At 55.5% G+C, this 60,948-nt stretch overlaps 1 protein-coding gene across 1 annotated transcript; it reads left to right on the forward strand.

The window, feature by feature from the left end:
• The first annotated feature begins 9,863 nt into the window (after nt 1–9,863).
• Nucleotides 9,864–50,295, forward strand: HS3ST6 (heparan sulfate-glucosamine 3-sulfotransferase 6). The gene is made up of 2 exons (XM_075058360.1): nt 9,864–10,243; nt 49,289–50,295. Exons 1-2 carry the CDS (start codon nt 9,864–9,866, stop codon nt 49,905–49,907), a joined length of 999 nt encoding a protein of 332 aa, XP_074914461.1. The 3' UTR covers nt 49,908–50,295.
• The last annotated feature ends 10,653 nt before the right edge of the window (nt 50,296–60,948 follow it).

Raw genomic sequence — 60,948 nt, forward strand, 5'->3', positions numbered from 1 at the left:
TTGCCGGAAAGCGGAGGTTTTTCACCCGGAAAGCCGGGTCGTGGCACGCTTGGCATGCACGGCTCCGGCGTGACCTGGTGGCCGCTCGGGCTTTGATTTCAGCAGCTGTAATTCATGAGTGCACGTGATGCATGCCACTATTTGGGGGAATGAGAGTATTAGCTCCTTATGTTCATTACCCGATTCATTATCCGTTCATTAGCTCTTCCTAATGGTGCAATATTTTGCTGTCGTAGGGGTTTTGCAGAATTAACGCTGGAATAGAGAATGAAAACAGACAAAGAAAATGCATTACTCCTCTATATGACTTAAATACTGTTGGCAGGGCTGCTTGGGGAATGGAGCCTGCGTGATGCCGGGGGCACCTGCAGCCGCTGCCCGTGCCAGGGGCTGCCCAGCATCAACCGCGGGATGCAGGGAGAGCTCCGGGCTGGCACAGGGAGTGGGACCATCTCTGTCTTGTGAGGGCTAAAACTCAGGATTCTGACCCAAACTGGCAGTCTGATCTCTCTGCTACTACTCAAAAACCTCTGAAATTCAGGTTTTATTGCATTAAGCTCTGGAATCCGCCTTGCCCGCAGCAGAGGAGCAGGTTTTGCTGGGGGTGCAGCTGGCCAGGGTTTAATCCAGTGGTTGGTTTTGCCTCCCTCAGGTATTTTTTCCTGTTTCCAAAATAGAACCAAATGCATGGCAGAAGGACACTTGGGAGCCTGCCTCCCTCCTCGCTGGCAGCGGGGAGCCCTTTGAACTCTGCTTTTTCTCCTCCATCCATTTGAGGCATTTTCTCTAAAACTTTGCATTTTGTTATTGCTCAGCTCTGCTCCAGATGTTCCAGTTCTCGATCCCACACCTTCCTCTCCCTTTGGCCACTGAATATTTGGCTGAACCAGAGCCAAATGAAAGCTACCCCCACCTGTGCAAGGAATTAGCAGCGGGCATGCCAGAGCTTCATAGACTCGTAAATGTGGCCATCTGCGCCTGGTGACATTATTTTTTAAAGGCAAACAAGCAAAACAACCCCCTACCCCCAAATGGTTTTGGTTTTTTGTTGGGTTTTTTTTGTTTGTTTGTTTCAAAAAAGAGGAAACTTGTAAACCGATTTGCTTGAAAAAAGCCGGTTCCCGCAGAGATTGGGCACGGCGGTGCGGAGCTTGCCGGCTGCGACGCGGGGGAAGCCAGCGTGCCATAAGCGAGCGGTGAGGATGCGCCCCAGCTGCGGCGGCTCACTGCTTGATTGGGAACAGCTCTGCGCACTTACCCGCTCATTTGGGGAGCGTTTAGGATATAATTCTCCAGCTCTGCCCTCCAAGACGACAAGTTGTGCCTGTCTTTTACGGCACGGAGCCAGCCCTGCCTGCCCAGCGTGCGGGAGAGCTCGGCCGGGCTCCAGCCCTCCCGGCTCTCTCCGGTGGGCTTAGCACTGCGGTGCCAGCATGAGCAGGCGCAGGGCTGGCATCTCTCCCTTGCCACCATCATTTTGCGGGGTGCTGGTGCACCTTCCAGGCTCCCCAGTCCCATACCAGTGCTGTCCCAGTGCCTTTGGCGCAGCCCCCAGCTGAGCAGTGGGGGGGGAAATGCAAGGGAGGCACGACCCAAATGGAGTCAGCTCCAGTTTTAGGCTAAAAACATGGGATTAAACCATGCCGTGACCCTATTACTAGCCTGTTGTAGATGCATTTCAAAAAAGAAATGGGCAACTTCAGCGTGGCATGCTGTTTTATCTGACGGACTGGCCCCATCCTAGCCACGTTGCTACCAGAGCGGATGGATTTGGGGCTGCCCCCGGTGCTGGTGCTGCCGTGGGTCGGGTCTCACCTGCTGTGGCCAGGAGACGTTCCCCGGGTTTCACCTCCTCCCTCGGAGCAGAACCAATGCCACATCTTCCCCCATCCCAAATGGGATGATACTATTGATTTAGACCTGCAAATAAGCACCGGGTAGTGAAACACCCAGCAGGATGAATATCCGCGTTCACATACATATTGATGGGCTGCTCAGAGCCTTTATTGGGATGCTTCCAAGCACATTAGAGATACGTCTATCTGGCATGTAATTAACTCTAAATGAGATCAGCAATGAACATATAATTATGGTTCCATCGAGTTACTGAGCTTGTAAAGAGCAGGTAAGCCGTTGTCAAGATACCCCTGGCTGGTCAATCAACCACTTATTGTGCAGATTGACATAGCAGATGCAGAAATAACTGCAGGGGATGTGAGGGGTGTCGGAGAGGCTGGTAACGAGGGGCTGACGGTGGGACCTGAGACTTTGCTCCCTTGCTGCCCAAGAAAGGCAGGGGTGCCGCCGGTTCGCCCTCGCGTCGTGGCTCCAGTAAACCTACAGGGACTTTGCCACCTCTACAGCACTGACCCACCTTGTCCCCAGGCTTTTTGGGCTGCAGATTCCCTGAAACACCCATCAGGGTGCTGGGCAGAGCACTGAAAGTCCCGCACCCTCTGTGGGCTGCAGCCAGATGGGCTTCACGGTCGGCTTCGGCCGCAGCCATCAGCCACCTGCAGACAGAGATGCTTCGCCATCCGGCTGCGTGGCATCGCCTGGCTTCTTCAAAAGGGGACTTTCTCAGCTGGAAATGGCCTTTTTGCCCATACATCTAACCAGGATAAAGAAATCCCCCCGCTTCCACAGACCTGTGTGACCAGACGCTGGGTGACAGCAAATTAAACACACAAAAAAGCACCTTTGCTTTTGTGCCTCCTCCCTGTCCCTGTAATTTTTCAGTCCCAGGATGATGCGAAACTGTTGTTACTCTTGCGTCTTCGCCCAGGAGGGGCATCAATAAAGGAATAATTGCAGCCAGCCCTGAGTTTGTGTTTTCATGGGAAATGAGAAGGAAAGCGGGGCCAAGGCAGAGCTGGGAAGCTGTGCGGAGGATGTCTGAGCACTCTCGATGGCACAATTAATAGCTGGTGTCCTGGGGACAGAGGTTTGGTTAGCGAAGGGTTGTCTCTGATACTCTGCAGCTCTGCCTACTCTAATAAAAATCGCACATTTCATGTATATTATTTTTTAAATTGAAGCTTTAAAAAAATCAGTGGGTTTTGGCTGCTTTATCCCCTTATTGCGATTATTTAAATCAAAAGCAGAAATAGGGGGAAGGCTCCTTTTGTAACTCCAGCTGGCCGGGAGCCAGCCGTGTCTGCGCTGCCGTGAGCAGGCAGTGCTCCCCGGGCTGGTGCGGAGGCTGAGGGCAGCGGGATGGCTGGGGGTCCCGTGGCCAAGGATGCTGCTGCCCCGCTGGGACCCTGCCACTGCCCCAAAACACCATTAGGGAATAACATGGAGCTGTTGAACCCGCGTCCCTCCTGGGCTGATGGAGGAAGTGGAGACTTGCAAGTGCTGAGTGTCTGGGAAAAGCCACGTCCTCCCTTCGGTGCTGCCAGCGCCGGCTTTTGCCTTCTGTGAAATGTTGTGTCGCTGTTTGGTCGCCTGCACCGCTGCGGGAAGGTGTGTCGTGCTGTGCAGCCACGTTTTGCCATCCCATGGGGAGCTTTGCAAGGCGGCTGCCAGCACCCGCTGCCGGCGGCACTGCTTTCCCTGCGGAAACCCTCGCTCCCAGGATGATGCTCTTTTCCCAATTCAGGCAGGAGAGCGGCTTTGCCCTCGTCTGTGCAGCCTGCACGTGGCTCAGCCCCCAAATCCCAGCGGAGACCGGGCTGGAGCGGGGAGCTAAGGTGGCCGAACGTCCCGGCGGTGGCAGGGGACAGCGCGCTTGTTGGAGTTGGTAGGTGTTTTTGTTGTACAAATGGCTCGCCTCCTCCCCGAGCGGGGCTGTCTCCAGCTCACTGGTATTGCTATAGCTACGGGCAATTTTCTGTGTTCAAGTTTTGCACACCCATATTAAGAAAAATCTCGCCCTGGTGCTGCTGGCTCTCCTCCAGGCTGGAAATTGCATTCCCCTGCTTGAAATTCCTCCCAGAGTTTCAGATGGAGAATGTACAACTTCACTTTCCATCTTGAGCTGCTGTCACACATTTTAATAACAGGGGCTGTGCTACACCCCAGAGGTGGCCGGGCGCCAGGATTTTGAAGCGAACCCATTGGAGCGGTTGCGGTGAGGGTTTGGACGGCAGCGAAGGCGCTGGAGCCGCGGCTCAGCCCCGGCCCTGGCCCTTCCTGCCCCCCCCCGGCCAGGCTCAGCCTCTTGGACCGAGGACGGAGTTTGGGGGTTCATTTTTCATCCTCTGCGTGAGAGCGGTGATGAGTTTGTTGGTGTCTCCCTTGCCCCAGGTGATGGGAAACGTGGGCCAGAGGGGATTGGCTCTGTTTTCTGCACCGCAGCACCCGTGATCCCAATTAGAGGGAGACACGATTCATTCCTCCTCCTCCGCACTCGTATCCATCCCAGCTCGGCTGGCCCTGGCAAGCTCGGGCAAAGCCCCAGTGGTCCCGCCTGGGTTTCTCCCTCTGTCATACCTGCCTCTCCTCACCGGCAGCATCAGGGCAAATCCCCCCACAATGTTACATTGAGGACGGGGTGGGTTTTTATTTTTCAATACCGGGTGGGTAAACCTCAAAGCTTGCCAGGTCCCTGGGGAAAAGCTTGCTAATGTCACAGGCCAGCTGAGCTGGGTGACAAGGGGTGGTCTTCACTGAGACCCTGGAGGGGACTATGGAGGGGTAACACTGACAGGGACCACAGTGGCATCCCCTATCCAGATGATCCCAGGGCCCCAGCTCCTGGTGGGGACCACAGCTCAGAGGTCCTGTCTCCTTGGCTGGTGGGGCTGTGCTGCTTTAGGGACAGTCACAGGGCTGCTCTTCCAGCGAGTGTCACCATGCCCGGGGCTTGGGCATCCCGTCCCCTGTGGTACCCGCATCCCGGGGGACAGGGACACCTGCATCCCTGGGGATGGGGATCGTGTTTGCCTCCCCCAGCTGCGGGCACCGGCTTGCCTCATACCGAGCTCCCTTTTACAGATTGCTCTTTGAACCCAAGGAGTTGTGCTGTATTTGTAAAACACGCTGCCGTAATCAGGGAAACAGCCTTCCTAATTGGATTGGAACGGCCTGGAGTAATTGGCTGTTTGGGAGCAGCCGTTTCGAATCAAGCTGTGCGCGCCTTAATAAGTTTGCTCGCCTTTATCAGCTTGGCAAACTCCGCTGCGGAGGTGACCTGTTAAATGATCTCCCGTGTTTCTAAAGCATTTTTCATCCCTGCTGATCCCTTCAGCCCTTTTCTTTCTTTCTTTGTAATAACAAACTTTGGGAAATCCCAGAGCACCCACGCTGCGGCTCCTGCTTGCCTGCTGCTGCGGGCAGAGGGAAGGTCTCTGGAGGACTGGCTGGGTCGTGGTGCTGGGGTGGCTGGTCAGGGTGCTCTGGCTGGTTATCTGGGGTCCCATCCTGCTCGGACCCACTGGTTTTGGGGCAGGGGAGAGGGTAGACAAGGGGAGCATTGAGCTTACGTGGCACCATGCTGATGCTGCTCTGTTGCTGCGCCCCGCTATTGCCAACCGGGGACCCCCGTCTGCCTGCCCCACGCCAGCAAGGTGGGGATGCAAGGGGCCAGGCACAGCAGCTGGCTCCGCGGGACCGGGATGCACCCCCCGGAGCAGTGATTCCCCGTGTGCCCCTGTGCCGTGTGGGGGTCCCTGCTCAGCCCCTCAGACGCCACAGTGGCAGACCCCGAGTGGTTTGAAGGGAAAGTTCACGTTACCACCGACCCACGCAGGGTGGGGAGGGCAGGAGGCAGCCTGCAGCCGTCCCCACCCCTGGGCAGCACACAGGCAGGCAGCCCCCGGCAGCACGGGGACCCCCACAGCCAGCCGGGCCGGCCTGTCACCTCCGAAAGGCTGCCCTGAGGCAAACTGCAAATCTGGTGGTGGGTCTTTGCATGGATGGAGCATCACCATCGCTGAGCATCCTGCAGGCTGGACCACCACTCTCTGCTCCCTGGTACCTCCTGTGAGCCCAGAAGTGTCGGCACCAGCAAGCTTCAGGCCTCTCTGCTGCTTTATTTTCCCTTTTTGCTGCTCACCTGTCAGCACCAGGCATCACTGCTGTGGGAGCTCCCGGCCAGCTCGGATGCGTCTCACCTCTTCCCCTTGGCAGCCATCGCACGCTCCTTTGGCTTCGCTCCAGCCGCTCCACGGAGCATCTTCTTCCTCGTGGCCGTGGTAGCCCGGCTGTCCCCCCGTTGCTGGAGACCCCCAGTCCCTGGGGAGCTGCTGAGCCGTCAGCCAGGTGCTGGGGCTTCCCGGGGACCCGCTCGCTCCTGCCAGGACACCTGGGGGGGAAAAAACCCAACCCTTCTCGTCCTTCGGTGGAGACAATTGTCTCTGGGGTTCAAAGCACCCTCGTCCCGGTCAGAGGGCTGAGGCTACGGTGATATAGTAAGTGAAACGGCCGGCACTTGCATCTCATCAATCAGGGGTCGGAAACGCGGAGGCTCCCTCCACATCCGCAGTGTCTGCGTGCCGCTCCCCGCCAGCGCTCGCAGCCCATCCATAACGCCGGTGACAGCCCCGAACACTTTCATCTGCCTCTGCCAGAGCAGCCCGGTGATTCCTGCGTGCCGTGAGCGGCCCTGGGGACCAGCCGTGCTGCAGAGGTGCCCGTGGGGCTGCTGCCCCCCAGCCCCCCTGGGGCCGTGGGTGCCACCCGAGGGTGCAGAGCCCTGATGCCAGGGCTAACAGTGACCCAGGGCAGGGACAGTGCTCCGCGCCAGCTTTGGCAGCGAGCTGAGTTGTCGGAGAACGGGGTATGGTGGTGCCTGTCCCTGCTCTCCCCAGGGGTGAGGATAAATCCTCCCAACACCGTTCCCAGCCATGCAACGCCAAGGGCCAGCAAGGCACGGCCGCCGCGCTGGCTCCACACCCTGCTGCTCGCTGCCCTCTCGGCTTCAGCTCCTTGATGCAAACACATCGGTGCCCATCACAGTGGCATTGCTCCTGCGCGGGGAAGGCAACCCCATCCCTCGACAGACACCAGCATCGCCAGCAGCCCGGCGAGCAGCTGCAGCGGGAGACCTTTCAGCAGGATCGCCAAACTCTCGGAATGCTGCGCTCTAGGTTGTGTTATCAGAGCTGCAGACGAAGACGTGATAACGGAGGGGGAAGACACACGGCGTCCTGGCAGAGGACAAGGGATCAGACAGGCACCGGGCACTGGCCCCGCTGGCCCGTGTCCACGTCCCACATCCCACGTAGCCATCCTTGGGCGGCCACGGAGACGGGATGGCGTCTGCCGCCCGCCATGGGTACTGAGCATGGGGAACGTCATTTCAGGCCACCTTTTTTTCAAACAAGACGTCCTAATTTTGCTTAAAAAATTGCACCTGTGTGCTTGTTGTCCTTTTAATTGCCTGAGCTGCCGGCAAGGTGGGGAGCGGTCCTTGTCCGGTGGGGTCTCAGCTGAAGCCGGGGACCCTCCTGCAGGGGCACCCACCAGCTCATCCAAACGTGGGGCTGGGGGAGCCTCGGGCACAGCCCACGCGCCCACGGTTCTTGGTGCTTTCCCTCCTCGCTGCCGCGTGCCTGGGCCCAGCAATGAGCCCCGAGCTTACGTTTTAAGCCTTTTTCCCCAGTTTTGAAGGTGAGAAAGGAAAAGGTGCTGCTCCTCCGATCGTGCCCGAGCAGCGGTGAATGCTGAGACACGGTGGCGCCCGTGGCACTGGCGGGGAGCTGGCAGTGCCGAAAGGCACCGCTGTACCAGCTCGCCGCGGGCAGCCCCAGCCCTGCGCCCCAGGGGGATCCCCCTGCGCTGAGGATGAGGAGGGTGGGTGTGTTGTGTTGTGCTCCCCGCCTGCCTTTCCCAAGCCTCCCTGGCTGTGTTTTGACAGAATTTTGTCAAAAATGGATATATTCTTGCCAAACTTTTCCATTTTGACAAATTGGCATTCTCCAACAACAACAGCCCCCCCCCCCCCAACCCAAACAGGGAGCTGGAGCGGTTCCCACCCACTCTCGCCCCGAGTGAAACAGTTCCTATTTCTAATCGCTTACGTAAACCCAACAAGAGCTGGCAAGTGCCGTGCGGCAGATTTTGGATGCGTTTTTATTTATCAAACTGCTCCCGATAACAGATTCACTTCCTCGTCATAATCTTTCCTCCTCATTTTTCCCTGGGGAACCTTCGCCTTGCGAGTTGGAAGGGATCTCCAGTCGCGCTCGCGCAGTTTTTTCCTCTCGTTGAAAAGCTACTGTGCAGGACAGGCCAGGCAGCCCCGGTGCAGCCTCCGAGCGCCAGCCACGAGAGGGCACAAAGCCCCATCCTGCTGCCACCCTGCAGCCTGTCACCCTGCAGCCCTGCCACCCTGCAGCCCTGCCATCATGCATCTGTGCCACCCTGCAGCCCTGCTGCCATCCTGCAGCCTGGCTGTCATGCAACCGGGCAGTCTTGCAACAGTGCCTTCATGCAGCTGTGCCGCCTTGCAGCCCTGCCATGGTACGAGCATGCAACGGTGCAGGTGTGGCACCACGCAGCCACGCAGGAGCATCGCTGCCTCTCAATGCAGCTCTGTTGGTGCAGATCTGCACCCCCTCCGGTCTCAGGCCACGGATCTCCCCCTCCCCGCCGTGCTCTAGCTCTTGGAAGACTCGGGGGATCTAATTACAAAAAGAGCTAATTATATTAATAGGTTAATTAAGACACTGCTGATTTCAGATACAAAAAAGGAAGGCTTTAGCACAAGACTGGAAATCAGCATCAGCGTTTCGAGGTGCGGGGCATTTCAATGAAGCCACAGCGGGTCCCAGGCACAGTGGCCCCGTGGCAGCCCCCAGCCACGGGCACCCTGGGGCTGGACCTTGGCTATTTTGTGTTTGGTGATGGCACACGCTGCCGGGAGGGCAAGAGCAAGCCGAGATGGTGCCATTGCCGCACGTGAAGCCCAGGCCTGGCCAGCGGCACCCGGGGATGCTGCCGGCACAGCCACTCGCCATGGGGTCCGGCTCCCACGTGTCACCGATGCTGCGGCACCAGACGGGATTTATTTAGCACCCAGGATGCACATCGCTTTGGGGTGCAGGGAATGGGGTTTCCCCAGCAGCAGCAGGAAAACCACCTCATCCCACCCCACCGTCTATTACGCACATGCATTTTAAACCACACCACGTAAACTCCAGCTTTGGGGCTTATTTTGGAAGGTGGAAACCCAGGCCCGTCCTTCCCACCCTGAACAATAAATACACGCACACGGGCGTTGTGTTTCCACGCCTGCAGCGGGAACCCCTGCGGCCTAATTAGCGTTGCCCCACCGGGTGCTACTTGCTAATTGCGTGGCACTGGGCTACCCCCCGTCCCTGGGGAGGGGCTTTTTATTTATTCCTTCCCTGGGATCCCGCACCGCTGCTTTCCCTGCGTGGCCCTTTGCGTGATGCGAGCGGCCGAAAACACCCGCTGCACCCCCCGAAATTATATTTAAAAAAAAAAAGGGGGAGGGGGGAGGGAAATGGGATGGGAAACGGGAAACGGGAAACGGGATGGGAAAATATGGGAAAACTCATCCTCCCGGGGCCGGGAACGTTTCGTTCGGCTGCGGCTCCTCGGAGGGGGCGGGAGGGGGCCGGGCCGGTACCCGGGGAGGGGGGGGGGGGGGCTGCCCGCTTCCCCCGAGGGTATCCCGGCGGTGCCCCACGCGTGTGCCGGTCCCCCCCTCCTTCCCCCAACCCTCGGGGCGTTGCCGCCCCCCCGCGCGTGTGGCGCCCCCGCCCCGCGGGTGGGCGGGAGGGGAGGGCCGGGCGCGGAAGAGGCGCGGAGGGGAGCGCGGAGGGACGTGGGCGGCAGGGGGGGAGGGAAGGGGAGGGGAGGGGGGGGAGGTGGTGGTGGTGTTTGGGGTGGGGGGGGGGTGTCTCGGCGGCGGTGCGGGATGCGCTGCCCGGCGGGGCCGGGAGCGGCCCCCGATGGGATGTAGCGGGCGGCTGCTGGGACCCGTCGGGGGCCGCCGCGCCTCGTTGCTCCTCACCATGATCCTCTTCTTCACCTACTTCTTCTACTGCCTGCCGGGGCCCTGCGAACCGCTGCTGCCCCCCCCGCTGCTCCTACCGCCGCCCGCCGCCCTCCCCGACGGCGCGGGACCGGCACCGGCACCGGGGGCGGCGGCGGCGGGGGCGGGGGGGGCCAGCGGCAGCCGGCGGTTCCCGCAAGCCATCATCGTGGGCGTGAAGAAAGGCGGGACACGGGCGCTGCTGGAATTCCTGCGGGCGCACCCCGGGGTGCGGGCCGTGGGGGCCGAACCCCACTTCTTCGACAGGTGCTACGAGAAGGGGCTGCGCTGGTACAGGTAACGGCGGGGGGGGGGGGGGGGGGGGGGGGGTGGCCCCGGCGGTCGTTAATTAAGCGCCGAACCGCCTTTAATTGCCTCCCGGGCCGGGATGATGGGGTTGCGCTGCAACAGGCTGGTCCGAGCGTGGTCCCGGGTGGGGATGCGAAGGAGCCGAGCTGCGGGTTCCCGGCTGGGGGGGGGGGGGGGGCAGCTCCAACCCTCCGCTTTGCCCGGGGAGGGGGCTGGGGGCTGGTTTTTTCGGGGCCGCGGCTGAAGTCGGGAGCGGTGGGAGCGTGAGAGACGGTCCCCCGTGTCCCCCCCCCCGTCCCCCGTGTGTGTCCCCCCCGTGTCCCCCATCCCGCAGCCCAGCCGGCCGGGGACAGGTGGCCGGGAGCGGGACAGCCGGCAGCAGAAATTGGCTTTTTTAATTCTCCCGGCTTTGCGATTTTAACCTTTTAACGCTTTATTCTCAGCCGTCCCGCCGTTTCCCCACCGGCTTCCTTTAGGAATTAATTTTAATTCGAGCGGCTTATAAAAAATAAAGGGAGCGAGGACCTCGGTTCGCAGGACCGGGCTGGATCCCGGCTGCGCGCTGAAACCGTGAACCGGCGAAGGACGGGGCAGGGTAAAACGGTATCGCTCGAATTCCTCGGTAGGTTTATGTCAAAGGGCAGAGCCGTATTGATTCAAGGGGGCTGTTTGGTTTTGAGGGTTTCAATGGAATTGAACTCTTCAGGCGATAAAGCATTCGGAAGAGCAGCTACTGTGCATGTGGTGTCTATTAAACTCCCGTCTCTTCGCCAACTCCGGAGTGGCCGGGCCAAATGGAGTCGGAGCGCTAAGTCCCTTGAAGCCAGTGAAAGAATCTGGTCCGTTATTTTGAAGAGAGTCCAAATGTGTAGATTTATAAAAGCGCTGCGGTGTTCTCGGGGAAACATCTGAAAACAATAAAAGGAGTAGCGATCCCTGTCCTTCCTGCCTCTCCATCCTATTCTCCCCAAGCCCCGCGGGAATACTTTATATCTTACGTGCTTTTAATGTTTCTCGATGTTTTGGGGGAGGTTGCAACTCGGCAATCCTTGCCAAAATAATAACCTGTGAAAATCAGTGCCTTTAATGGAAAGTGTAATTTTAGTGGTAATTTTACCCGCAGAGTTTCAGCTCTGTGAGACCACATCTGGACTGTAAAGTTATTGACTTAACACACCTTCAAACGCAGTAAGTAGCGCACTTATTTTTATGACTGTATTAATATTGCTGTGATTTATTAGCTCATTTCTCAGTTCCATTTGTATCTACGCTGCTCTAGAAACAATAATGATGATAACTAATCTTTTTGGGTGAGGATTACAAGATAGATCTCACTTGGCAGAATGGAAGTTTAATGACTGCGAGCACATAATTAAAGTGTGGAAGATGGAACGCTTTCATATCGCTCGCCGTAGTCCGGCGAGACGTTTGCAGGATGGACCACAGCGAGAGAAGAATAAATAAATCTTAGTTTTGGATTGCTGTGTAGTGAGTTTTTAGTGCTGGAAGTCCTTGCGGGGAGCCTGGCCTGATACCAGCGCGATGTTTTAAGATGGTTCTGCATATGGTTGTGGTAAATTCGGAGAAGTAGAGCAGGGAAGGTTTTCGGCGTGGCCAGATGCATCACAGGGAAGCGTACGCTGCGCTGGGAAGAAGTTGCATCCCTTCTAGTGAGAAAAACATCAGTAGATGTTTTGCTTTAACTCTGCATAGAGTAAGTGTGTTTTCAATCACATGCACAACTATTTTCCTTAGTTTCCTCTTCTCTTTGCCTCTCTTGTTTTGTCTTCTTACAAGACCTTGCTATACTGAGGGTTTTTTTTCCCGGGAAAGCCAGACAGAGCTAAATGTTTAAAGCTGGGGTGTGTTGGAGCAGAGGAAGATAGAAGTTGGACAGAAGTTCAGGTTTTTCCAATGAATATCTCAAAGTGGTGTAAACATTTTTAAAATATTTGAACTTGCTAGGAAACCAAAATTACACCAACTGCTTCTCATGCCAAGATATTTGGCCCGAAGGCACCTGTAGGTTGATGCTTGTCTTAAGTAAATGTGGAAAAAAAAAAAAATTCCCTTGGAAATATCGCCACAGAATTATTTTGTTCTTTCTTGGTAGTTCAGTCCCGTAGCAATTTAATTGCTGTGGCAGGAGTATCTGCTTGTGGGTGCCGAGTAGTTTACGTTATAATGTAAGTTGCTGACTGAAACCATTTATTCTTGCTGGAGTGTTTTATTTTTTTTTTTAAATTTGAACTAGCCCAAAGTCCCTTTTTTGGACTAGTTCTTTTTGCTACTGAAAAGAAAATGTTCTACAAAAGCAGCAAGCACCTCATATGAAATTCCTTGAGTTACTATAGGTTTAGCTAATTATAAGAAGATTAAACACCTTTTTAGACTGCAACCTACGTTACCTAATGGACAATCCAAGTATGATATGACATTTTATCCTAAAGCAAAACACTATTTTAATTTTTTGGGAACTCAGTACTGCTGAAAGTAAACCTCAATAAAAAGAAGTGACGTTGGTGTGTCTACTGCTCCGCTCATGCAGCAGTTTGGGGAGTGTGAGTGTCTCGTTTGGGACCCTGGGAACTTTGCTCTCTGTCTCTCTGTCTGCTTTATGGGAATGTAGGCAAAGGCAAACGTTAAGAACTTAACTGAATCCGAGATGTTTGCCAGTGATATTTAGAACTTCACTGCAAAAATTTGAAGAGATGCTCAGCGTGGCGGCGTTGGGCCAAATCCTGCCCTTGCCTGTGTGAATTGAGAAAAAACTGCACTTGTGGGCCGAGTCGCTATGGGGTGTAACGGGTGTAACCCCCTCTGTGTCTGCAGAGCAGCGCCCACTTTCAGGCCAGGGAGCTCTCGGTGCGAGGGGGAGCGGAGTCGGGGTCACAGGCGGCATTTGGGGTGCTCGGGGCGTTTGTGTTTCGTACGATGCCTGTGCAAGCGGGGCTGTGGGCTCTCTGCTCCTGCTCTCTGCCCCGCTCTGCTCCGCTGGAGACATTTCGGGGGCGTAGCCGAGATCTTTGCACGGGATTGTTCCCTTTTCAGTTGCCAGAGCCAGGCTCATTTCCCATGCAGCCGCGCGATTTTGGTCAGAGGTTCGGACCGCTCCATCTGCCTTGCGCCGTAATTCAGCGCAGCTTTGGCAGTTCTGGTGCTGAGGGGAAAGGGCGGGAGACGCGGTGGATAACAGCGGCTTTGGGGCATGAAGGCGGTGCGGGGAAGGGTCTTTGCAGACGCTGGCTTGCATAAAAGCAAGTTTTGGGGACTTCAGCCTGATGTAGCTTACACAAAGAACAGTGTCCTTGTCTCCATTCGCCAAAACTTTGCAGCAACATCAGCTCAACGTGACGCTTTTCCTCTGTCGTGTGTTTCCTCCTACGATCTATGTTCAGAGCCCCTCTTTTCCATCTGCTCTTCCTGCTTTTTTCCAATAGCCAAAGAAAGAGTTGCACAGGAGCGGGGCTGGGCCAAGGCTCCCAACGACCCTTCACGTCCCCGAGTGAAGCACACACAAGAAAGCAGCCATTGGGGTTGTGCTCTGGGTCATGGCACACACTGGATGTCATAGGAATTGTAAAGAATTCCTTATTTGCTTACGGTTTGGGCCAGAAATAGTAAAAAGTACTATGGGATGGCTAGTCATAGTTGGCAAATGCCTCCTGGTGAGTGGCCAGGCTGGAGCCCCGCAGCCGGCTGTGGTGGCACGCCGGGAGCGGGCATCGCCGCCGAGCATCCTCCGGCACTGCAGAGCCGCCCTGAATCTCTTGGAGGCTGAATTTAGCTTTTTATTGTCATTTCCCCTTTTGATGAGATGCAGCGCATGCAGGTTTGCACGCGGGGGGAGGAACTTTTCATGTGGTTCGTCATGCATTGCGCCGTGCTTCCGTGCATGCATTAAACAGCGCCGGGGGTGTCCCAGCTTGGGAGCATCTGTGTGTGCCCAGGGGAGGTGGACGGGTAGCAGAGAGTTGCTACATGCGATGTGGTTTGGGTTTTTTTGGTTGGTTTTTTTTTTTTTTTTTTTTTTTTGTCCCCTCCTTCAAACCCATTCATGGGAGCTAATAACGTTCTTGAAAGGCATCCAGGATTTCTTGAGCCAGACTTTGTTATCTCCGAACCTTGCAACCCTGAAGCCTTTGAGCGGCAGGGAAAGGACGCGGCTCCAGCGCTGCTCTTTTGACTTTTGCTGTGAGTGTTATTGGCAGTTGAAAAGTAGAGCTAAGTAGATGCCTTGAGGGGTTTTTGTGTGTGTTGTGATTGTACAGACAGATCAAGACACTCTATAGCACAAGCTGTTGAATAAAATCCGACGTTTCAGCTACTCTGGAGTCACCAGGCTGCATTTTGGCACAGAGCTTGTATCCCCTTCCAGGGTGAGCTTTTCACAGGCACATTTAAGAAATACATAGGTGGGAAGAGACAAAAGAATCTTGCGAGGAGTCAGATGGCGATGCACTGAGAGCTGCTCCAGGACATTATCTTTATTCATTGACACCGGCTAATCTGTTCTCCTGATGGACTCGCGTTTCAACCCTCCGAGGCTGAGAGTGGCCCTTGTTTTTCTTGGTGCTTTTGGAGAAACTCAGTCCTGCAGCCTGCTTCTTGGGTTTATTACTTTGTGATCTCTTCTTTCTCTTTTTTTTTTTAACTTTCATTACAAAAATAGGGCCTTTCTCTATCAGCTTCCCCTATCCTCAGCCCCGTGTTTGGAAAATAAATCCTAAAATGCAATGAAAAAATGCTGGAAACCTGTGAAAAAGCTGTAATTTTGTAACTCTGAAGAAGATATCTTGATGCTTTGACTTTGCTGTTAGAACAAATGTGTCTGTGTTTAGAGGGTCTCTCTGTCCCTTTTAGATTGCTGGCTGTTTGGACAATGTTTTAGTCCCAGCTCTAGACTCAGGAGAGAGCCCAAGCGCTGTGTGCGGCCGCGCCAGCCCGACAGGTCTCCCCGCGATGGCGTGTCCCCATTTCTCCGCTCCCTACCACCCAGCAGCGCCTGTCCTTAGGAAGCAATCTGTAATACGTGCAAAGTTTAGTCTTCTGCAAACTGCTTTCACGTGGGATTAAAAATAGCTTTTACTGCCACGATGAGGAATTAACATTTGAAACCGTTTAAAGGGCTCCTAGGCAGATATTATTGAGGGCAGGCGAGAGGGGCTGTGCCTGCCTTGTTTAGGGGGGTCTTTCCCACCGGCACCGAGTCAGCGATGGGGCAAGGAGCATGACTTGGCCCTCCTGCTTCCCGCTTTCACGCTGACGTTATTCCCTTGCTTTCATGTGGCTGCTCCCGAGTTTTGTTCCTGATCCAAAGCCTGCCGAAGCCGATGAAGTGCTTCTTGCTGATACAAGCAGGTTTGTGAGCCTGAATTTTAGCCTGGCTCAGCTGCAAGGCAAAATTAAGTCAGGTTATTCCATGTGTTGTTACGTAGATAGTGTCAGGCTAAAGCGATTAAAGCTGCATGTTAGTGTTGGCTGCGATTTTTCGGATAAAAGCTGTGACTTGCAGAGTGGAACGAGTTGTGGTCTTCCCGACTGAGGAATGCTTTCTCTGTTGCTGTCTCTTTTAAATAAATGGTGGTTTTATATACAGGCTGTGCAGTGGGGTGTGCAGAAGTAACCTGAGTTTCTAAAGGATTTCAAGTCTGCCACTGTTGCTATCCCAGACTGCTTAAATAAATATGTAAAGCTGGGCACCTAGAAATCATGGGGCTGGTTTAAAAAAAAAAAAAATCAATATTATGTGAATCGATACCTTTGGAAAACACTTCTTCATTCATGCCCTTCTTCTTGTGCTCCCCTGGTAACTCTTTTGTAACGTCAGGGGCTAGAAATTTAAACATATAAACATGGATGGGTTTTTTATCACCTACATGTAACTCCAGAGAACTTCCGAAAAGATGTCAAATATCATGAAAAGTTCACGAACAGTGGTGAAAGCTGCAGAGTTTCTGTTAGTTGAATTATTGAGGGGCCGGAGAAACAGTCATCACAGAGTAAGAGAGTGTTTCAGAGTTTCTTCTTAAAAGTATTATGGGGTTTTTTCCTAGATTATTTTTAGATGCAGGCAGTGACAGAAGGTGGAAAAGGCCAGTGGATTTAGAGGGTGCTTTTATGCAAGGAGAGACTATTACTTAAGAGAGTTCAAAGCTTATTTATAAAACAGTAATTACCATCCCCTGAGACGGAAGTGGGCAGCTCACGTCGAGTCGAGGAGGGGGTTACAATAGTTAATTGGCAAATATGCTTAAAAGCTTCTTCCTGACCTTTTAAAAAACTTTTTGCTGAAACAGGCTCGGGCAGAGATTGAAAACCTGACTAATGAAAGGCCAGGTTTAATACCAGGACTTAGCTCTAAATGGCTTTTCAAAGGGCTTTGGAAATCCTCCTGCTTAGGGAGAGGGATTCTCCCGTGTCCTGCAGGACCGTGCTCTGCCCCAGAGCGAGAGCTGACAGGGCTCCAGGAGCCGGGTGAGACCTGAGCCTGGGGGCTCCTTCCCCGCACCCCAGCTTTTGGGGTGGCCAAAGGGGCTCATCCAGGCTGGCATCACCCGGCCGCCAGCCCAGAGCCCCTCGGGGTGGTCTGCTCTCCCCCCAGCCGTGTCCCGCGAGGTGCCCCCCACTGCTGCCATCCTCCGTGGAGCATCTGGGACGGCTCGGTTTAATTCCTGCCCTTGCTCTCGTGCTACGTTTCAGCCCTCCAGCGAGGACCAAGCCCTGTGCTGTGGGGGAGACCGAGATGCTCCGAGTCCCCCAGCACCGAGGAGGTGCAGGGTGCCCGGAGCTGTGCCAGGCATCTCTGCCAGCCGTGCCCTCCTTGCCCGGCTCCAGCGGGCTAAAAAATCATCAGCTCCTCTACCTGGGGGTGGGCGGCAGAGGAGCCGGCGTAGCTCTCGGATCTCCCTCTGCGCCTCCCACCACATTTTTCTGGTGCGTTTGTTTAGAAACTTATTAAAGTGAGGAGCAGAGGGACGTTCTGGGTGGCTTTCTGCGGGTCTTTGAAAAGCACTCGGTTGAAAACCTGTGTCTTCTCACCTACAGAAAAACCAACCCTGGGCACCGCCGGGGCGGTGGTTTAAGATGAGTCTTTCCTTGCAAGAGGATGTAGGGGCTGGTTGTGGTAATACGGGGTGCGAAGCACAGTCCTCGCTCCCCAGCAGCTTGTGGGGCTCCGAGGGACACCGTGCATTGCTCTCAGGAGTCGGGGTTTGCAGGATCCGACTGGGATCTCTCTAGCAGAGTGTCTTACCCTGGGCTTGTCCGAATTAGCTCCCCTGAGTGGGGTGGGCCAGCTCTGCTCTGTAATAAAGAAATGACAGACACGTGGTGGTTAGACACAAGAAATACATCGCAGCTTTCTGCAGATATTCTGAGAGTCCGGAGAAGTGCAGGTCTGATCCTGCACCGCTCCGTTAGCTACCAGGGCTCTGCCTAAAGCCCCAGGCACCATGTGCCTGGAATTACGGTGTGTACTGGGTGTCCTGGGCTGGGGGAGTCTCATCCGGGCGATGGAGAGCTTTCCCCTGGGCAGGGTCTGAGGTCCCGATGTGTCAGAGCTCAGGGCACCGTGTGCTCGTGGCGGCTCAGGTTTTACACGCTTACCTTTTGTGGTAAAGGTCCTGGGTGGAAAATTCACAGCAACTCCTTTGATTTCACCTCCTTCTCCCTCTGCGCAGAGACAGCTTGCAGATCACAGCAGTCTAAACATCTTTAAAATTATTCATGCATCTTTTAAGTGAGCCACTCGTGATCTGAAGACTCGTTTGAAATGCAAATGGGGAATATTGCAGTCAGTCAGGCCACTGGGGTGGTAACCAGGGCACAGAGGCAGCGTGCCCGGCTAACTGAATTTGAACCTGCCAGTGATCCCGACGCACGGCGTTGTAAATGCCCGACCCCCGTGTGCTGCTGGTATTTGCAGACAGTGGGGATGACTCTGCCTGCAGAGATCCAGGCTTTGCGCTGGATTTTTTGCTCTAGAGCCGCAGACCAAAAGGAGCATCCCTGTTCTGGCAAGCGCTGCGCCCTTTGGGGCTGCTGGTGACACGAACCGCCCTGACCTGGAGGATGCAGAGTGCTGGGACCAGCACCGTTCGAGACTGAAATACGGGGTGAAATGGCTGAAATTAGCTTCTCGTAAGCAGGCGCAGGAAACTTTCCCTGTTTGGGCTATTAAAGCACCAGCACAGAGACCTTTTAGGTGGCTGAGGGGAACGGCAGCACTTTGGGAGCAGGATGCGCTGCTGGGCTCCTCCTGGGTGTGATTTTGTATGACCGAGCGTGCTCTGCCGAGGAAACCCCACAGCCCGGCGGGGACACAAGGGGAATAAAATTCCTCTCTCCCAGCCAGCGGCGCTGGGGGTGGCACAAGGATCCCAGGCGGCCGAGATCGCTGTGCATTTTAACACACAAAATTGATTACAAGCAGAAGAGAATTACATTAATATAGTCACTTGTCACTGAGGTCTTATTAGTAATCTCCACTCATTAGTCTGGAGAGAATAAGGATGTGACCTTGTTAAGCGTCCTTGCTGATGGAAAGGCTGACCACTTTGCTATTGATTTATTACTTAGGCCCTAAACAGTGTGCGTGTGTGTGTGGCCGTGCCTGCGTGCCCACCTACCCGTGGGCAGGCGTGGGTGCACGGGAGGTGGTTTCTGCAGTCGGAATGAAGAATTGGCCATCTCCTCACCTGCCCCTGTCTGCACCCTTTGGGCTAGGTCAGCCGGGGAATTAGCAGCCGCTTTTGGCGGGCACCGTATTGTGCAAAAAAAAAAAAAAAAAAGGACCTGCCAGTGATTGATGGGAAGGGAGAAGAAAAGTGACAGATCCCATCCCTGGAGGCCACATCACGCTTCTGCCTCCTGCCCGGCGCTGCGTGGTGCCGCTCGGCGGGGGCTGCCAGAGCCCTCCTGCACTGCCCAACTTCCCAGCTGCTCCAGAGCCCCCCAGCATCCCAAACCCCAGTCCTGGGGGGGGACCTGGGCTGTGGGCAGGGCTGGCTGCCTGCGGCTGCTGCCTGCTCCCTGCACCAGCACCCGGCCGAGGACAGGACGGGTCCTCCGTGAGCGCGAGCAGAATCTTTTTTTTTTTTTTTGCTGCAGGTGAAATCAAGCCCCCCAAAACAAACCACAGCACGGGGAGGTGGGAGCCGGGAGCAGAGCCTTGCCTCCCTGCTCTAGCTGAAGGCAGAGCTGCCTGCGCGGTGCCCGAGCTGCTTCCCGCAGCTCTCTGCCTCTCCGCAGCGATGGGATCCTCCGCCACCCCTGCAGTCCTACGTCAGATTATTTTATTTTGGTTTTGCCTTTCTCGAGGCTGGCCGTGGGGTGCTGATCGTGCCCCGAAGGTTTCCCTTGCCTCTACCTGCCGGATGCCTCGCACCGTGTGCCGTGCCGTGGTTCCCGATCCCGCCTGTGCCGCTGAGCTCCCCTGTAATTCTAAGTGACAACACCCCCCCACGGACACCCTGCCAGGGAGGAAACGTCAATAAGAGTGGAAGCGAAAGAAATCCTCCAATTACCGGGAGTGCGGAGGGGACTCGATAAGTGCCATTGATCAGGTGCTCGTCAGCGCAATCCCTCATCGCTGCCACTTGTCAATAGATGCTGCGGAGCAGGAGGGGGCTGCCGGCCACCCACCCCCCCCCCCCGGTCCCCAGCTGATGAGCCGTGGCGTGGTGGTGGCTCTGCGGGGCCGGGTGGGTTGCTGATGGCCAGGCAGAGCTTTTCCCAGCCGCTTGGACCTGGCTGGCCGGGACCTGCCGGCTCCATCCCTGCGAGCGACAGCCCAGCGGGACGCCTGGCCGGGGGTGTGGGGGGGGTTATTCTTCAACAAGAGCATCAGCCGCTTCCTCCGGCTGCTTTTATATTTCAAAAAGTCATGTTCCTAAGCCACACAAGCCATGAGAAAAATTTCAAGGGGTCGCTGCCAAGTACTTTCGGCTGAGAATTTAGGTTTTGTTGAGGGAAGGGATCGTTTGTCTCCATGAAAAGCCCGTTCTGGGGGGAGGGAGGGAGTTGAACGTCCCCCCGCGGTGTCAGAGACCCAAGCGTGACAACCTGCATCCGCTCCGCTGCCACCCGGGCGGCGCGGAGCTGTCGCTGGTGCCTCTCCTTCACAAAGGAGCCGTCGGGCAGGGGCCGGGCTGCTGCCAGAAAAAGAAGGGAGAAAGGCATCCCCAGGGGCCTGATCCTGCCCCACAGGGAGGGCATGCGCTGCCGCCGGATCAGCGCATCCGTTGGAGATGAGAGTTTGACTGCGGTGGTGGGAGCATCCCGGCGCTCCTGTCCGGGGAAGGGGCCGCGGGCAGGATTGGGACCAAACCTGCAGTGGCAGGGCACTGTCCTGCCCTCACCTACCAGGTTTTCCCAGGGTCCAGGCTGCGTCTGGCTGGTTCCTGCAGCAGAAGTCGTGCTTATTATTTATTTTGAGTTTGTGTGGAAAGGCAGGGTTGCTAGAAGGATGGCAGTGCTCTGTGTCCGCCCCAGTTTGAAGCTCAGATCCCGACTTAGGCGCCTGGCTTAGGTGGGAGGATGGTGGGTTATGGTTTTGTTGGAGGGTGCTGTTCTGGCGTCAGCCCCAACAGACAGCTCCGGGTCACTCGTGTCCCCTGCCTCCGGGGGGACCTGCACCCCATCCCTCCCTTTCTTCCAGTCCGTAAGGAAGGGTGTCCCCATCCTCCCTCCCCCCAGCTCTACTGCAGGTCCCTGTCTCTGCAGCAAGCCTGGGCTGTTTTAGGAGACCACCGCTGCCACGGGCACCCAAACCTGCCCCGGACCTCGGGGTGCGGTGGCAGGGGGGTCATCACCCTGTGCTGGGCATCGGAGCTCATCTCTGGTGCTTCAGCCGCATCCCACGGGGGAGCGGAGGCAGCGGCGGAGCCCATCAGCCTGGGGGAGGAGATGGGGCTGCTGAGCCCGGTACAGCCCGTGCGGGTCCCAGCGGGTCACCGTAATTAGCCCGGGCGCGGGCTGCGAGCGTGGCGTGCCGGCTAATTACCCGCTGCGCAGATGGGAGGGATATGCGGTGCTGGTGTAACCCAGCTACCGCCTCCTCTCCGAGAGCGTGCTCGGTTTGATCCTGATCTCGTTACAAGGCAGATAACGAGGGATAGCCTTGTTCAGTTCTGATCTTGTTATGTATATTAAAAATTAATATTTGTCTCCTTCGAGGTGTATCAGGAAGTGTGTGAGGGCTTGCTGTATTCACGGGACTTAGCAGGGATCACAATAAGGTCTCTGTCATGTAAAAGATTCATAAAACTTGAATTACTGAACAGGATCCTTGAATGAGCGATTCCTTTTTAGCATTAATCACTCTGATGGTGCAAGACCTCTTCTAAACCTTTTTTTTTCTAGGCAAACATTCTTTAAAATAAAGGCAAATTCAGGCTTAAATCCTGCGAAGGTTTGATCACCACCGAACTCCAGCTGTGTCCAGCTGTGGGAGCCTCATGTCAGCGTTTGCATCACGGCTCAGCGAGTTGCCTGTAACATACACCTTGTTGCTAGTGGGTTTCTGGTTGCATGACATCATAGGCTGATGAACTACACAACCGGCTGTGTGTGTGCGATGTACCCAGCACTGACCTGAAAACAATCCCCAAACCCCGTGCTTCTGCTTGGGTGAAGCTGGAGCCAAGTTCGTGGATGAAGAGGAAGAGTAACCAGCGCCCTTTGGAAAGAAATCTGGCCGTGAAACCCTCCCGAGCTCAGCTGGGATGCTCTCAGTGACAGATCCTGCTCTTTGCATGGCAGCTAAACATTAATTTTTAAAGCACAATCTGGGTGGAGGGCAGGGTTGGGAACTCTCCTGATTTTGTTATGAATCTCAAGAGACTTGATGGGTTTTTTTGAGCTGTGGCTCCTGGAGTCATGGGACAGGGAGAGTTTCAGTTCTTGCTTGAAGCAAGTATCTCCTGAAGACAAGAAAACTGAAGGCTCAGGAACCAGAAGAAAGCTTTGGAGAACCATAGTCCATATGTATTTGAAGACAATCCCAATGTGAGCTGTGATTTGGCTGAAGGTGGCTAGCGTTCTTCTCACCTACAGAAAAACCTCAGCAGTTATTTCTTGCAGAGTTATGAAACCATCCAGAGACAGTTTACAAGCCCCAGATGAGCGCTGGCAGCCCGGTGATGGACGGTGGCTCCGCCGTGGATTGAAGGTCTCAGTGGATCAGAAGGAAGCAGTTAGAAGCAGTGCAGTGTAGGATCGTGACGTGAGGTTCTGAAGAGACCTGATTTCTGCAGAAATCTCCTTTCGCCCAGGGTCTGGAGGAAGACCCTTGAAGCAGAAGAAGGTGGAAGGATGCCGGGGCAGTGGCTGAGTGTCCCCACCGGCAGGCAGGTAGGTCCTGCGCCAGCTGGGTCACCTCGTCCCCGGATGGCTGTTAGCGTAAGGCACTGCACATGCTGCACGTTCGTTCCCCGAGTCACCGTGCAGGAGGTAGAAGAACAGCTTTAAAGAACAAGTAAAACTGTTGCCACTTCAAAACTAGTCTCAGAATTGATGCCAGGACTCCAACAGACTGATGTTCCTTTATTCTCCTTTTAATTAATTCCTTTGCCTCCAGTGAATTTCCATCTTTTATTTCTGCTGCAATCAAAGGACTATGAGCAGCAAGGCTTGCATTAGGAACAGACCGATCCAACCTTTTTTTAATCTTCCTGTATCAGTTACTTGTCTTTTTCTTGTGCTGCCACAATGCATCTGAAGCACATATGCCAGGAGATGACTTGTTGAAGGAGAGATGGGGCATGCAAAACCCTGGAATTTGCTCTCAGCAGGTCTCCTTTGCTGGCAGTTTTGTATGGCAGCAAAGAGTAAGAATCCAGATAAGCTTGCTCAGATACACAAATGGGCAATTATGTGGTCACCTGAGAAGTGCCTGATGATTTATGGTGTTATTAAAAGGTGATGGTAAGAGTAGAAAAGATTTGTAACATCTGCATCGAAAACCTCGTCTCTGACCCTCGCACCCCAGATACCAACATATTAAATATCCAAACAGGCATTCAAGCCTGCGGATCGCTTTGACAGAAATCCCTGCACATCTGGTAACACTTGGCCTGATACTTAAGACCCTGGACAGTGTGTAATTAAACATAATTCACTCCTTGCCCAGTTGCGGACTCAAAGAGGCTGTTCCTGCGTGAAGGGCGGTCTTTGGAGAAGCCTCATGGAAGAGGAACATGTAACCAAAGTTGATGTGAAGATGAAGACGTGCTTTGCTGCAGGCTGCTGGGGGATGAGAGTCATATTGTGGGAAAGCAGTCACGTCCAGGTGGCGAAAGCCAAAGCTGGAGTTTTCAGACTTGGTGGGAGCTAAGCCTGATCCCAACCAACAGCTCTATCTTTTTACTAGTGATGATTGCAGCTCTGAAACAGCCTCCAAGGCTCGTAGGTCTCTTCCCGTGCCCAACACTAGTGTGACAGTGTTGGCCATCCTCGGACAGGCTGCTGGATCTCCTTGTTCTCTTGCCCTCTGACGACTCTAGAGGTCCAGGGCTATGCTGTTGGCTCGAGCGGCGGGAGCCTGCGTTGCTGGAGCAGTGCAGCATTCCTCTTTCTCCCTTTCTATCTGTTATTTGCCGTTCTGGCTTCTGGTCCCCCTGGACAGGCATTCTGCTTGTTAGAGGGAAGAAATCATAGCTGGAAATGAAAGGCACAAAGAGTGGGCTGATCAAGAAGGTTTGTGGTGCTACCCTTGGCGGGGATGGCCTGGATGCATTATCGCACGTGTTAGTGTACAGCAGAGCCTGCGGGTAGTAGGGTTGAAGAGCAGTGTGGGATCCGAGAGAAAACACTCTTTTTGTGGACTCTGGTCCTCCACGCCTTCACAGCTGGAGGAGATCTCTCCTTCCAGACCCTGGCTGGTACGAATCGATAGGATTGCCGTTGGCTTCAGTGGAGTGATGCTGCTTTGCAGCAGTGGGTTTCCCAACTTGAAATTTCACCTCAGTCTGCCAGAGCTGCCTTGTTTTGTGCAAACACTGATTTTTTAGACACAAGTGGGAAAAATCTGTTGGTGGAAGCGGCTCTGACAGGCATGTTCACTTGCTAGAAGTCTGCACTGTGCTGAACTTGCAGCCTCTGTTCTGTGCTGAGCTGAAAGTGAGCAGAGTGGAGGATGCACATGTTTTCAGAGAACAGGAGAGAGCTGGCAGTGGTGGGGATAAAAGCAACATATGTCTGATTGAATAAATGGAGAAATGCAGGCCAGATGGCTGGAAATACTAAGAACTGTTTAATAATATCTAAACACTTTGCTCTCTGGAGCAAGATTATGGGCACTTGCAATCTTTTCCTCTCTGCTCAATTTGCCTCCTGTGTTGGCTGCATTACTCTTGGCTTTGGGTAGAGCCCTTAATATTGTTTGTGACCTTCAGAAATTTGTGAAATTATTATCTGGCGTATAAATGTTGAGCATCTTTCAGGGAGCAGCCAATGATTTGCAAGGATGACCTCTCCATCCCAGGGAGGTGGGGCTTTGGAAGGGTCTTTGTGGCTGTCCCAGTCCCATATATGTTATAGGGTCTGAACAGCCCGGCAGTAACTGGGGGAGGTCCTGGGGGAGGCTGGTCTCTCGGTCTAATTCACACTGACCCGGCTGGACCAGTTTGAAAACAGGAGTATCTATGCCGAACACTAGCAAAATCACTGTCAGCTCCCCGGAGCAGAGCGCGAGTAGATCCGTGGGACAAGCACACGGTGTTCCAGCCACTGAGCTCGGTCTGGTTTGCACCAGCTCTCCTCTGGCTCCTACCAAACCGTATTAACTCGGCAGAGAAGCTGAGCTCAGACCATTTGCATTGCAGCAGTCGTCCTTCCCAGGAAAGAATTTGGAAACCGGGTCCTACGCGGTGCTACCCTCCTCCTGGCGGTGGCTGAACCACGTGTTACGTGGGACAAGGGAGGAGGGAGGATGTGTTTGAAGGGCTTTGGGGATGAAGATAAAGGTGCTTGAAGTGCTCCTAGGGATGGGTCCTCAGGATAGTTTTCTGGTGATCGCCCACTGCTGCATTGTCCTCCCTGGAGGCCAGGAAGGACTCGAAGACTCCGGACGACCCTCCCAGCCCAAGCTTTCTTCAGGTGTCCTCATCTTCCTCACACCACATCTCTGTGGCCAAATATCTCGCCTTCCTTAGAGGATGCGAGGAGGTGGTGGATGCAGCGGAATGGATTAGGGCAGGAGGTGGACAGGGGGGTGTTGCTGCAGGCTCGGGGCATGATCAGGGTGGTGGTGTAAGGACAGGGGCCAGGCTGGAGCAGGCAGGAACCTGTGTCCTCTGATCCATCCCCGCGTTCAACCTCTTGCAAGGTTAGCAGCTGATTTTCTCCCCGAGTTTCCAAGAAGATCTGGAAGTGCCAAAATAAGATGGAAAATGCTGACCATGCAATATTGCTGGCCAGGACAGGAGAGGAGAGGTTTGCAGCGTTCAGGAGTTGCGCTCTGCTGTCACCACCAGCCAGCTTCCCAGATGTGGGAGATTGGGATTGTGCAGGCACGTGGCTGGCTTTGCCAATGACCCCAAATCGCACCTTTCTGAGGGGCCCCGGTAATCAGTTTTGCTGCTTTGTGTCGGCAATTCATCTCGTCTCCCAAAAAGCTTCGGTCTCTGGGAAGACACAAATACAAGGCCTTTGCAGGGCTTGTGGGGGGAATTCAAGCTTTTATTTGTTGTGGTCGAAAGTTTCGTTTTCTTCAAAGCAGGAGTTTGCGTTTTTTTTAAACACAAAGAAAGCGATGATATTCCAAGTGAAATCTTCGATTTGGTCAGTGTTGGTGTTTCAAAACTGGGGAGGTTTTGAGCAGAAAGCGGACATTTGCATTTTAGGGGAAAGGCTGATCTTTTCGCTACTTCAGAACTTCATAATCGGCTGTCAAGCTTCTCTGTGGATGGTTGTGAAAACAGATATTGTTATATTTTCTCTAAAATATTTGTTGTTTTGCAGCAGAGAAATTGCATTCGGGGTTGTTGTGTGGTCTCTTCAGGGACAGATCCCGCTGACCCCTGTGCAGGCACCATTGATTTGAGAGCTGACCCCTCTTGGTTTTTATGTGTTGCTAGAAGAGCTGTTGTGCTCCTCCCCAGGGTGGGGACAATTCAGAAATTAAATAATCATATTCTTTGGGTGATCTTTATTTAAAAAAACCAACCAAACAGAATTGCCTCGTGTCCTTTGAGGGGAAAGGCATGGTAGGAGCAGAAGTTGCAGTTACATTAAGTTGGAAATCCTAAATAATCCATAAATAATGCAGGTTGAAGTTTTCGAAGTTGCTTTCTTTCCTTGCACAATGGAAGGGAGAAAAAAAAATCTGTGTATATACCCTGTTTCAAGGAAAATGAATTGCAAATAAGAAAAACAAATTCGAGTTAATTCTTCTTTTCCAACCACAGCTCCATTCAGTGTTTTAGAAGTCAAGGGATTTAGGGATCTGGAGATAGCGTCAATGTTTTTTGGTAACAAGTACAAATGTAGCAGGTTTTAAGACTTCAGAAGCTGTTTCTGATTAGTATCTTTTCTTTTGACAACTTTTTTTTCTTTTCAGAAAAAGAAAAGGGGGGGGGAAAGGGCTTTTTGTAACACAGTTGGGCTAGAGATGGGGAAAAATCTGTTTGAAATATGCAGGGACCTGAAAGAAATCTTGAGTGAATAATAAGTTTAACTGACCTTAAAATATCCCATTGCCGTAAGGGATTTGAGAGTAACACTTCAAATGGATTTTTGATGCGGCTCTCCAGGCTGTAGGGAATTGAATATTTTACCCAACACGTTTTCTGATCTACATTTTCACAATAACTAGGAAAAACTATTCTGAAATGCCTAAAGAAGTTTTGTTTTGGTTTTGTGTGTTTTTACTTTAAATCTATTGCCATGCACGGAAAAAAATCAATTTACTGGAAAGTGACTTTTCAGAATGATTTTTTTTTTCCCCCCATTAAATTTCATCCTAAAGCGGAATTCATCCTGACCACCAATGTGTCACCATGTGGCATCCTCGGCTGGTACCCGCCGGCGCAGTGGGATCTGGCGCGGCGTTATTCCCGTGCCCACTGAGTCGTGTACCTGGGCGGGGGGGGGCACGTGTGCCCCGTGCCTGGCACCAGCCCGGGGGCTCTGGTGGGACCCTGGTGCGGTGTCACTCTCACCGCTTTCTGGGCTGCCTTGCTGTCCGTCCATCCATCCATCCATCCATCCATCCATCCAAGGGGCCAATTCAATCTAAGTCGGACAGAGGGATGTCCGATGCCCACAGGGGCGGTGGGGCTCCACGATGGGCTCCGTTCATTCCCCCTCACCCTGGAAAATGGAGTACAAAGCAGCATTAACGCCCCGTCCTGCCCCCCTCTGCCCCTCACTGCACCGACCCCTCTGATCCCGAGGCTTTCCTGGCCCAGTCCCCAGGAACGGGATGGGAAACCCACGGGCAATGCCACCGCAGGCAGGAGGTCCCATCCGGGGCCGGGCGCTGCCTGCCAGTCAGGCACAAACCCGCATGAATTACGGCCGTACCATCCTAAGACGGCCGGGGAGCTTTCGCAGCATGGACCCCTCTTGCCATTGAGACGTTTGACTAGGGGGAAGCTGCGATCCAGTCGGATGCCATGGAGAAAATGGGAGCTTTATCCTCCCTTGGCATGGGGCGATGCATGCACGGTCCTGCCCCGGCTCTTTTTTTTTTTCTTTTGTTATGATTTTTTTTGGTGTGCTATAGACCTGTGCAGCCCACGCTGAAACCCATTCCTTGTGCTGAGCTTCTCCAGCCACTCAAGTCCTTATCCTCATGGATGGCTCGCAGTTGGCCGGCAGCGGCTCTGCCCGGCTCTCGGGGCGTTTGATTACCTGTGCTTTCTCTGCATCGTTTTGACTTTAGTGATTCTGAAAACAGGCTCCGTGAACTTGAGCCGGCTGAGCGCCCTGCCTCTGCTAGCAGATTAACAATATATCTGTTTTATCTGCTAATAAAATTTGAGTTGTGGTGTTGAGGAGTGGAACAGATGAGTTTAGTGAGTGGTGTGAAACTGGATAAATGCAGCATTGCTGTCAGCATCCCAGACATCCCCTTGGCCTGCGGAGCAGCCGGGCGGGCAGGGAGGGCGCAGGCAGCCAGCGCTCGGTGCCATCCCTCCCCACTGCCAGCACCTCTCTCTCTCCATCCCCTGCTTTATTTTTCTTTTTATTTTTCCCATTACAGCCATCCCTGGCCGAGCCCAGCCTGGTGACCTGCTGTCACCAGGAGGAGAGCTCCGCTCATGCCCACCGTTCCTGCCTGCAAAGACCAACCCTGGCTTAAAAGCCATTTTCCATCGGGGTTGCTCTACCCCGACTGCATTTGGAGAGCCCGAGTGCCCCTTGGTGTCCCCGCGAACACTGCTGGCAGCTGGTTGTTAATTTGCCATTGACAGCCCGGGGTTAATTTGCCATGTGCTCTGCATTTCCTCCTTACACAGTGGAGTGGAAAACCAGCGCTGAAGGAGAGGTGGCCCCAGTCCCTCCAATCCTAACGCCGGCCGCTGGCACGCCGTGGGCTCATCGCTGCAGTGTCCTGGTGGTCCGAGGGTCCGTGGGCTGGTGGGACCCTGCAGACGGGGCCGTGACCCTGCAGCTCGTGGGGTTTCAGCAGGATGCATCGGTGCAGCGTGCCCACGCGTGCTTGCGAAGCCAGCCGGCGTGAGCACCTTCCCGGTGCCGCGGTGCCTGCGCGTGGCTCTTTTTGGAGTGGGGGGAACCCGATGGGAGTGTGATCTGACTGACCGTGGGGGTCCCTGCAGCGGGGCAGCTCCCGCTGCCGCTCACCCGCACCCAGAGCCCGGCTGTGCCTGGGTCCTAGCTCTACAGGTGGGGTTTCTGGCTGGATCCTCCAGCATCCTCCTCACAACAACCCCTGCATCCCTGGAGGCTTTTAAGCTGGTGCTTCCCGTGGCTGCGGCGTGGAGCAGCGAGTCGCTCCGGTGTTGGACAGTTTGTACCGCTGCTCCCCAGCAGCCCTCAGTCGGCTTCGGAGCCGCGTTACACCAGAGCACGGCTCCCCAATTTCCAGCCTCCCCTTCCTCCGCAGCCGCCGGTCCCAGCACGGGGGGAGCAGAGCCTGGCCCGGGGCATGAAGCTGGGGGGCAGTGGGGGGGTCAGCCCATCCCGTGCCTTCTCCGCATCACCAAGTGCAGAGCTGAGGACAGGGATGCTGGAAGAAGATGTCCCACGGGTGGGGGGGCTGTGGTGGCACCCCAGAGGCTGAGTCAGAGGGGGTGGAGGGGGGCTCTGGGAAATGCTCCCGTCAGCTCGTAACGTCCCACCCTGCGTGAGTCCAGCGGCAAACAAGCTCCCAGTGTCCTCCCTGCTTTTACAGAGCAGCTGGAGTTCCCAGGCGTGCCGGCCGGCGGCTGAACGTGCCTTGGGAGGAACGCCTCTTGGCCTCCCACCGCTCAATGCGCTCCAAACGGCCCCGGATTTTTTTCCTCTGTTGCATTCAAAAAGGGGAAGAAAGAGAAAATTGTCATCCCGTAGCAGCCGCTGGGGCTGTGGGCTGGGGAGCTTCCCAGGGCCACGCGGACCACGCTAGAGTCCCGCTCGCTTTCTGCCGGCGCGGCTACCGGGAACGCGGGCTCCCTGCTAAGTGGGTGATCCTGCCGGAGCCATGGGATCATTGCCTTGTTCCTGGCTGGTGTTAGGTTGGCTCTGGGATCTGGCCCTTGCTCTGCTCTGCTCGTGGCTGTTTTTGACAGAGATGCTGTTCGGTGCGTGCGTGAGCGTGGCTGTAGTTGCGCTGGGGGATAAAAGACCTGTCGATTCAGCTGTGTGGTGGCTGGGGACCTGGCCAAGGGACACTGGTGGACCAGTGCGCTGGTGTTGGTGAGCAGTGGGCTGATGTGGCCCACCACGGTTGTTTCAACACCAGCCGGGAGTTCAGCACTTTGTGCTGCTCCAGGAGCTGGTCCCGGTTGCGGAGATGCTGCATCCCGCTGGGCAGGAGCAGCCGCTCTGCAGGAGCACACGAAGCTGTTGCCTTTGTGGATGCTCGGGCGCTCGGCTCGTGTGCCAGTGGTGCTGGGCTTCGTCATGGACCGGCTCTTTGGCTGCAGTTGCTGGTTGATGGGACAGGGACGGTGGCAGGAGAGCCGGGCTGCCATTGGGTTTATGTGCCTGGTGCTCACTGTCCCCATCAGTTGCTTAGGACGGGGTTTCCATGAGTGCAGTTTGTTGACGATTTCTTAGGCTGGGTATTAGCAGACAACAGCCCAAATTTGCGCTGCTACGCTTACTGTGTCCACAGCTGTGGTCTCCAGTGCTTTTCCTTATCAGCGGCTGTTCATGAGGCTCTTTCCCAGCAGGACCATCAGCCGCTGCAAGCCTTGATGTTACCAGTCCTTTAAATACAGCCTGTCATACTGGTTATGGCCCTGCTCCCTGCCCAGGACTGGGTTATCGGGAGAAGCTGCCAGGGATGTGAGGATCGATCTGTCCATCTAGCTGCATGCTCCCATCCATCATCCCTCCTCCCATCCATCATCACTCAGATATTGAAGTGTCTAGTTAAGGATGCTAACGCAGTGAGTCTGTAGGAGATGAGGAATAGATTCAAACTCTTGGTTGGTGGAATTACTGCTTTCCTTCTCAGCCGGGTGCACCAAACCATTCCCAGTGCTGTGTAGGTGGGTAAGCGAGTGTCCGTGTGGTCCCATGCTGGGCTCTGGGGTAGCGAGGAACCCATGGGAACATGGTTCTTGCTTTTTCATGACTCCAGCGTGCCAGGCGGCTGTGATCCTTCCATGTATTGCAGCTGGGTCTGACTCTCTTTGGACCGAGAGAGTTTTGTGCTGCAGCAATTGGCCTGCAGGTCCCTAAGGGAGGTGGCCGAGGTGGCCGCCAGCCTGTCTGCTGCTGGTCCCTCAGAGGAAAAATGAGTGCGGTTCAAAAAATGAGCTGGGTTAAAAGAATGAGCTGGGTTCGTACCTCTCCTGGGAGTTACTGTCTGTTTGTCTGCAGCCCAGGGACACAGTGTCAGTCCTGGGCAGCCTTGGTCTCTGCTGCTGCAGAATCACTTGCTGTGCCTTGCTCCATCCCTGCTCTGCCACGCTCCGAGGCGGGAGAGCCTGTGGTGCTTATGGAAACATTTTACTGCTGATAAATTTAGGGGCAAAACCTACAGGCTGTGAGTAAACAGCTGAGGGTGGGGGGGACACACACACACAGGGCACCCCTGCTAGTGCCTGTGCCCCTCCAGTCCTGTCCTGGGGAGATGATCTCCCAGGAGGGGCTGCACCCGCAGCGCAGCCGCGTTATTAGACACCAGAGAATCCACACGGGCAGCCTCAGTATGAGCTCACCCACGTTATGAGACACGAGAGAGCCCACATCAGAGGGTCAGCCGCTGCGGGGCTGCCTGTGCTTCTTGCCCTAAATCAGTCCCCAGGGATGAGGGGCAGCGGTGCTTGGGGGTCTGTCGCTTTTGGAGGAGCGGTGGCTGGGAGCTGCCGGCGTTTACAGCCCGAGGCTCCGGCTCCAGCAGCAAAACGTGGCTTGAGGGCAGACAAGCATTTCCTCCCACCCCGCCTCGGTGGTCTCGGCGGAGACGCGGTGGTCTCAGGCTCCCGAGGAGCCGCCGCTCTTGTAGAAGTGAGGCAGGGTCCTGTCTGGCTTTAGAGGGGCAGCGCGATGGAGCCCCGAGCATCCCTACGGGGCAGAACCTCATGCGGTCCTGCTGCCTCGGCAAACACCAGTGGGATGGTGGGGGCTTCCCGGCAGGTCTGGTCTCTGATGCCCAGCCCTGGTTTGGACCACGCTCGCTGATGGAGGCATTGCTCTGTTTGCTGTAGCCAGGAGAGGGGCAGCTCACTGGGGAGAGGGGCGGAAGGTCTTGGGTGCCCCTCGCTCTGTCGTCACTCAGGGCTGGGCAGCAGCCGGGGGGCTCGTCCATGAGCCGTGGAGGTGGCAGCGTGCTGGCACAGCTGGCACAGCTGGCACAGCTCTCAGGGGAGCACCACCTTGGCTGGTGGTTGACATCCCAATTTTCAAACACAGGAATGAAAGTCAACCCTTGGCTTCCTGGGAGCGCATACAAGTTGGTGACTGGAAACAGCACAAATTAAATTAAGTATGTATTATCGTCGCTGCATCAGGGGAAAAGGCAGCGCAAGATTTACTCCCCTCCTCTACAGGGGTAAAATGAAAAGCAGCTTTCTGCTTCTGCCAGCTTCCACACTTCAACCTCTAGCTGCTCTGCTGGCCACCAGCTTCTGAGGGCTTAAGACTGTCTCAGATATATACGGAGACACATCATAACTTGGGAGCAAATAATGTAGCCTTTGAATTCCTCTTCCCTCTTTCTGAAGCCCCAAGCCTGGGGCTTTGCAGAAATGCCTTTTCTTTGCTGTGGCTTCTCTGCCTGGCTTTGCCTTTGCGGAGGCAGCGTTTTGCCCGACCCGAGGGTCTTGGTCCCCATCGGGAAGAGAGGCTGTGGCAGCGAGACATGCTAATGTCGTGGGGCTGGGACGTGCTGGGATGCTTGCTCATTTTTTTTCCTTATGAAAAAGGCAGTTTGGGGACAAGCCAGCAGCGGGCTGTCCCCAGAAGCTGGCGTTACCCCCGGGTGTGGGCTCAGGACTGTGACCCTTAGGATGTCTGGCCTGGCTGCTGTTATTAACTGATGCCCAAGACCTGGCAGAGTCCGGCCCCTGGCTCCAGGGAGGACTTTCCTGCTTGCGAGCACAGCGATGCCCGGTGGGGTGGGCAGGGACGCCTGCCAAAGCTGGCTCTGCCTGGGGAGCTGCTTAATGAGAAGATTATTGCGAGTCTTTCCAGCTTGTGCAAATGAGTTTTAGTTGCAAGGAGTGTATTTCTCCTTCCTCTGCAATGCTGGCCACCCAGATACCCTGGGTACTGAGCGGGATCTGGAGAGCCTGAAGCCCAGTAAAGCTGGCATTGATGGGGCTGCTGGGTTTTGGGCTGCGCTGGAGTTGCCTTGCCCTGAGCTGAGAGCAGCGGTCGGGGTCCCGGCCACCGCTCGGCCACAGCTTTTAATGGAAATGTGCAAACTTCCTATTTTTGATCCTTGTCCTCCATCAAATCCGGCTGGAATCGGCCGGTAGGATCAGACGTGGCTGAGGGAAGACAGGCAGACAGCTGGGCGGACAGGCAGACAGACCGTGTGATTGCTTAAGCCACATTTCCTTAGGAAGCCAGGCTAAAAATAATCAAAATCCAATCCTTTCCCACAAACAGCTCCGGTTGCCACAAACCAATGCTTTTTCAGTGAAGAAATGTTTTGTTAGAGAATTCCCAGTTGTTCCTGCTGGAGGGAGGGAGGGAGGGAAGGAGCACCAATGCCGGGGCGAGAGACCCGAACCTGCTGGGCTGCGGATGGAGCCCCTCCATCTCTGCCCGAGCACCTGGGGCTCACCCAGGGCGAGCGATGGGGAGCTGGGAGCTGCCAACAGCTCAGCCTGGGCACGGGGCTGGAGAAACCCTCGTATCCTCTGAGCCTTCCCCGTGCCTCTGTGGCCCCTTTCTCTAGAGCTGGAGAAACAGCTTTTTTTTTTTTTTTTTTTTTTTTTTCCAGCAAAGTGCGTAATCCACCCACGTCTCCCTCCTCGGTGGGGGATTTCCTTCGCCTGGGGACCAGCTGAACCGCAGGGCGAGGGGAGGGGGAGGACGGGCTGCTGCCCCGCTGGGAGCCCAGCAGCATCCCCAGCATCCCAAAGCCTTGTTGTCTGGGCTTGGCTGGGTTTCTGAAGCTTCTCCCTTATCTGCAGAGGAAACAGTTATAAGCTCCCATGTGATGGGCTGCAGATTGGGGAGGGAAGTCCTGCACACGCCTGGAAGTGGCTGAGCAGGTTGTCGGGGAGAATAACCATTTGGCAGCCGCTCCGGGGCCACGAGCTGCATGTCAGGGCTTCTCTCCCAATTCCCTTTGCCCGGCTCCTGCCGGTGTTTCGGCACATGCCGCAGGATGGGATGGCACGGAGCAGCTCGGTTTGCGCGAGCCCTGGTGGCTCACATCATCACCGCGCTCCGGGGCAAAACTCAGCTCTGCTCATGGCCAGGAAACGGGGCTTTTTCTAATAGCAAAAAAAAGAGCTAAATTTGTTTCCCATCTTCCCCCAGGCTGTATTATAAATTTGACACAGATGGGGAGTCTTTTTTGTTTCTGTGGAAAACTGGATGCATTTTCCATCCCAACAAGAGCAGCATGACAGCATTCGACCCGAGACAAACACCAAACAAACCGTATTTCTGGTTTTTGTTGTTGATGGAGGTGGGGAGGGCAGACGAGCTCCTCCAGCTCGGAGCCGTCGTGAGCTGTAGCACATGTAGTATGTAGTTTGTAGAGAGCCGGGAGCTGCTCCTGGGGGGCACCCGCCGGGTGCAGAGGTGGTGACCACGACGAGGGGATTTTAAGTCAAGGTTTCCCCTGTCGACCCCCAAAGCCAGGGAGGGAGGGTGCAAACTGCAGCACCGACGAAGAAACTGGGGGGGTGCAGGGGTTTGGACTGATGGATGCTGTCGCGACCTCCGCTCCGGGGAAAGGGGAGACAAGGGGATGGTTTGTTCTTGCCTGGGGGCTTTTGGGCACCCTCTGGGCTTTGCTCTCCAGCCGCAGGGTGAAACCTTTCTCCTTACAGATGCAGTTACGGCTCCTTCGCCCTGCTCGGCCGGGGAAGGCGGCGAGGAGGAGGGCTGGGCAGCCCTGGCTCCATCCCTGCGTCTTTGCAGGCAGCTTGCTTTCTCTCTCGAGGGGTCGGGGGTAACCGTCGCCTTTGGGTGGGTTAACCTGGGGGTAACCTGCTGCTCTGCAGAAGCGCTGCCTGTTCCAGGCCATCGGGCAGCCTGCAGGCAGCGTGTGCAGCCGTGCCTGCTGCCAGGACCAGGCGGGCAGCAGCCCAGCCATCGCCCGCTCGAGCTGTCAAAGGCATTACAGCGGCGCTGGGGAGATGGCAACGGCCGGATCCTGCCCGCAGCCTGGCCGCGGCTGGGGACCGGGGCCGGGGGGGGGGTTCTGCCATCGCCGGCATTGCTGCCTCAGCACATTTCTGCCCCTCCTGCCTGCGGCGCAGCTGCCCCGTCGCTGCGTCCCCGTCCTCCCCTCCGTGGCAGCCCCCCTGCCCCACACCTGCAGCAGGTCCCGGGTCCACACGCCGGCGGGACATCTGCTCCCTGCCCCGAGCCCCCCGGCAGCGCCGCGGAGGGTCCCCGCGAGAGCTGATGCTGCAGATGATGCCGCTCGTCTGCCAGCTATTGAACCCGGCCCAGGCACCCGCGGAGGTTCGTCTAAACTCAGGTAATTGCACCAATATGGTGCTTTTCCTCCCTCGAGCCAAACCCTGCAGCTCATGCATCACTTTGGGCCATTTCTTGAAGCCGCGGCTTGCTCGGAGCAGAGCTGGGCTGGTCCAGCGCCGTGCAGCGAGGGCAGGATTGGCACTGCTGGCTCCTGTCCCCCCTCGCTGCCGGCAGCCCGGGGCACCCTCCTGCTCAAACCCCGGTCCCAGCGGCAGCTGCTTGGCAATGGGTGTCCGGCGCTGGAGGGTTTGGATGCTGCGGGTTGTGGGGGTCCCCCCACGCAAGGGGAGCGTGGGGGGATGCTCCCGAGAAGCCGAGGCAGCGGCAGGCTGGGATGGAGGGTGGGGGGAACCGGGGCAAAGCGAGGCACCGGCTCGGTTCTCTTTCGGAAGGCTGGGGGGGGTGGCGAGCGGGGGATCCCGATCGCAGGGGGATTGAGGTGCGCAGTCACCAGTGATTTCGGTGAGCGTTAGGTTCCCAAATACCTTTGTGGATCCAGCCAAGAGAGCTTAAAACTGTCACTGGAAACTGCTGATGGATCCCCACGGCTTTGTTGCAGACCTCAGACCTGGCTCCAGTTCATGAGCGAGGACTGATTTATGTTTTCTTAGGTAGAAATGAGACAGTTTTGGATGCGTTTCAGAATGACTCGTGGTTAGTATGAAGCTGAAGCTTCGAACAGGACTCAGTGCTTGTTCTGCAGGGGAGAGCCAGACTGGGAAAGCATTTTTGCAGAAGCATCCATGAAATGTAGTCGATGGACTCGCTACGTGCTAGATGGGTGCCCGGTGATGGGAGAGGTGTTTCTCTGATGGCAGGGGTTGGGCTCTCGCCTCGCTCAGAGCGTCTTTGATTTCTAAGTCATGAGATCCAACCAGTGCCGTTTTAAACTGGGCATGGAAGGCACCGTGGGCAGGAGAATTACATTAAAATTGCTTTTGTTAAAGCAGTTGAATTTGCTTAGTTTAGAATACGGACTGTGTGCCTAGCTTTTACTGCTTGATTTACCTACTGGAGTAGGACCCGGAGTCCTCAAGTCAGGGAGATGCAGGGAGACCCCCGGCAGCATCGTGGCAAAGGCTGTGCCCGCTGAGCGTGGTCCTGGCTCATCTTCTCCCACAGCCGCTCCGGCAGGAGCCGAGTGGAATCTCAGCTCTCACCCTGGGCTCAGACCCCCTTTCTTCAGCCCTGGCCGGGTCCATGTGCCATCACACATCGTGGTGCTGGGGCAGAGGAGCTGAGCGTCCCGGGCCGTCCCAGGGAGGGAGTTTTTCTTGATCCCTTCTGCCAGTAGCATTTTCCGCTGGCTGTCCGGTTTGGAGCCCGGGCCAGTTCTCCTTTCCACCCGACCCCCTCATTTACGGGGGAGACCCAATACCAGGTGCAGTGCTTGGGTACACTGGTTCGGAGGTCAGTTCTGGTGGGTTTATGTGTCAGACCGTGGGGGTTTATGGCCAATTCATGACTCTGAAAATGCATTAATTGCTTTCTAATGAGCATCTGATCCTTGATGATGCCAGCAGGACCTGGTGGCCCTGGCACATGGCTTCTGATCCCAGCTCTGGTCCAGGAACCAGAAAGTGCCAAGTTCCCTTTTTTGTCTGTTTAAAAGCAGAGGAAAGCTAAAAAAGACTTGAAAACGTTGGAATGAGTTCTGTTAAAAGTTGTGAGGCTTGGGGGAATCTCTCCTTTTCCTCGAAGGCTGCTAGGAGGGTCCCTTCCTCACCCCCCAGCCCGGTGGGATGGCTGTGCAGGTGGAGGAGGGCGAAGAGTGCAGCAAAAGGCTCTCTGCTCCCCGGAGCACACACCGGAGGGGGACAGCCAGCCCTGCCGGCGGTGGCCTCGGAGCGGCCATCTGGAGAGCTCGGCGGTCCCTTCCCCATCACCCCGCGAGGATCCGGGCCGAGGTTGGGCGAGGCAGTGGGTCCAGCCCCATACCGAGATCAAATAAACACAAATACACTGAAATTATTCATGGCTCTGGGGACTTGTCTCGATGCCTCGTCAGCATCTGCTAATCAAATCAAAGCAGCTGTCAATTCGCCGGCCAGCGGGAAGGTCTCGCTCTGGCAGACATGTGTGGATTCCTCCTTTCTCCCTCCCTCGCGCCGGCTCCCGCTGCTCCTGCACCTGCGACGGGGCTGGGACCGGGGTGTCCGACGCGGGGCTCCTGCCCGCGCACCCTCCCCGGGGCTGGGCAGGGCTGCCGGGGGTGCCCCTCGCCTGCACCCCGTGATGGAGACGAGGAGGGATCCCAGGGACCCATCGCCGCAGAGGGCGGTGCGGGTCCTGCCACCAACGTTGCACCCCGGCTAATTAGTCTGAGCTAATTAGCTGAGAGCTCGTGGCTTGGGCTGGCACTGCTGATGGCGCTGGGACCGCCTGCAGACACTGTCCCCCAGGACGTGGCACCGCGTGGCAGCGAGGGGATGGATGCGCTTGCAGTATTGGAGGATTTTGCCTCAGATTTGAGTATCGCAGCTCCGCGGCGTGGCGGGCGCGGGCGTGCAGCGGCCCAAGGCCCCGCAGGCAGCTGCAAAATGATAGATGATTCTCTTTTTTTTAATGTCCCCTCCAAAAAGCAGCAGATGCTGCTGGGCTGCCTGTGGGGTTAAGCCATGGGAAAGGAAAACACTGTCTGCCCGTGGGCACATTGATCCTTGGGATCATGCATTCCCCCCGAGGAGCTCCCGGGGCGGAGGTGAGGGCGACTGCGGCGCTGGGTGCACGGTGGGTGCATGGCTTTTCCATCCCTGGAGCATCCAGACAGGATCCGGCCATAGTTTGGCTGCGTGGGGTGAGGTAGAATTGTGAGGGCTGCGGAGGAGGTAGTCGGAGGGATGGGTTTTGCAACGCTCATGCCATGACCTGAGAGCACAGTGCCATTGGAAAACCAGTCTTGATGTCCTTGTGCTTTCCGATTTGCCTTTTAGGAACTGCGTTTTAGCTAGACCGGTTGTCCTTTTGCCCCTTTAAGCATTGGGAAGTGGAGGAATTCCCGTTTCTGCTGGCCACGTAACTTTAAACCTGAAAAAAAGGAAATTTTGTGGGCTTTTTACGTCCTTCCTGTACTCTCCTTGGTCTAGGTAGGAAACCAGGAACGATCAGCGCATTGCTGCCAGAGGATAATTTAGTGAAAACCGATATGTATATATTTTATTTGTAATTGAAAACAAAGACCTTAGACATACTTACAGTGATCTCAGGGATTTCTTTTCTATTTTTTTAAACAGCAATAAATTTTGCATCTGAATGGCCTGCCAGAAGCGTGCTGCCTGCCTGGAGTGCTCAGACTGGGGACAACTGGTCCGTAAAAAATAGCTGGCCAGTAGAAGCATATAAGTATGCATTAACCGTGTTATGCCCGTCCGAGCGGCGTGTGCAATTGCAATTGCCTGGGTTAGAGGGGTGCTCGCCCAGAGCAGCGGAGGGGGGGTCCCGTCCCCTCCCCAGGCTGTCGTGCCGCAGTGATGCAGAGCCCCCAGCCCCGTGCAGCTTTAAGAGCAAATTTCCCTTATTTATGGGAGTGCCCAAGGATCCCAGTTACTAGAGGTATAAAATTTGTCACGGTGCCTGTAGTCTGGTTGCAGAAGAGCGTAATTTGTGTTTCCCGGTGCTCAGACAGCAAGTCAGGTCATAAAACACAAGATGCATGGTGAGGGGAGAGCGTATTTAAAAGGCTGATTCTGCTGAAAGGTGTAATAATCTGCTGGATTACTTGCTGGGGTAGCTGCTGGAAAATTTACTGCCTTGGAAAGAGATTATCAGCAGGCGCTGCTGCCAGCAGATTTCTTCCTTTTCTTTTGTAAGAGGAAGGAAGCTTTTCATTGAATTCCTGCTGCTCGCGCCCGCGAGCGGTGCTCCCCCCACCGCAACCAAACCACCCCATCAGTTCTCACAATTTAGAAGGGAAAAAAAAATAATCCAGACGATGCCAATTTTTATCCTTATCTCCCCTCTCAGGTGTGAGAGGGAAATTCGAGGCTGCATTTGAATTATGCTGGTGTGAGCTTACAGGCGACCAGCGCCTTCCCTGCTTGGAGCCTGAAGGTGCTGAGCTGGTAGAGGGGGCTCGGGTCTTGCTCCAGAGGCATAACGAAGAGAGGAGGTTTGTTCCTGGGCAGCCCCATGCCTTTCTCCCCAGTCCCGGGCTCCAGGAGCATCTCACCAGATCCCAGCTGCAGGAACAGGCTTTGCACAGACGGCACCGGGGCTACCCCCGCTGCGAGCCAAGCAGAGACCCCAACCCCGAGCATCCCCTCTTGCCAGCGGGGACAAAACCCGAGCATCTGCATCCTCCCATCCCGGGCAGAGCCGAGCCGGTCCCTGGCAGAGAACGGAGCCGGAGCAGCTTCCTGGGCTGGAGCTCGGGGCCATTCGTGCACCGAGTTTGCAAGTCCTTCTGCCGTGCCCCCAAACATACATTGGAGGGACCGGACCGGGGCTTGGCGGGAGCATGCGGGGGGGGTTGGTTTTGTTTGATTTCATTCCCCTGGAAGGGAGGAGGGCCGTGGCGGGCCAGGGCAGCTAACCCCTTTAATTGTGTGCAATGAAGGCTGACAGTGCCGAGGCGCAGCCTTTAAAAGGGGTACTGAACCTTTAATTCCTGAATAAATCATCTCCAGTCTGTTGCTCCTTCATCTGCAAGCTGTTTGAGCGCGGGTACATATTCACTGCTGGGAAGGGTCATTTGGAGATCAGAGCCCTCGATTGACCCGGGTCACAGGCAAGACACCTGCCACAGGCTGTCCCCATGCCCCCGGGGCCGCCGGGACTCGGGAATCAAAGGGACACCGGGGACCGAGCAGCGAGAAGAGGATTTCTAATTGCTGCCTTGCAGACGCGCTTCATTCCGGAGGGATGGAGAGAGCAGCGCGTGCCCTCCGCAGCCCTGCCCTCGCCTTACGCCGGCCCCAGTCCAGCATCCCACCAGGGCTGGGCACATGTCAGCCTACGCTTTCTGTAGGGTTTTTTGGGGGGATTCACGTAGCTGTTCTGTTTCTTACCTGTTTTAACCCAAGCAGCGGTTTCAGCTGCTTTTTCACTAACGGTTGTTCAAAATACATCTTTGCTTGTCGCAAGCGAAATATTGCTCCCGGGAACACGAGGACGGTTTTGTTTCAGCTCCCTCTCCTGCAGCTGAGGGCTGCAGGCGGCACCATCCCGCTCTTGTTCTGTCTCTGGGTGAGCTCTCGAGGTAGCAAATGTCCCCACGGACTGTGGGGTGCCTGACACTCGCTGCTGCAGCCGTGGGCGATGAGTCCAGCAGCGAGCAGGAGTCTGAGGGCGGCCGTGGCTTTGTGCCTTGGCCAAGGGGGGGACCTGAGCGGTGCTGGCCGTGACGGGTCCCTGGCAGGCATCAGCGGGGAGTTCGGCTGCTCTGCATTTTTGGGGTGACCCCGTGCATCATAGCTCCACAGCGGAGAAGGGTGAGGAGGGACCATCTCTGAATCCCCTGGATGCTGACAGAGGCCAAGCAGCCTCTTCTTCCTCCAGCGCTGTCACTCCCGAGCAGGGAAGGAGCTGTGCCCTTATTAACGCTGGTGTCTGCTCTTCATAATCATATGCTGTTATGTGCATTCACCGCGAGCCCTTTGGCCTTAACGACCCCACTGGAATAACCATGCAAAGAAAAAAACCTTCAGGGCCTTGAGCTGCCCATAATTGCAACCCCCAGCCGTAAATATGAGCAGGATCGTGATGCAAATGCCGGGCGGTGGAAGGGAGCGGGTCTGGGTCCGCACGGGAGCAGGAGCGGGTGCAGGGGGCTGCGGCTGCCCCATGGTGTCGGGGGGGGGAACAGCCTTTTTCTCACCTTTCTGCCAGGGCTGGGGACTTGGGGTGCACAGGGGTCTGGGTGGCTTTATAGAAGGGCAAAGCAGCTGTGGTTTCCCAGATGGCCCCGGTTCTTACTGAGGTTAATAACTGGGTGTCGGGTGACTTGTGAAAGCAGCCACTCCATTAGAAATGCTAATGCTGGCTCCAGCTTCTCCTCTTTCCCTTGCTCCACATCTCCCCGACCTTGATGCTAAGTCAAACACAAAACTCCCCACCTCCTGGCCCTTTCCGGACCCCCTCAACAGACCCCACTGCTGCCTCCCTCCTGCTTTGCAGCCCATGCCCTTCGCAGGACGAAGCAGCCGGGCTCTGCAGCCGGCGAGGGAGCCCCTTGGGAAGGGTCTGCGGGGCTCGGACCCCGCGGGGAGCAGCCCTGGCCGGTGGCACCCCCCAGCCCATCGCATCTCCCTTCTCCAGCGAGCCTTTGCTGCAGCCTGACCTGGCTGAATCCCAGCCCAGGGATCTCGTGTGGTCTGATGGTGGGAGAGCTCCGGGGTCCTTTGCGTTGGCCGGAGACCCTCCAGTCGTGGTCCTGGGCTATCGCCCCGGCGAGAGGCTGCTCAGGGGCAGGAGGAGACGCTCGGGGCTGTGCAGGGATGCTCCAGCTGGGAGCAGGACCGGGCAAACCTCCGCGATGTTTCATGTATCAAACAGTAATTAGGAGCAAAGGGCAGGGGGGTGCAAAGGCGCATTAATAAATTATCTTCCTTGCTGTTAATTGACGTGTCTCAGAGTCAGCCGATCGTTGAGCCGAGGGCTTGGCTCCCCTTCCAGGCGCATCACAGGCTTGTTACTGCCATCATTAGCATATTCAGGTTTCCCTGCTTAAAGCCAATTAGCTCCTGGCCAGGCCTGGTTGGGAAGCCGTGGCCACATTTGCACATTTTTGAATTGGTGAAAGAATCAAAAATAATGGAGGCAGGCCTGGGATGGAAAGCGCCCGGGGGGCTCTGCCTGCTGGGGAGGTGCTGGCAGGACCCGCTGCCTCCTCCAAAGGGGCAGCAGGGAAGGAGAGGGGGAATATCACAGTAATTAGGAGTAAAAAGGAACATGGCCTAATTTGCTCCCGAGCGGCTTGCCGGCGAGTTCAGCCTTCCATTGCCTTGCACTGAGGTTCAACAGATGCCCTGGTGCTTCCTTCGGGAAGAGGAGGTGATGGAGGGGACTGGGGTGGGGGGGTAAGCACGGCTGCCCACACGTGCCCCCCACCTCGCTTTGGGGAATGGGGGGTCCGGCATGACCCCCGGCAGCCGGGGCCTCCGCGGCAGAGCCGGGAGCGGGGACACAAGGCTGGATCTGTCCCTCCCGACATCCTATCCCCCTCGCCGCTTTCTCCCGCCCTGCTTCCCAGCAAAGGTGCTGCTATTTTAGCTGCCTTGAAGGAAAAGGCCGGTATCTTAAAGTCTACATAACTGGTTCCAGTTTAACAACTTCATAGCCGCTGTGCGGCCACAAAGGCAGCCTTGTCCCGCCGGGTGAGATAAGCCTGTTGGGGCGATTCATATGCAGATCCGGGTGGTACGGGGTGTCTGCTGAGAGAGGATAAATCTGTCCCAAGCCTTGTCCCCCTCTCCTGGTTCCAAACTGTTTTACATTTACACAAAAAAGGTTCTGTCCCCCATTGAGCCCCGTCCCGGGCAGCCTGTCACCCCGCCTTTGAGAGAGGAGGTCCCCTGGAACCGCAGCCGGACGCCACTGGGTGCCCCCTGCCCAGACAAGGCTGGGCTGGGGTGGGCGAGCGGAGCCATCACCGGCGCTAAGCTGGGCTGTCCCGGCCGGTTTTGTCCCCCACGTCATCCCGTCGCCCATCTTATCGCCTTGAAAGAGTCACTTTCTTTGGCCCTGCAGAAAGCTCTCAACCATATCCCCTCTGGCAGAAATCCCCTTGCCTTTCACTTGCTTTTGTCGGGGGCTTTTTTTGTCAGTGCTCAGGGTTTTTTTAATAATAATGGGGAGGGGTTTTTTTGCTCCCTTTTCTCTTCCACTTTTGGTGATAACACAGAACCTGCAAGCCCTGATCCGGATGGCACCCATCACCCACACCTGTGGTTTATCTGGGGTTTCGGAGCCTCCTTCCACGCTCCTAGCACAGGTTGGACCTGCATCCGTGCTAAAGATACCGCCCGGCATTTTCAGGGGGGATGAATTGTGGGCAGAGCCCGCCCCGCCGGCGGTGAAGCTGCTGCACAAGCAGCCGGCATGGGTGCGAACGCAGGGATGCTCTCGGGCTGGAGACTTATTTATCGGTGAGGTTGTCCTCCAACGGGCACATCCATCACTTGATGCTCTCAGCTCGGTGCTGGGAGGAGTTCTCCTTTGTCTGTAACGAAATCATCCTGGAGTTGAGGAATCATGAACCAATTAACCCTGGAAAGTTATGTCAGCCCAGTTTTTTGAAGTCTGCTTTGATTACCTGCCTGCTATGGCTGTTAATCTGTATTTAATGCAGCTTTCTGCATTTTTATCAGGGCTGTAAGTTATTGCACCTTGCTACCTCAACAGAGGAGGTAATTAATCTAAACGAGGGCCCCTGGGAGCACAGCCGTAATCTGCAATTTCCCATTGACTATAATAGAGGGAATGTCCCGGAGAGGTCCAGCAGCCCTTGGAAATGCACCTCGGCTGAGAGCAATTAGGGGATGTTACAGCCGTGAGCTTGTCGGCTCAGCCCCTCGGTGAGTGGTAACCGCAGCCCCGGGTCGTGGCTGGCTGCCCGTGCAGGGTACGAGGTGGTACAGCAGCCATCGCCCAGCCTCCGAGCAAATGGGTACCACTGGGAGGGGGAGAAGAGGATGAGGATGGGTCACTGGGGTGGGTGGAAAGGAAAAATATTGGGTGAAATGATGAGCTAAATGGCTCCTGGGAGGCTTTGAAGTAGATGGTGGTGTTTCCCATCCCTCTCCGTGATTTTGCTGTTTTCTTTAAGCATTAACAGCTTCCCAGGTTGAATATTTCTGTGTAGAAAATCCCATTTCTGATGCCACTCAAATGCCAGTTGTTTTACTGTCTAATTTATCAGCTTAATAGAAAGGTAAAAGAGTTTTGTTTTGCTGCCTGGGCACACAGTCTCCTCTTGAAATACAAATTCCCTCCAAGGCTGCCGAGGTGCTCCCTTGTTGCAGCGTCGCCTACCTGTAGGCGATGCTTAACATTCCCGAGGTGTTTTCTTAAGGTCAATAAGAATTAACTGTAAATTTAATTAAAGTTTCCAATGCTTGCGCTGAAGTGGAGCATAACGGAAGCCTGGTCTGCTCTTTGCCAGTTTAAGCCAGATCTGGAGGGAGACAGGGGTTATCAATAATTAACTGGGGTAATTTAGGGGAAAGTATTAGGGAGTTAATGAAAATGTGAAATAGCGTAATTATCTTGCAAGTAGCTGGGAGTGATTGAGCTGCTGAGGAAGAGGAGGTGTTGCACAATTAACTGCTCGGAGGCTGCCGTTCCCAATGCGGTTCTGGGATGATGTTGGGACCCAGCTCCTCCGCTGCCACCCTGACCCCAGCAGCCGATGGCTCCACGATAACCGAGGGCCGGATCGAGGGTTTAGAACCAAGCCAGCGATGTCCAGCCCATGGGGGGGTCGCTCGCCTTTCGTTCCCATCAGAAACGAAGCTGTAGGTGTGTTGGAGCCTGTCCGAGGGTCTGCCTAAGTGCTGGCTTGCAGAGCTGATGGCTCTGATGGACCAGCCTTGGAGGGGGATTTGCATGGGACGTCACTGCCCCACTGCTGTCCCTGGTGGGGGGGCCAAGTACGGGGCTGTACTGGTGGGGGGAAGGTCTCTGCACCCCGTCAGAGCTCACAGACACATGAACCACTTGCCGCTGCTCTGGTGGTACCTATGCAAACAGAGTGGGAATCCCTGCCCCAGCATGGGCTTTTATCAAAAATCCTATTTAATTACTTTTTAGTTAAGCCTAGGGTGGTGTGGTTGGCTTTAATGAAATTTGGTGCTGTTCCTGTGTGCTGAGAAACCCTTGGTCAGCAGGATGAGTGTGGGGAAGGTGCTGGTGCTGCCGGGTGTGGGTGTCCTGGGCTGCCTGCAGTGAATGGGGTCCTGGGGGAGTCCTGGGGGTCCTTCTGCCCCACAGACCCCTTAGGGATGGCCTCAGCACCAGGGGGCTCAGTCTGGCCCTGGCTGTCTCCCTGCAAAAAGGAAAAGGGGGAGTAAAATGGCTTTTATTAAAATATTTTAGCAAAACCTTTGCTGGTGCATCCAGACTCACGTTGTTCTTTGTGGTCACTGCGTCAGTGCTCTCGGAGAGCACCGCTGTTCCAGGGGTAGCTCACGGGTTTCCTCTCTGGTTTATGTCCTCGGGAACACCACGATGGCAACTGCAGCAAACCCAAACCATCCTGCTTTACAAAAGCTGAGCACAACCATGAATTCTTGAGCTTGGGTCAAATCAGTGCCGGTTTGGGGAGCACAGGCTGAGGAAAAACAGTGGTTTGGTTTAACATGAGCTCTCCAGGCTTTCGGATCATGTAATCCCAAGCATTCACTTGGGGTAATAAAAACTTCGTTGCTCGTTGAGGACAGGGACTGATTTAGGTCTTAAGCCTGTGTTTGCTGAGAGAGGGTTTTGGGCGGGCGAGCAGCAGGAGGAAGGAGCCGTTTTGCTGTGCAGAAATCCTGGTGGCATCCAGGCAAGCACTGCGGAGCAGCAGAAATGCCTCAACAAGTCGCCCAGAGAAGCTGTGTGAAGCAGCCTGGCAGGTTTCTGAATGTAATTAGAGTTAAACACACTTTCCTGGCTTGGCTTGCGGGGCAGGGAAAGCCAAACCAGCAGGTTGGTGGTGTGCTAACAGCAGCGTTCGGAGATGCGCGGTTGGTTTTTGCTTGGCTCTGGGCAAGCACGGCAGGGAGGGGATGGGGTGGGGGGCTGTAAGGGCCTGATCCTGGTTTGGGAAGGCACTTCCCAGTGGGAAGCCCAGCATTCAGCCCCTCTGGTGAGCACGGTTATTTGGGGCAGGGGGGGGAAAGGTGCTGAAAAGGTTGGGGAAACCACCCATTGCTGCCCCAGGATGCGTGTACACCCGAAGGGAATCCTGCCTGCCCAGGCACCACTGGTGCCAAACGGAGGGGCCAGGCTGCTGGGTGGTGACGTCGTGGACAAGAAGTGGCTCTGAAAATGCTGGCATTGTCCAAAAAAAAAAAAAAAGAAGGGGGGGGGGAAAATGCCACGAGTGGCTTTTGCCTCTGTTTGGGGGAGGGAGTTGTGCGGGGCCCAGCATCGCTAGCAAATGCTTTTAATAAAGTGTTCTTTCCTGCGTCCAGGGGAAAAAAACCCAGAAACCTCAATCCTTTTCCCATTACATAAGGAACAGATGCCTCTGGGCAGAGCCCCGGCTTCCCCACAGCACAGCCCCGGCTGCTGCGTGGCCTGTCCCCTCTCACCGTGAGGACCCAGCTCCCTCGCCGGGCACAATCCTGCGGTGCCACCGCCGCTCTGAGCAGCGGGATGGGGATCCCTGAAACACCCTGTCCTGCCCCAAAGTGCCGCTGCCAAGAGCTGGCCCCACTGCGGGACCCAGCCGCAGCCGGGCGGGAAGGTCCATCCTCATCCTCCTGCTCTGCCAGCGTTCCCGCAGGGATCCCCGGAGCAGGGTTTTGGAGCTCTCCCTGCCCTTGCATGGGTCGGCTTGGCCTCAAACAAGAGATGTTAAAAAAACCTGCCCCTGCCTGGGCAAGGGAGGAGAGGTGTAGGGGACAGGCGGGGGAAGCTCCTCTCCTTTCCCGTGAACCCCAAGGGACACGAGGTGGAGCAGCCCCAGGGGTTCAGGGGACACCCCAGGGGGAACCTCGAGTTTTAAAACTAGAATTCTTCCAAGTTCAGGCAAAAGGGAAAGTCCCTGTAGGAAAGAGTTTGTCCAGTCCCAAGTCTCTCCTTTCAGTTAAGTGAAACATCACGATTAGACTTTTTTTTTTATCTCTTGTCACAGTTAATATTCGGGTATTGGTACTTTTTCCAAGAGACTTCCTGATCCCTGGAGCTCATCCTGGGATGCTTCTGGGTATGGAGCAGCTTGGGTTGAATCTCCATGTGTTCGCTGACCCATACAAGTGATTTTGTGTCAGGATGGTGGATGTTTGTTGGCTGGATGAATGTAGGCATCTACACAGTAGTTCCTACGCAAGCAATGTCATTGCTTGGTGCCTCAGTTTCCCCTTGTAAACCAGCGCTTCCCTGCTGGGTTAAGTGCTCTGCCATCTGCTAAGAAAAGTCCTAGGTGGGGGCAAAGGGCATGCTTATTCTGTGTATGTGTTATATCTATTTCTGTGCACGCCCAGACACATAGTTTTTATTTCTGAAGAACTATTGAAGCAGTTTCGTCATTTCCCAAAGCATTAAGCAAACCTCTGAAAGCCTCGTGTCCCCTCCCTGCGGGATAGCAGCCTCCTGCTTGGGACAGACCCAGTGCGAGGGCAGCTGCCCGGGTCGGGTGGGCAGCAGGGCTGAGCCCCTGGCACCGGAGCAGAACGCTGCTGGGCCCCGAGCAGAATGAGTTTCCAGCCCAGGGCTTTCAGCCAAGAGACTCTGTTTTACATGGCCGGGGAGGGGGAGCATACATGTCACCCCGAGCACGATGGAGGGAATGGGAACCGTGGCTTGTGACAGCGTGGAGGAAACAAAGTCGTTTCAATCCCAGAGGAGCCCCGTGAAGAACAAACTCCATCGCTGCAGCGACTGGGGGCGCATCGGCGAGGGCACCCGTGGGTGTCTGCGGGAGTGAGCTGGTGGGACGTGGCTGGGATGCTGCAGCGAGAGCTGCCGGTCCCTTGGCACATCTGCAATCCGTGGGGAGCAGCAGCAGCTGGGGGTGGCATTGAGTGTCGGGGAGCCACGCTGGGGGCTGTGCCCGCAGGGACCCGTGAGCTGCCTCCCGGCTGGCCCCACGGTCTCAGCTCGTGGAGCTCCGCCGTTGGGGAAACCGGGTCCTCTCTTCGCCAGGACACCCAGAGGGGACGTGTCCACCCCCAAGAAGAAGGGGGATGTGAGGGGCTCTGGGGGACGTGAGGGGCTCTGGGGCAGGTGCCTGCGCTGGTGGCAGGGAGGTCCCATTCTGCAGCCCCTGGCTTTCCTCATAGGGTGACATGCCTGGGTAATTTCTTCGGCTATTAATGCCTCATTAAAGCGCACAAGAGAACAATCAGGGCAGTGAATTTTACACAGCACAATGGCTGGGCCCTGAGACATTTTCTGCCTTTTTTTTTAAAAAAAAGGAAACAGTCTTTTTCTGGCCTTAACTGCTTGCTGTCTGGAGGCAGAGGAGCTGGGAGCCTCGGCGGGCATCTCCATCCCCAGCCGCCACTTGGGCTTAGCCCCCATGGGTGCACACCCCCGTGATGAGATTTTTCCTCTTTGCAATGCCACGTGGCAAGTCAGCACCTCCAGGACATGTAATCTGTCTGGAGGCTGGGGTGAAAACCAGCCCTGTCCCAAAATCCACATGTTGTGATGCTGAAACTCATGGGGGTGGAGGAGAAGGGGGCAGGAGGAATTTCCAGGGCTGGGAAGGGGGTCGTCGGGGACCTCCAAGGGGGACCGAGAGCCTGCAGGTGCCCTCCGGATGGTGCTGCTGGGGGGGGGCAGAGTGACAGGGAGTCCCTTCCCGGGGACAGACCCTGGCGGGGGGACGAAGGGGAGGCTGAAATGAGGCGAGGAAAGGAGAGACCCGGGCAGGGGGGCTCCTAGGAAGGCTTTTGAAGGCGAGGAGGTGACCGGTGGGGTATGACAAGGCAGTGTCCCTGGCTGGTAGGAGGGGAAGGAGAGATGGGGTTGCAGTTGGGGAGCCCCATGGCATTTCTGGTTGAGTTTGGGGGTTTGCTCCCGCTCATTCCCGTTGTGGCATCAGATCGGAGCAGCTGTGCCTCCAGCCCTGACCGTGTCCCTTTCTCTCCCCAGGAGCCTGATGCCACGCACGCTGGAGGGGCAGATCACGATGGAGAAGACCCCCAGCTACTTCGTCACCAAGGAGGCTCCCCGGCGCATCTACAACATGTCTCGGGACACGAAGCTGATCGTGGTGGTGCGCAACCCCGTCACCCGCGCCATCTCGGACTACACGCAGACGCTCTCCAAAAACCCTGCCATCCCCAGCTTCCAGGCCCTGGCCTTCAAAAACGTCAGCACGGGACTTATCGACACGAGCTGGAGCGCGGTGAGGATTGGGATCTACGCCAAGCACCTGGACAACTGGCTGCAGTACTTCCCCCTCTCCAAATTCCTCTTCGTCAGTGGGGAGAGGCTCGTCAGCGACCCAGCCGGGGAGATGGGCCGTGTCCAGGACTTTCTGGGTCTCAAGAGGGTGGTGACGGACAAACATTTCTATTTTAATGAGACCAAGGGCTTTCCCTGCCTGAAGAAGCCGGAGGGCGGCAGCAAGCCCCGCTGCCTGGGGAAATCCAAGGGGCGGCCGCACCCCAAAATCGACGTGCAGGTGGTCCAGCGCCTGCGGGAGTTTTACAGACCCTTCAATATGAAGTTTTATCAGATGACAGGGCAGGACTTCGGGTGGGACTGAGCTATCCACAGGGCACGCCGCCGTGCTGGGACCTGGTCTGCCCGGCGGTGCGCGGAGCCAGGACCGTGGTCCAGGGATGCTCGTGGCTGCCATGGTCCAGGGATGCCCGTGGCTGCCCCACCAGCAACCTCCTCCCTTCGTTCTAATTTATATCGGACCTTTTCTGGTGAGAAATGGACCCTTCTGGAGTAGAGAGAAATATTTAAGAAATAAAACCACAGATGACCCCTCTCCCCTCCCTGACCAGATTAAATATTCTTCCATATAAATCTTGCTAATCTATATTAACTGTGACCATTCTGGGTGGCGAGTGGGAGCGTGTGAGTGCGTGGATGGGTGCGTGTGTGTGCGTGGAGATGACGACTCTGCCATCCACAATAAAAGCTTTGGAAACCAGTCAGCCTCTGGGCTGTGCGGCCAGTGGGTTTTTGCTAAATCAAATGCCGGTGCTGAGCACAGGCAGCGGCTGCCGTGGGGCGGTGGGTGAGGCTGGCCGAGCAGCAGGCCCCAAGCGTGGGGTATGTTCTGCAGACAGAAAATAGTCTGCAGGAACTTCCTAGTTAAGAAAAACAATTAACGGCAGTAGTTTTGAATAAATGCCAGGTCTGGGGTTAGGGAGGGGGAGTTGCGTATCACATACCTTCCTGTGTTCTTTGAGTAACCCAGATGATAAAGCAGGGCATTTCTAACCCTTAGGATGAAAATCCCTGCTTCCCCAAATTCACCCAAGCAGAGCAGACAAAAGCCCCAAACTCTGACCTTCCAGTTCAATAATCTCAATAGATTTTCAAATCTGCAGCCATAGAGGGCCATCATGGGAGGCTGCAGAAATTAGTTTAATCTGAATTAACTAGTTTTCCCTTAATTAAAGATGAGGAAAACATTTAATTAACCTCTAATATCTTATTAGTGACTTGTATTTGTCTCTTTAATGAGCTAATTACATGTTTTCAAGGGCCCTCAGGCCCTGGATTGTTTGCAAATATGCTTTGGCTGTGGTTTCTTCCATCCTGCAAAGCTGACCGTCCTGCCAGGCGTGTCGTGCCATCGCCTCCCCTCCTCGCTGCTGCTCTCCGGGATTGATGGAGGCAGCAGGTACCCCTTCTCCTGCGATGCACAACAGGCACCGGCCCCTTTCCTCCCCGTTCCAAGGTGGTTTTACACCGGCATGTTGTACTTTATCCCGCACAGCTCTCCCCACTCCTCCGTCCCGGCCGCTGGCACCTCCTTTGTGTCCCTTGGAGGTGGCGCGTATTTCATATTTTCTGTACCGATGCTCCGGGCTGTAGCTGAGATTGAGCCCATTTGCCCAGTTTAGCCCCTGGGGTCTTCTGGTCGCTGCTGGGACAAGCGACACGTGCGGGGATGGTCTTAACGTGATGCTGGAGTTAAACGCGACCAGTTGCCTGTTTCTGCGCGGGGTGTCGCGGCGTGGGTCCACGCGTGTGCGAGAGGTGCCGGGGACAGACGCGGATGCCACCGGTGCGATGCCAGAGCCTGGGGGCTTCACGGCCGCTCTTAAGAACCCGGGATATTGTAAAAGAACGGTAAGAAGAGCTGAAATCGGGACCGGCTAAAATCCCAGAGCCCTCCGAGGGACGCAGCCATTGTCGGGTGGGCCTCAGCACCCCGCGCCCAGTGCGGGGTCCCCCCGGGACCGCGAGTGCCCCGACCGCCGACCCGCTGGGGGTTGGATGTCGGAGCGGCTGGAGCCTGTTGTCAACCTCGCTGGCAGCTCCGCATGATGGACTGCGCTCTGCTTGTTTAGGTTTTGTTTCCAGCCACGACATTCGACCAAATTATTCTCCACGAAGGGCTTTAAAGTTTCCCAAGTGCCTGTGAAAGCCTGGAAACGCTGATAGTGATCCTATTTCTCAGCTGAGTGACTGCATTCAGCCCCAGCCATATTGATATGCAAAACGTTAAGGGTCCCGGCTCTAAAGATGGTTTCTGTCTGCCCTGTGAAAGGGAGCCATACTTTTTTAAAGCCCGGGCCTTTCTAAAGCCGCACAATACCATATAGACTATGCCATTTAAAGCATCTGAAGCGACCCAAAATGTATTGAAAGCTTGCTTTGCAGACTCATTAAGACTACTCAATAGGTTCTGGCAAATACCGTGCCAGGGCTGACCGCACGGATTAAGACTTTTGAAGTGTTACACAAACCCCCTGCTTAAACTAATTGCTGCCCCGCAGCTCATGAGGTCAAGTATTTGTATTCATTGCCTCCGAGAGGAGCCACTTATGGGTCTGTCCAGGTGAAGTCTGCACTTCATTAGATCAAGACAATAAAAGCGGCTTTGGGTAGGAAGGGGGAAGGTACCCGGGGTGAAATCTCCCGGCTCTTGCTCTGAGCGCAAGCAAAGGCTTACGTCCAGCACGGCAGCCTTTTGGGTCGTTTCTGTCGCTTTCAAGAGCCCCAGCGGAGCGATGCGCTTCCAACCAAAGCTGCTCGGTGCAGGATGGCGGCCGGGCCGGTGGCTCTGCCAAAGATCTGCGCCACGTCGCTCTCCGGTCACCTGCAGCACGTGGGGACGTGGCGCCCACGTCCCACTCGCGCTGTCCCGTGGTGCGGGTCCACCCAGCGTCACGGGGGTTTCGGCTCGAGAAGCGAGTCGGGGTGCAAGGGAAGGGCTGTGGCGCGGGAAGGGTGGGCATCGCTCGAGCAGCGATTGCTTGAAAGTCAGTGTGTTCACCGAGCACTTCTCCACCGTGAGGTTTCGTTCCCCAGGGTCGGGTGGATTCTCTTCACCGGCCCGACGGGGATCCCATCACGTGCTAGTGCAACATGTTTCTCATGTCTATCTGGAGGAGAAACAGCCTTTGCCGTCACTGCCTCAGCCACCTAATTAAAAAAAGGAGATTTAAGAAAAACCAGCAGCTGATTTACTGAAGGTGTCAGCTCGCACCCGAGCAGAGGCACAACGCAGCTCTTGTGCCATCTCACCGAGAGCCAAGGACTACTGAGAAAAAGAAATCTGCCTCTTTACTGTAGGTGCTTTGGTGGAGCTTATTTGGGAACCCTTTCCCTGAGAACAGGCTAGTGGGCTCTTAGGGAAATTGAAGCTGAAGCCCCCTTTGCAGTGGCTTTTGTAATCATTGGTATCAGCCCGTGCAACCCGGCTTTGGGGCTGCTGCTGTCAGGCTCAGGCAGGGGCTGGGGGGGTCTCACCTGGCGGGACCCCGCGGTGCTGCGATGCTGCCGGGAAGCGGCACTACCGGGGACCACCGACTGGCCAGGTGCACTGCGGTCCCTGCGCGGGAGATGCTGCGGGGTCAGGAATTGTTCTGAAATGCCCCCGGAAAACTCCTGCAGAGGCTCAGGGACAGGCATCACGGCTGTATCTTTCTGCACAAGACCTCTGGAAATAAAGTTATAAGAAGATGATCCTGAGTTGTGCTGATGTCTTATATGTGTCTGCTATTGTGCACCACTGGGGTGTGCTGGGGAGGGGACATAGTCCCACATGGCTGCTTTTATGACTTTTTCCCTTCGTTGTGTCTATCTCAGCTTGCTAAAAATCCAGAAACCTGGAAGGGGATATTTTCCCCCCAGGACAGCAGATGCTGGGAGGATGTGCTTAAAAACTCAGGCCAGCACCCGCCGTCTATCTGCTCCCCAGCATGTGCTGGTGCTTCCTTGGGGAAGTGTTTCCAAGTAAGCTCCCAAGAGAGTTTGGGCAGTGCCGTGCCCATGTCTGCTTGCTCAGAGGACGACGGCAAGATCCCCTGTGCTGCCGGAGCTACAGAAATGCCTTTGGGGCACCAGTTTATAGAGGGGAAGTGCCAGAGCACGAGGGTGATGGAGATCCAGCTTTGCTCTGAGTGTGAAATGAAGTTTTCATCCCTGTCTCAGTTAACCAAAGTTTCCATTTCTAACCCCATTTTTGTTTTGAAAATCGAGCTATCCAAAGTGTTGTGGTTCCTGTGCCCTGGGCCTCCCGCTCCATCCCAACCACTTCATAAGCCAGAAGAGCAGGGTTGCAAGAGCTTTCCAAAATTTTTGTTTACTCCTTTTGCCTTTATACCAAATTTAGGAGGACAGAAGGGAAAGAACAAAAATAGAAGGAAAAAAAGCTCCAAAAGGAAGAAATTAAAACTTCCCTGCCTTTGCGTAGGTCTGGAGTTGCAGGAGAGCAGCAGGACTAATTTGCAATTACGCATTTCATTTTGATGTGCCCTGGGAATGTTTTATAGCCTGTAAGAGGGAAAGCCACGCTTTTCCCTGAAAATGCCCCATCCGTCCCCATTCCCTGCCTGCCGTGGGGTGTGTGTCCCACGGCAGAGACCCCAGGTGGGGCTCGTGCTGCCAGGGCTGTGGGACACCTGTGGGCTATAAATGCAGGGAGAGTGGGGGTTTGGATCTTCCCTGCAGGACCTGCTTCAGCTGTGGAGAGTGCCGAGGGCTGTCCTGGCTCCGGGAGCAGGAGCTGGCTGGTATGGGGGGATAGGGGGGCTACTCCAGGGATGTCAGACACCCTCTGTGCTGCTTGGGGGGGGCTGTAGGGACAGTGTGGTGTTTGGGGATGGAGCAGCAGTGCTCAGGGAGCATCTGTGGATGCTGGTGCATCCCAAGGTTTCCAGTGTTTGTGCTTGGAGTCTGCAAGAGGAGCTTTGCCTGTCCCATGGTGCAGTCCTGTATCTCCCCCAGTGTCCGAGTGCTCACCCTAGGGCCACTGGTGCTTCTTTGGTACACGATGAGGGGCCGGTGGCTCCGTGGGAGTGGGGCAGTGAGCAGGGCTGGGACTGTCCCGTGCTTCCCGCTGAAATGAGCTGCAGTGCGGACAGCATCACCTGCAACCCTCTACCTCATCCCATACTTGAGGACATCTGGGACTGTGATGCTTCTTGCCTCAGGGCACACTGTGGTGGCTTCCTTTCCTGGCCAGCGCAGAGGAGAGCTCTTGGGAGGGACATTTTTGTCCCCTCGCAGTGTCCTGCCTTCCTGCAAAGCTCCCCAGCACCACACGCAGCCCTTGCGCAGCATCTGGGGCTGCCAACTCCGCTAGCTTCTGCTCTGGTTTCGATCTTGACGTGATCTCAATACATAAAATAAACTCATGCCATATTCCCCAACAGACAAGAAAATGCCCATGTCAAGGGAGAGGCTGCTGTAATTGCAACCAGGTGCCCGGTGGTGGCTTCCAAGTCATGTAGAGCGTGGGCTGGATCCCACATGTGGGCACAAATAACCACCATCAGGTGTAGGCAGCTCCAGGGTAGATGAATGTAACAAAGAAAATGCAGTACATGGTGCTTGTGTCTAATGCAGGAGCGAGGTGGGCTGCCTTGGTTCAACCTATGCCCTGATGTTGGGTGAGGTTATTCACTGGTTTAACTGGAGTTGGAGCGAGATGAGCACAGCCTGCGTGCTCAGCCCCTCTGGAAGCCTGTGAGCAGGCAGCAAGATGGTTTTTAGCAAAATAGTAGTTACTTACTGAAATAATTAACCAAATGATTTATTTGTGAGCAACTTGCTGGGATTAGTGCCTGTCCAAACTAGGACAGGGCATGCTGCTGGCATGTCCCCACTGCGAGGCTGTCTCCGGGGGTCCTGCGGCAGGTGAGGGCTGGATCCCCCAGCCCTGGTCCCCATCCTGCCACCGCCCCAGGTCCCCCCTGCTGCTCCCAAACCCTGTGGCTCTTGAGAGCAAATGTGAAAGACGTGCAAGTGGTGTGGCTGCTGGCAGGAAACCGGCTCCACTAAGTTTATTTGCATTTCTTGGTGCAAACAAAAAGTATTCTTTGAACCATTCTGAAAATGCAAGCCCTTTCTCTGTTCAGGTTTAAAATATCTTGCCTGCGCATTCAAACAGATGTGGCTTCCAAAGGAGGAGGGGTGCCAGTCTCGGCCTCCTCCTGTGCAGGTTTAACTCAATTGCAAGGGCATTTTAAAATGCTCTGGTCATCCTGTTCATTCTGGGTGCTCGGGGTCCTCTCCATCCTGCTGGTGCTGCCGGCAGGGGTGCGGCGGGTTTGTGGGCTCACAAAGGTGCTGCTGTGCATGGGTTTTGTGACAAATGTGGTCAGGAAGAAGGTGGTGTCTTTTGCTTGCAGCATCCTTTTTCCCACTCCAAGAGCTGAGATCATGGTTGTGGGAGGGGGCCAGATCCTGGCTGGAGGCAGCGTGGCCCCGCAGAGCCGCCCCATCAGGCTGTGCACCCTCGCACAGGCTGGATGCTTCCCTTGGCTAATGCAAGAGCTCTGATTTTATTTTTTTCTTTGATTAGAAACAGCAACATGCTGCCTCGCATAATTAATCAATTTATATCAATAGAAAGAATAAATTGGTGCCTTTCTGGCAAGCTTTCCCCTGGCGGGAGGCAAGCCCCAGGACTTAATCATGTACCCCCCATTACTTCCCATGGGTGCAGGGTAGAGGGAGACGCGTGGGATGGGGCGCTGCCACCACCGCTCCTTCCCCACGGGCCACAGACAGACAAAGCTGGCACGAGGAGGGGGATGGCCGGGGCCTTTGGGGCTGGCTTGTGGTGGGGCACCGAGCGATGCCACAGCTCATTACATGAGGGCCCATGTTAGAGGTGAGCAGCGGTGCTAGATGGTCTGATTCAGCCGCATTTCTCCTGATGTACCGTGGCTGGTGAGGGGTGGTGAAGACCATGGCCAGATGATGAAGCTGATGGTTCCAGTCCCTGGGCAGGAGCAGGCTAGCATGGCCATGCTAGCTTTGCCCCAACACCAGCATCCCCCAGGCAGCTGCTGCCTCCAACCACGCCTGAAAGTCAACAGGGAGAGAATTTTTCACTTTTTTTCCTTTTCCTATGAGTGCAAACTTCCATCTGACGGCAGGGGCTGATTGCTGGAGAGACACCCCACGGCAGCCGCAGCATGCTGCCGGCAGATGCCAGCGGGAAAGAAAGTGCGAGGGATGGAAGGCAGCAGGGGAGAGGCCGGGAAACTGGGAAAAGCTTCTGGTGGGGGTGGGAAAGGGGCTTGTGCAACAGCCAGCCTTTAATTAAGGGTCTTTAAAGCATTTTCCCAGCTGGTTAACATTGCCTTGCCATATTGGAGTGGTTTAGAAGCAATGCTCCTTGGGAATGACTCCCTTCCTGTTGGCCCTGTGCATGGGTGACGGGTCCCCACGCCTTCCAAAAAATGGGGCAGAGAAAAACGGGGCCATGCCTGGGTGGAGAGGACGGGGAGCCCTCTGCACTCGTGAGGGGTGAGGCAGGGAAGAAGCCCATTTCTCTGACCTGGCTGCAATACCCAAGTATTTTTAACACAGCTTCTGCAGCACCCGGAGCGGTTCGTGGGGGAAGTGCACTGGTGGCATCACCAGGCGCTGGCCCAGCACACAAACGTGGGATTGGGAATGCCAGATCCAGTTCTGGGGTGGATATTGGTGCCAGGAGCCAGCCCTGGGGCTGTGGCTGGGTTGTGGGGAGGTCTGGGGACAGGTACAAGTCAAAGCTACACCTGAAGTGCAGGAGCTCCTGTCCGGCAAGGTGGGCATAGTGAAGGTACGTGACTACTGTGTCAATCAAAATGGGCAAACCCTGCTGCTCTGTGCTGTACCTGTGGCTGCACTGACACTTTTTATATTGCCTCTAGGAAAAAAAAATCAAAACACATAAAAACATCTGAGTTGGGGAAGAGCTGGTCTGGAGTGACCTTCATGTGTGTGTGGCTGCTCCGGTGCTGTGGACCTGCTTCACACCCAGTTAAGGGTGGGAGCATCCTCCAAAGATGCTTTCTCCCTCTCGGGTACTTGTTTGTGCCTGTCTGTTTTTGGTTTGGTGCTGCAGAGCAGCGCTTGCCAAGGGACATGTCTGCTTTCTCTGCTGATGGTGCTCAGATTCGTCCCACATGTCTCCTGCCCCTTGTGCCTGGGTGCTGGGCAGGACTGCACCGCCTTCAGGTCTGTCTTCGTGGCAGGTTTTACATACGGCAACACAGCCCTGTGTTAAAGTCCACCCTGAAATGTTTCTGCTCTGATCTTGCTCTAGTTGCAGTGGGAAGAAGGTATCGTGGGGGCCCTTTCTGCTGCAATTCTCATGCTGTTCCCCCCGTGGGGTGCTGCATTTTCAGTGCATTTTCTGCCCACAGTCGCAGGACCCCGGGGCAGGGGTGATGGGGGGTGCCACGGAGCACCCAGGCATCTGCTGGAGCTAATGGCTCTTCCCCATCTCTCCTACTGCAATAAACTTGCAGAAATGAGCTTCAGAATGAAAGCATTTGCCCACCTGCCAGCGGGGATAGGCTTTGCTTTGCACATAAACCTGCACAGAGGTGTTTATACTGAAACTACTCAGGGACTTGTTCCGCCTTTTTCAGCTTCATCTGCCCACCCAAATCCTCCTGCAGCCTTTCCCTCCTCCATCCTACAGACCACCACCAAAATTGCCTTGTACAGAATCCTCTTGGAGGTGAGAGCGGAGATGCCCGCTGGCTGTGAGGGTAGGATGGATGTATGCCGTGATGCACCATCCCCGCTTTGCCGGGAGATTTATTAGTGTAATGAAAGGGAGGAAAGTGCCCCATGAATCACCGTCGCACTGGGACATTGCGATGGTCTGTAAATAATGCAGGGAGCTGGTATTAGCGGGATGGTCTGCTCCGGCAGGCACGGATGGCTGCAGGGTGCCCCAGCCCTGCCTCTCCTCTTCCATTAGGTTTAAGCTTCTGGTAGCAGGGGACGAGGGTGCGGGCAGAGGGTGCTGCGTCACCCTTCCTTGCCGAGGCCAGAGCTGCCCGCGAGGGTGCATTTCCAGATGGAGGCTATTCCCTCTGCTTCCCCACGGGCCGGGCTTTCCCAGCGTTTCCAGGCTCAGCGGAAATCTGTGGGTGCCAAACCCTGCTGCGGAGCATGCTGCGTGTAGAGCTGCCTGTGTTTAAAAGCCACTTTTGTGTGTTTCTCTGTAACCCTAAACCTTTCTCTAGAAATGAGTGCAAACTGACAGTCATCCCTTGTCCAGGGTTTTTCTCTTCCTCCTGCCGAGCTTTCAGCTAGAAGCTGCATTTGCAGAGAAGGAGGTGATGCCAACCCAGCTGCGAGCGGGCTGAAGGCGTTTTCCTCAGAAAGGGAAAAATTCCCCTTTTCCAGCAAAACATCCCCAACTGCCAGAGCAGGCAGCGTCACTGCTGCCTGCTTTCCTGGTTCCTTCATCGAAGCTGGGGCTGAGTGAGGGGATGGCTGCGCACCATCCTCCTCTTCCTCTGCGCACCCTGGCCTCGCCGCAGCACTCCCAGCTCGAGGCTTCCCACTCTGTCCACTCCAATGACATGGTTAGTGCTGGGGCTCCCTCTGCTTCTACAGTGCTCTTTTATCTTTGGAAAAAATCCCAATAAAGCCGAAAAGGCAACTTTAATAGTGTAATATTAGAGAGGACTGGAAGAGAAGCACAGGGAGAAAAAGGCTCCTGCCTGGGGCTGGGGCCATGGCACAGCTGGGGCTCCCAAGCATGGATCCACTGTTGCCACTCAGGAATGCAGAATTGGGGGGAAAAAAACCCATAAAATCAATGTTTTCTGGGCTTGGCTGGTGTGTGCCAATGCACTGTGCTCAGGCAGGCGGAGGACAGGTTTACCTTAAGGCTGGCACAGCAGAGACTCCTATTGCCTTTAGGACAGGTATTGGGGTTATTTAGACCTGTCTGAGCTAAAGGCCAGTCGTGTACCTGCTTGTGGAGGCTGTGGTCCTGGTGCAGTCTGCCCAGGGACTGGTGCCTGTCGGGGAGTGGGACGGTGCACAACCAGGCAGCAAAATGTAGGCGCAGGCTGAAGCACTGCCCAGAGCAAGCGCTTGTAACCGGCAGAAAATGTTCCAAGTCCGGAGAGGCTTTGCAATAATTTCCACATTCCGTAATTTTTCTCAAGAGGGGAAGAGAGGCAAGCCTGAAATAATTACCCACACAAGCAGTCATTGAAATGTTCTTTACTGTGAGCACTGATCACTTACTGTATTTAACAAGACAATTTTGGCTCTCGGTGCATAAAAGCAAGCAATGATTAAAGCTCTTGTTTTCAGGATCCGTGAGCCAAAGCACAAAAGTCTATCGCTAGATCCAAGTCTGAGCTTGGCAACCAGCTCCTACCCAGGGAGTGGGCCAAGGTGAAGTAGCTCCTCTCGGTATCTGTGGGGTTTGGGGTGCTGGCGAGCACAGTGGGTGCTGGTCTCCCCGCACCCTGCCTATGCTGGGTGTATAGGGGCATCTCTGGCAGTGGGGACTTGTGCCTTCAGCCCTGGAAGTGAGTTGGAGTATTTTGCAGGAGGTGGAAGATGTTGCAGCTCCTTAGGGCTGTGAAAGGTTCCTTGGTGGTGAAAAGGAGTAGGTGCTGAGCTGGAGGGGAGCTTGGGAAATGGGGTCAGTGGGTGTCTGCTGCCGTCTCCCTCTGTGTTTGAGGAGCAAGAGAGGATATTTGGGGGGAGCCTGGGAAGGCAAAAGGCCCCGGTGTGCACAGGCAGCGGTGCAAAGCGGGGGTCTTGGCTGGAGGCAGAGCTATCTGACAGTTTATGCTGCCTGGAGTCGGGGAACCCCCTTTGGTCTCCAGGGTGTCTCAGACTGTGCTCACCCTCTTTGGGGCAGCGACCAGCTGAATTGGAAGGAGCTGTGCCCTGGTGAGAGGCCGTCAGGGTATCACGCTCGCCCCAGGGTAAAAATTAGCAAAGCTCATGAAAGCACCCTTTTGTGCTGTGCTGTGTACCACCCTGCTCAGAAACGCTGCCCCAAGATGAACTGGGATCAGCAAGGCCAGAACTCGCAGCATTGCTGCAGACATTACTGCAACAGCCCCGCCGCTGCTGTCGTGCATCAGAGTCGGGGGGATGCTGCAAGCTGCGGGGCCCCTGTGTTAGCAGAGGATGCGGGGACACTGCAGGTGCCACCAAAGGTGCTGCAGCTGCTGTGTGTGCAGCATCACCCAGGCAGGCAGCACAAGAGGACCCGTGCACAAAACCCACTCCTGAGCTGCAGGTTTGCACAACACCACTGCGCCCCTGTAACCTGCTCCGGTCCTTGATCAGGGACCTTCTCAGAGACTGGCTTCATGGCTGAGACGTGAGTTTGAGCAAGATTAGCT

This window comes from Buteo buteo, chromosome 27 (genome assembly GCF_964188355.1).
Source record: "Buteo buteo chromosome 27, bButBut1.hap1.1, whole genome shotgun sequence".
Lineage (NCBI taxonomy): Eukaryota > Metazoa > Chordata > Aves > Accipitriformes > Accipitridae > Buteo > Buteo buteo.

Coding starts and splice junctions, on each gene's coding strand:
- HS3ST6 (XM_075058360.1), top strand. CDS start 9,864: ATGGGATGTAGCGGGCGGCTGCTGGGACCCGTCGGGGGCCGCCGCGCC. Junction 10,244..49,288: donor AAGGGGCTGCGCTGGTACAG/GTAACGGCGGGG, acceptor TTCTCTCCCCAG/GAGCCTGATGCCACGCACGC.